Source organism: Cornus florida, unplaced genomic scaffold (genome assembly GCF_030987335.1).
Source record: "Cornus florida cultivar Cherokee Brave unplaced genomic scaffold, ASM3098733v1 CherokeeBrave_3.0.0_Hap2_Chr04, whole genome shotgun sequence".
NCBI lineage: Eukaryota > Viridiplantae > Streptophyta > Magnoliopsida > Cornales > Cornaceae > Cornus > Cornus florida.
In genome coordinates this window covers 67,441,857-67,502,811 of record NW_026775574.1, presented here as the reverse complement: position 1 = coordinate 67,502,811, position 60,955 = coordinate 67,441,857, and the positions used below count along the sequence as shown (strand labels likewise).

Below are 60,955 nucleotides of genomic sequence, written 5' to 3'. Positions count from 1 at the left end.
TTAATACTACAAGACAATCCCCGTGCACACCTCCTCCTCCCTACATAGATCCACACCATCAACACAAATCCGCCAATATGATTACCCCTCCTGTGAGCATTAGCCAACCTATGAAAGAATTTTGTATTGTGGTCACCCTCTTGGAGCCATAACACCCACAACTTCTGACGCCACGATATCTTGAAAGCACGATATTATTCAATATTCCAAAATTGAATATTTTGGTTACCTAAGAGCCTTTATATAGGCAAAATATAAGCAAAGTCTAAGAAACCCTGAAATAAGAATATCAAAACACGCTCGACTTTATTTACCCTTGCCCCTTCTCCTAAAGTTGGTACCGACCATATGTGGTTCAAGCTTACGTGACGTATCTTGATCTCCATCAATTTTTGCTAGTGGAGAAATCTCCATCATCTACATTGATAATTCTCGTATATTGAGCACATAAGGATGTTTTTGATCTATTTATGAGAAGAAGAAAAAAATGTTTTTGATCTTCATTGCACATGGCAGACCTTAGCCATCACTACAATGTATTCATTGGAAAGAAGCTAAACCCTAACCAATTGCTTTGCACAGATGATGAAAACTTGTGGAATGTGGTTCAGATAAATAAACGTTCTGATGGTATGGTTGAAGTTAAAACTCAACAGTTTAAGCCGATCTTTCATAAAATTCACTAATTAAGTTGCGCTATAATAACATGCTATCATGGTAAAATTCTATAGACAGATTCTCATTGACATCCCTAAGTAATAGGAACTAAAAAAATTTTGAGTTGAATTGTTTTCCATATTATTGTCTCGATTAGTGAAGTTATTTTCTTGTCAAATTGATCATTCGCATAACATTATGTGAATGTAGGCATTTAGTGAGCAATTCTTAACATAAACAAATGACAATAATATAAATTAGCAACGACAAAAATGATAGTCCTAGTTAAAATTTTGAAAGAAAAACATGTCGTTTTAGTTAGTCTAAGGTATGATTATAATTGATGAGAGAATCATTATAAAGATTTTAGAGAGAGAAAAGACTGATCAATTTAGGGTTTCACAGAGATTATAATAAATTAAAGTGACTAAGAAAATCAAAGCATACAGGCAATAGAAGAAGATCATCAAGTTTCAATCAATCAAGTATTCTAAAGATAAAGACGCATAAAAACAATAACAAACAAAGCCTTTTTCCAACTACTTGGAATTGACTACATGAATCATATTCTTCCATTCTGCTCTATCTAAAGTCATAACCTCAGCCAAACATGTTACCATGTCCTTCCTTATTAACTCTATCCATATTAACTTTGGTCTTTCCCTTCCCGTAGCATAACCCACAATGTGGACTATGTCATTATTTAGGAAAAAAAGACTATGTCATTATTCCCAACTACTTTAAAGGTAATATGCGCATAGCTCTAAACCATCTTAACTGATTTTCTCTCATTGAATGATTTTAAAGGGTAGAATCTGATACCTACTTAACTAGGACCGTGAACCTTTCTCAATCGTATATCGTTCATGCTTGGAATGAAGATCTTGCGATTTTTTCTAGAGTTTTCTACGTACAAATTGATCACTCTCTTATTTTTATTTATTCGTCTATATGTTTTTAAAGCATATAAGGTTGTGATTGAGAGATGTGGATTGATAAACATTAATCAAAGCACAATTGAAATGTGAAATTTGTTATTAGCAGTTGATATCTATAAGATCTAGGTTAAATTCATGAGTACTTTGACGCATTATAGCCTAGGGTGCCGTCAACTAAAACAACTGTTATTGTAGCTTTCCTTACCATCTCAACCCATGTTAATTCCAGTCTTCTCTTTTTCCTAGCATCACTCTCAAAATAGAACACATCACTCTTATTCTTGCAATTATTGATTTTCGCTAAAATAGCCAACCATCTTAATTGAACTTCTCATTTTTTTTCACTAACGAGTGCTTCTTGAACTGTTTCACCAATGTAATATTCAAAACTATATCCTTTCCTGTCTTTTCACACATCCCCATTATGATTGCACTCATTTTATGAATATATTATTCTTAGTTGTCTACAATTTTACTGTGTAAATTTTTTATTTATTGGTCTAATACCCTTTTATTCAACTTAGTTTTTAATTTAGAGGTCAGTTAATCAGCTTCAATAAACAGTCATTTGTATAAATCAATTTTGATAAACAGCCATTGAACAGCTATTCATATGCCAAGTAACATGATATGAAACTGAAGTTTCCACGCACAAATTTTCAATTAAAAAAGGTATGCTCCAGTCCCAAATCATTATTATTTTGAGAACTAACACGGCATATTCTCAGTCAGATAGTAAACTTCAGATTGGGGCTCATTCATTAGAGTGAAGTTCACTTTATCCATCCAAAATCAAGTCACATGGTGTCATACTTGTAGTTCTCTAGTATTCTCGCTAAAATTTCAATCGAAAAGTAGCAGCTAATAAAGCTTCCTCTGAACATAGGGAGTTAGAGCCCACGAGAAATAGTATTTATAAGGTTTGAACTTAACCCTAAAAGGATTTCAAACAACCCCAAACCTAAATTTCCAAGTTCAGACCAACTTAGATGTAATAGAATTCTAACGGGAAGAAAAAAATGGTTGCAAAGCATCTGTCTGACATGTAAAACCTGAAATTGAACATCATCCTATTTGAACAAAGTATAACCCAAAAAAAAAAAAAAAAAATAGTGACCAAAAAGAGTGGTATCAACCATTTTATGCCTTGATCCTACCCATTTGAACATCATCCCTTGCTTTTTATATGAAAGTTCATAATTTTTTTTTTAAAATAAAAATAATCAGTAGTTCCTGACTTCCTGCATAAATGAGTTTCTCTTCATGGATCATAGTTCGTAGCATGGGGAAAAAACTTGGTCTCAGTTTGGATGAATCTTCAACCATAACCTCATTTAGTGACAATTTTATGGTAGACGCATGTACATCTCATTACCAAAATTTTAACACCAAATTCTTTTGCATTTGGGAGCAAAAGCAACTAAAGTTTAATTCTGTTTTTTATTTTGGGTTGGCCACCCAAGCTTCTAATTGTACTAAGAATCACATATTGCGTGTGAATCAAAAATCATAGCATAAATGTGAACTCATAGCATAGCCTATGAGAACTAAAGATGCCATCAAATCGCTATACCCTTTCGTTTTCATATACCTAACTTTAAACTTCCTGGTTGTGTTGTCCAATTTGTGCTCTACCTTTAAACTTAATTTATTTGAGTATTTTCTGGGGATGTCTTCCTATACTGATAAATATCAAAAATTCATTAGTTTTGGATCTTATATATATTCAGCATCAGAACTCAAAAACTAAAGACAGAACCCAAGCCACTACATGCATATTCTAAGAAGTTTATACACAACAATAGATCATAAGAATGGTAAGAGGACTCCTTCAAATTCAATATCAATCAATTGTAAAAGGACCATACCTTACAAGATAAATTTTGTGAGGCCTTCACAGTTGTTACTCATGTGAATCTACTAATAGTCTAATATACATATTTATTAAATTTTCATTTTCCTTCGGTGTCAATCGTTGAATGGAATAAAATCAACTGAAATGGGAATCGTTCTATAAAAAATCAATTTTTTTTTTTTTAATTTAATCACAGCTCGTAAAAATATACCACAAGAATCCTTATTTCCATTATCACTCCTAATAGTTAATATTAGGATTGACTGAACAATATAAATAGAATATTCATTGAGGGGAGGTATAATATGAGTGATCCAAACACGAATTATATATATATATATATATATATTCTTTTAGATTTTAGATCTCTTTCCTTTTTTTTTACAATTCTCTAATGTCATAATCTTTTTAAGCATCGTTTGTATATTTATATTCCCCAAGTAGAAGGTACTTCATTTAACTAGTATGTTGAATTACTATAGGTAATCTAATAATTGGGTGCATGCTTATAAATGAGAAACACAATTAGACATATGTAGAGATATATAGCTAAAGGATATAGTAGCCTCTAAGCTGCAATTACTCTAAAAAAAAAATTTTTTTTTTTCTGAACAAAATAAACTAAGTTCATCTCATAAACAAATTAAAATTTCTAGTTTCACAAAAAGACAACCAAATAAGAGAACTTATACAATTGGGCTAGTTCTCAATCACTATAAGCAATAATTAAATTATAGAACAATTTCATTGTATACAAATTGATATATTAATTCATTCATGTCAGTACAACCTAATAATCTCCCACCCACTCTCTCTCTTAAGCTTTATGAACTTATATTACACAAATTAATACAAAAATAAACAAAATAGGGAGGTGTTGGATTGATAAAGATTTGAAGAAGTACTCTAAAGCACAAACCGGTTAGGAGGGGCGGTTGGTGGGAGGACGAACAGAGAGCTGAACCGGGATGGGCCGACCGGTTCCGGTTCCTCCACAGCTGCTACACGCCGTGCGACCCGACCCGGAGCAGCTCCGGCACCCAACATCGCCGTCCGACCAGCGAGAACAGAAGCAAGAGACCAGGCCTGTGCCGTTGCAACTCGGGCACCTGGGGAACTGACCCGGCCCGGCCATGGGCTTGTCCATCACCGATTTGACCAGCACCGCTCCGGCCAACACGCTCAGACCCGTCGCCAACTGAGTCAACACCACCGGACCCATTTCGATCTATAAGCTAAGAGGGTCTGGGAGAGTAGAAGAAGATGAGAAGAGAGAGAGAGAGAGAGAGAATTTTTTTTGTGGGTGGGTATGTTATTGTTGTTAATTTCGATTGATTTTTTTTTTGGTGGGTTTTTTATATTGAAGAAGGGAATGGAGTGGTTATGGGGTTGTACACGTTGAGGAGTGTTTTATTGGTGGTTTTGGGAGGTCGAAAGGTTTGGATTTTAATGGCGATTTTGCGTGTTTTTTATGACACAGAGTGTGTTTGTCTTTTGGTGGGAGGTGGCGTTGCTTGTTTATCTTCTCAATTGTATTTTGCTTCTACTCCTGGGTTTCTTACGATTTATTTTGAGTTTTTCTCGTGTGGTCTGGTTTCAATCTAGTTTTGTTTGCACAGAACTGATGATTGATCAACGGTTGAAAATGGAAGACGTGTGTTTGATTGGGTCATTAGGAATTGGGTCATTAGGAATTGGTGAGAGGTCATTAGGATCGGTTTAGCTTAATTTGGTTCTATAATGTTGGGCCATTACCAACAGCCTCCTATTAAATATCACGCTCCAATTTTGAGACATTAGGAGTTCGAGCCTTAACAGAGACTTGTGTATAAATATCAACTAAGAAGAAAATTTTAGACTATCTTTTTATATATATTTTTATATTTATTTATTAATCAAATCAAAATCAAAATCAAAATCACAAATTCACAATATAATATAAATATACTTATATATGATTGTTATTTAATTTATACTAAAGGTTCCATTAGTTCGTCTCCTTTAAATTGAAATTGAACTATTATCAATAATTTTAATTTTTATATTCAAAATCGAACGGAACTGAATTATATAATTTCATTTGGTCCAATTCGAATTCTTTCTAATGATTTTTTGTATACCGATTGCATAGACGGAATTTGGACAAGTTAACATTGATTCAATTCAAATTTAAGGTGGTTTTTTTTCACATTTTTAACAAGATTTTTTCCAATTTTAGTCAAATTTGATTTGAAATTATTTAACTAAATTTAATTAGGACTGAGTTGTACACACAAATTTCGTAGTCTGCAAATAAAGAACAAAATATGGAGCAAATAGAATTTATTAATTTATAAAAATTTGAGTACAATCCTCTGAGATATTTGAAAATATCTTCTGATTTGATCTCCTTTGTTGGTTGGATTCAAAAGCTTTTGGAGCTTGATCTTGAATTAGGTTGTTAACTATTTTCTTCAAGTATTTATAGTTGAAGAAGATCGCCGATGATTTCTGATCAAGGGCTGACGAAACTTGGTCTTGAACAGTGTTGTGTGGTGATTCGTCAGACTTGTTGAATCACGAAAAAAGAACGACATGATTTTGATATGCTTGTTATCCTTTGTTAAATTTGAAGAAGAACGACACGGTTTTGGATATGTTTATTATTTTTCGTCTTCAGAGGGGAGAGAATTTTGGTGAATTTGGTGAAGAACAGCACGACTTTGTATGTACTTTTTGCTTTTCGCCTTTAGAGAGAATTTATTAAATTTGATGAAGAACGGCATGACTTTGGATGTACTTGTTGTTGATCAACGTAAAATTTTGATAAAGAACGGCACGGTTTGATGTGCTTGTTGCTCTTCGCCTTCAGGTTTGGGTGTTGGACATGAATGTCAATAGAGTTTCTATATATCTCTCTGAATTTCTGAGTCTCTCAATTTCTGGATCCCCCTTTTCTCCTTCTTCCATGCCTATATTTATAGGTTTCTCGGATTAATAGGATGATGATACGTGTGACGACCCTGGTTTTTAGGCCAGCGTGTCCTGTGATGAACCGTAAGGATGATCCGATAACGGATCCGAATGCGGAAGCGAAAACAGAAAATAAGACTCTAAGAAGTCAAAGTGACCTTCCATGAGGTCGTGGAACTCAACAAGAACTGATGCGGAAGCAAAAGATCGAAAATATGACAAATAAGCCCCCAGGGGCAAAATAGTCATTTCTGAAAACTGTATATTTGGGTGCCATCGAGCACATCGCTGGAAGGACAACGAAAAACTAATCAAGACGGACTCAAGAATCGCATGATTCGGAGTCCGAACGAAGGAGAAACGGCATGACGAAGAAAAACAAGCACTTAAAGCAAAAAGGGTAAACTGGTAATTATTCAGGAAGAACCGGGTGCAACCGAGCACACTGTTGGAAAGACAGCGAAAAATTAGTCAAGTTAAAAAAAAAAAAATTCACTTGAATCGGAGTCCGAACGAAAGAGAAAAGCCCAAAAGAAGAATTGATGTCACGGCGGCCCGACGAGGGGCCATGACGCACACAGCACCCATGCGCGAGCCCACCGGCGTGCATGCCGGTGCCCAAAGACATGGCTGGTGGCAGCATTTGGCTGCTGCTACATTTTTTTTTATCTGTCCAGAACTGAGGCTTAAAACGAAGGTCAAGACAAGTTTTTCTGGAAAAACACGAAGAAGAAACCCCCCCTAAAATCGAGTTTTCTACCCAACCAAGTGAACGGAATCGAAAAAAACTCACTGTGAAATTCCCAAAATGCCCCTAGATCAGAACTGAACAAGAGGGTCATAAAGCTGCTAAATGAAAACTGGAAGCTGAAACTTCACGAGGGATTTCCGGTACCAAGACGACATTTTCTGAAAAAACACGAAAAAAAAACCCCCCCTAAAATCACGTTTTCTAAGCGACCATGTCGAAAGAAGAAAATAAAACTGAGGTCAAAGGTCCATAATGCCCCTAGATCAGAATATGCAAAAAAAATGCGAAATGAATTCACAAGAGGCTCAAAACACAAACGATGAGGTTTTGCCCGGAAACGACTATGCACGCAAACGTAACTTACCTATTTAGATGCGCTACAATGGTCCATGACTTAAAAATATAGCCGATGCAAAATCCGACCCCCCAACGGGCAAAAAGGCAAAAATGGACTTGGAATGGAAAACATGGAATCCAAAAATGCAAAACAGGATCAAATGACTGTTTGGCCCTTGGCCACACTTCATACAAGATTAATAAGACCCTATGAAAGAATGAAAATGGAATTCCTAAACCCGATGCAACCATGGTGAAGCAATGACTTGCGATTTTTCAAGGTTTTTATAATGTTTCATGAAGTTAAAAAGTTGTATAAAATACAATACACATGTCATTGGCCTCCGGCCTCATCTCTGATCGGTTGGTCAATCATACATCAACCTTCGCAATAGCATGAATCATTGTAAAATAGGGCTATTGGTCGGGTAAGTCGAACCACTGGGACTGCGCTAGTCTATGATAAGGGGTAATAAGGGTTTGTTTGATAGTCACTAAACTAGGAAATTAGGAGTGCATAAAACAATAAATTGCAAGGAAATTGAAGAAGTGAGATACAAGTAGAAAAGACTAGGGAGATGAATTCACTCCAACCCTATACACATGCTAGATTAAGATTAAATTGGGGAAAAACAACACAAATGATGGTTATGATACATGGCAACACTTGGTTGCTATAGTATTTTCAAGAAGTTCATTAAATCAACAACAAGAATAATCCATCAAAGGTTCACATACTCAAGCCACCTAAACTAGGGTGTAGCCTTCACATGCTCCCTAAGCCCAAGATTATCAAGTCCTTAATGGAATGATGAAAGCACGTAAAATTAGGAATTAAGCATAGACCATCAAAGGGGGATCCTAAACAATGGACTATCTAAGTTCTCCAACTTCATGTCAATGAAACCATTTCATGATCTAACTTCCATTGTCACTATGAAAGTGTAAGTATTATGATTAAAAGAAGCAATCATCTAAGACAAGAGGAATAACTCAAAATAATCATGTATAGATATTAAAGTTCATTACAACAAATATGATGCTCTAGATCATAAAATAACCAAAAACCATACGTTGTTCTCCCCAAAATAAAATCTACACTAGCACATGCTTACAAGGGAGGAGCTTCATCACCTCCCTAGATGGAGGTTTAGCTCTCCATTGATACAAAAAATGGAAGAAGAAGAAGAAGAAGGATCCATCTCCATTTTTGAGCTCCTACTGTAGCACTCAAGAACACCATCTTCCTTGCTCTCTTCTCTCTCCTCTAATCTTGTAAAAAAATAAAGCTTCCTCCGATGTGTGGCTCTCCCCTCTTTATCTAGATAAGAAATCCACCCAAAAAGCTCTTTCTCCTCCCCAAGAAACATCCCCAACCAACTCATAAAGGAAAGCTTCCAAAGTAGGTAAAATCTGAGCACAAGTGGGCTGAGTCGTGTAGAATTCTGCCCTAATTTCGAGTGCTCGAAATAGGGCCTCGAGCACTCGAAAATTGGGCAGAATGCCCTATGCTTGGTTTGCTCCGCCCGGACCTACTTTGGTAAAACGGCCATAACTTTATACTCCGAATGACAAATCGTTTGAAGATTTGGAAAGGTAATTCAGAGCTCTAAAAACTTCATGTTTTAGTGGAGATCCAATTCTCAAGGATGGTTGGTCGAAAATGAAGATCAAGGCAGAATTTCATTACTGCCAGGCAGTTCTGCGCACCTCTCGTAACAAGGCCATAACTTTCTGCTCCGAGCTCCGAATGACAAACCGTTTGAAGATTTAGAAAGCTAATTCAGAGCTCTAAATATGCCATTTTATAATGGAAGTCCAGATCTCGAGCTTTCTGGGTCAAAAGTGGCAAGCAAAGTCCAGGATCCACTGCTGCCAGAAATTCAGCCTTGTGCCTTTTGATGGTCTAAAATCCACAAAGTCTTATTTTTGCTCCTTTTTGGCAAAAGGACCTGAAAATATATACAAACACACAAATGGAGATAATCTACATAATATAAGCAAACAATGGACTTAAATAATGCAATTAAGGGCGCTTGAATATATAATATTCGGCGCTTATCAATCTCATACATATCAAATACATTGAAAGGAGTGTACTTAAGTACACATTACATACATGGAATCAAATATACATATTTTGACATATAAGTCTACAAAATGACATTCCATGCTAACATTTGCATGAAATGAAAACTTGAAAGCTACACGACATCCAAGGAATGCTAGGCTTCACGAACCAAGTCTTCGTACCTGAAATATGCCCCAGTATCGTAGGAGTGAGTAACATAAAGCTACTCGTAGGAGATTTGCATCCATCGACCTAGCATTTTATAAATTTATCACCTTAAGGTAAAACATATTAAAGGGGCTCATGCCACCTAACGTCTATGTCCAAGTGAGACTCGGGGAGCATCCTAAGCTACCTTAGAGTCTAAGCAACAAGAATCATGATATACATACGTGTATGAAACGAATTATGGTTGGGATAATCCAAAGAACACGACAAGAAGAATGCTTGAGCATAGATTAACATGAATTGCATTTTCAATATAATTGAACTAGGTCTAGAGTAATCCATATAACATGACAAAAGCATATTTGAATACAAGTTAACAAGAATCACATTATCCATGCAATTCAACAACAAAAGAGCATATTATACAATGCAACAAGGTTTAAGTTCTCAAAGCCATCAACTTAGAATCTAAAGCACAAAATAACAGTAGTGGTTCATGCCACCTAACGTCTATGTTATAAATGAATCAACAGAATCAATCCTAAGTTTTACTAGAACGTTAAAACACGATTTTCAATATCGATGCAATTTAACTAACATTGGAGCTTCCAATACAACGCATAAAGCATAATTTCGCAAAGTTAACATCCTGTAACTTAAAATGGAACGACAAATAAGAAACAACAAATTACAACATCATCTAGTTATCAACTTGAAAATGAAATGCGAAATCAAACAAAGTGGATACTCGGACGTCACGCCAGATCAGACCGACAACATAGTTACTTTAGGGTTACTAGCCTATGGGTAACCTCCCTATGTGTGCACTAGACTATATATAGAGGGACTATCCCCCGTACTAGAATCATGTCCTAGCCATAGTCAAACAACGACATCCCCAAGTTTCCAAAATCAACAAGTTGTGCAACAACGCATATATCAACAAGAATATGCAAGATAATCGACAATCTACTAAGCACAACCAAATTTGGAAACCTATACGACACATGCTCTAAATCCACAACTAATATGATATGATGAATGTCGAATCTTCAGTGTACGATTCGTTACACGCTATGCATGAAAGATGTTAAACACGAAGTGTGCAAATCATTACACAAGGCAACAATATATTCAATAAGGAAAACATATTCTCATGAATACAAACATAGCAACTATATTATCCAATGTTCAAAACGTAACCAAATGAATATACAACAAGTCCAAATCCATGATTTTGATATAGAAACGATTTTCAAACACAATTAAATCCATGGCTCAATTCGATAGAATTTAATTAAATAAAAATAATTAAATTCCCTAAATTTTAATTCAATTCCAAATAACCTCAAATTAATACATATTAAAGAATATGGCATGGTCATTACCTATATCCATTCTAAAACTCAATTAGGTTATTGGAACAACAAAGTAAAACTCTAATTAAATCATACTAATTTAATTACCAAGGTTCTAAAGCAACTTCAAATGGTCCACAATTAATATATACTAGTAAACAAGTCATGGCCAATACAAACATCAAGTTAAAACCTTAATTAAGCTAATGGGATCACAAAATAGATTTTAATTAATTCTTTTAATTAAAATTTCTAGATTTTCAAACTTAACCAAATGCTCTCAAATTAACCTGTGTTGGAAAGCATGCCAAGAACTAATGTAATATCACATTATAAGTTTATTTCATTCAATTTAAGACCATATGAATTAAACTTTCACTAAAGTTAAATATAAATTAAAAGTTGCAATTCTCATACAATTAATCCCAATTGAATATATGTGAACAACTATACCTAAGCTTAATTTTCTAGCATGCTACAATTCAATTCCAAGTTGTATATCACCATGAGGATTAAATCTTAAACAAGGAAATTAATTAAATGAAAGGTTTCAAAACCTCACCGAATATTCTAAATCAAATATATGTGAAGCTATATGGCATATAGATCAAGAATATCAAGTCGGAATTCAAATTGAGTGAATAGTGCACTCGGAGCAAATTAATTAATAATTACTAATTTTCAAAACACCTCCAATTACTTTCAAATTCAACTTTGTTGAAGAGCATGCTAAGGCCTAATATAATATGCTAACACATATTAATTTCAAACTAGTTAAGGTCATGTGAATTAATCTTTCACCTAAGATAAATATTAAATAAAATCTTTAATACTTATTCAAATGTTCAAAATTTTAATACACGACAATGAGCATATCAAGGGGCAATATAAAATCATGCTACATGTTTAAACCAAGTCATGAGCAACCGGGAAAATTAAATCCCGTACAAAAAAAATAAATAATAAAATCTCTAAATTTTATATTTAATCATGCAAACAAGTAGTATAAGTATCACAAGCATACTATATAACAAGAATTTAAACCTAAAACATCCCCTACCTCAATTTGAGATGAAAATCCCAAGGCCCACCAAAATAAAAGTGCTCCGAATACGACGATACCGAGAGGTTTTGTCGGGGACAACACCGTGAACAAGAATCCGCAAGAAGCCCCATGAAAATCATAACTTGACCTCGAAACCAAACTCAAGAAATGGTCAAAACTAAATTCTAATAAGGGGGATAGGTAGAGCACGGCGAGGGGAATAACAAACGTTAAAGCCGAAGACTTTTCATCAAGGAAAAGTAAACCAAAAGAGGAGAGAGAAGATGGCAACACCCCTTGGGCTGCCATGGGAGCTCCAGGTCGTGCATGAAGAGGGAAGAAGATGAAAAATGAAATATCTCACCCCCCTTTTATAGAAATCTCAAAAAGTGCCCCGAACGGGCCCCGCCGGGTCCGAAAAAGTAAAATTTGAGCAGACGCGCTCAAATGGAAAAACTTTGTGAATGAAAAAGATTCAAAATGATAAAATATGAATAATGGAAGAAACGACGTCAAAAACCGAGTCCCGAGCAGAAAGTCATGCCTAAAACAAGTTTAGCGAAAACTGGGGCCAGAAACCCTGAAACTGGAAAACATCGACCAGGAGGAAATTTCAAGAGTACACAACTTGACGAAATGTGAAAATGAATCCCGTACGAGGATCCAGGCTCAAAACAAGACATTTTGCAATAACTTTCATTAATTGCACAATGGCCCCTCCAAAAAGTGAAAACTGCACTTATGGCCTAGAATGAAAATATCTTCCAAAATATTTTCTTAAAAACCCCTGAAATAAAATATCTTCAAAAGATATTTATGAAAAACACCCCAAAAAAAGAAAATAATTTCAAAGAACTTTGCATCCATGCCCCTATGGATACCGGGAGCAACCAGAGTACTTTCTTGCAAAAGTAAAGATACGTATTTCGTGGAAACCACTCAAGATGAAGGCACGTGAAGTCAAAAACCAACTCTGAGCATGAGAAGTGAGGTTGTGCCAAAATCTGACAAACGGAAATAAGACAGAATAGGGAAAAGGACAAAATAGCGCATAGTGTCGAAAAACGAAAAATGTGAAAATGACTCGGTCCTCAAAAGAAGTTGTCAATTCACGGAAAACAGTCTTAGGAACCAATTCCGAGCACTCGAAATAACACTAAGCGACACGAAACAGAGCTCAGAAAAGAAAATTAAACGAAAAAAATTCATTCGTAAAATTTCAGAAAAAAAGGAAAGGAAGGCAAATGACCGGGTCGTTACATACGTGTCCTTTTCTGATAAGGACAAAATCATAATTGAGCCATTGTGATGATTATTTATAAAATAATTATTTCAAATATATTTTATTAGGAATATTTAATTAGACCAAGTTTGGACCATTTAAATAATTTTATTAAACATGAGACTCATATTTAACGAGTCAATTTGTCAAAAACAAAAATTCACAAAATTTTAGTGTCACGAGTCTTTTTGATTATTTGAACATCCCAACTCAAACCCAGCCACCTGATCCTAACCTTAAAATCAAAGAACTCATTTATTTATTTATTTATATGGAGTTATGACAAATAAAGCTAACTAAAAACAAAACCAACCTTAATTCTAATCCAATTTTTTAATGTGAATATAATTCAAATTTACAGATTTAAACACAATCTAAATCCAATATTTGAAATTTCTTGAATTAATCTTGAACAGAATTTCATGCACTGGATTGAACTTGAATTTTTAGTCCTAAAAAAAATTAAAAATAAAATTTTTAATGTTGTCTTTTGCATGTTGTCAATCTGGTCCATTTTGTACTCGTTTTTCAGTGCTCACAAATTTTTTTCTTTTGGGACGCAAAGATTAGCTCTGATACTATCAGGACAATTTTTTCATCAAGCTCCTCTTATTTTGATTAAGAATTGACTTTAACATCATCTATCGTTACTGTCTTGTGCCCCATAAATATTGTCGGTTTTATGACTCCCGTTTTAAGTGTGCCACCTCTCTAAAAAAAAAAAAAAAAAAATGTTCGCGGAAGACAAAAGAAGAGAGTGAAGTCGAAAGTTCCGTCCATGGAGTAGGGATTGGGATTTGTGTGGATGGCTTATGGCTATGTACGTTGGACCGTGTACCACCAAGTGTAAGGAATAAACAAGTGGTTGACTGCCCACACGCCATCGCACGCCATTCTCATGCCCAAACAAGTCGACCTAAGACTAGCCATATGTATGGACTGGGGTCCAACCATCACACTCTCGGTCAAACTTCTGGCACGGCACTTCCTATATTAGTTGACTATATTATACTTAATCCAATTATGGGTCTCTTAAAACATCTCAAAATTCACTACTACAACTCGTTTAATGTATCAAATAATTATCATAATTTACCGTAGCATCTTGGCTATTATTGTGAATCTTGACATGACAAACACCTGTTTCTCATTCTGTCTTGTTTCGTCTCGTGTGTCTAAATTAATTATGCAAGAACTCTAAATTAATAATGTAATAATTTTAAATCAATAACACAAAAACTACATAAAATTGTTTGAATTATATGTTTTTGTGTTGCAATAGCATGTAATATATTGAATGTGTGTCACGAATTTGGCGTAAATATGTTTTATGAGTGTTAATCTTTGTTGCATGAGGGTTGAATATGTGATGTACCATTTTGGCATTGCAATGTACAGATCTTGTGCACCCTTAATTTATGTGTGTTTTTTTTATAAAAAAATCATCATTGTATCAATCAAACAAAACCTAGAAAATTGAAATCAGTTTATTGCAGTTATAAACCACGATTCTCTTTTAATAATATTGTGGGAACAATCTATTTTACTTTTCGAAAAAGAAAAAGTGAAAACAAACACACTACCAATCACGTGAATACCAAAACAAATACAAATTTTATGTTAGGTTATATTATTATTTATTAATATTTTTATTTTTATTATTATTATTCTATATATATATATATATTATCGGTCCAATTCGATTTTAATCGAGGTTCTAAATTTTAGAACCGAAACCAAAACTAAAGCTTAAAAAACCCAAATTGAAATGACGATTATGTTTGGTTGATACCAATTTATCAGTTTCAACTATTTTTTGTTAGTGAGATGATTTGAGCAATATGTGAAGTTTATTAATAGTCAAATATGAGTTAAGGTGTTAAAGTTGTTACCAATTCAAGGTAATCTACAAAAACTTGGCTTGTCAACCCATGTAGTTGAGATGGCCGAGTTGGTCTAAGGCGCCAGATTAAGGTTCTGGTCCGAAAGGGCGTGGGTTCAAATCCCACTCTCAACAACCATTTTTCTTTTTGTCTTTGCTAGTTGTCCACAAGCTTTTTGTTAATGACCAATATATTTCTTTTTTGTTCTTTTGCTTCAAACATATATAGCCATTGTGAAAAGATTTTTCTTTGCTAGTTTTGTCATGGTTATTCTACTAACACACAAGCTTTTTGTTAATTGCAAACATTTCTTTTTCTTTTTCTCTCTTGTTTTTTTTTTTATTTTTATTTTTTGCTTCAACATGTAGCTAATCTGGAGAGATTTTTCTTTTGCTAGGTTGTCATGGTAATTCTATCAACACACAAGCTTTTTGTTAATGGCCAAGGATCCAAATTATATGTGACTAGGGATAAACAAAACTACTCAAAACCGTATAAAGCATAAGTAATGTGCCTACTCAAAACCGCAAGGATGGCCTAGTGGAAAAGGCTTGGGGCCTGGAGCCTCCTTCAGGGCTTGGGACCTGGAGCCTCCTTCACGTTGCTCTAATGCCATTGGTGCGGATGAGATCCTTATCTACTAGTTTAGTGACGAGATTGAACTTTGGGGCCAAGAGTATAGGATATTAAGCTTCAGGTCTCAAGTTTGATTCCCATTAGGTGCGAACAATTCCTTGAAACCACGACCGCGAACATAGTCTGAATTTTACCCAATTCGTGTGAGGGATCGCCTTACACAAGTCCCGTGGATGAGTCGGGGCAAAGCCCTGGACACCCCGGCTATCGCAAATAAAAAATGTGCTGCTCAAATGGAAACTCAAAATCAAGTTTTTAAATTGGCATTCCCTCTCTCCTTGGTATGGACTTCAATTGGCATGTTTTTACATTATATAGCAATTACAGCCGAGTGTTTGAGCTTTGAATTATGGACAATCCATGACTCATGTATCATCAACAATGAAGTCAGCTTCTCCCATACATGCCAATTCTTAATAATCATGTACTGAATTCGACGCTAATCATGGATTTTTACTTGCCCAGAGCAAAGTAATTACCTGTGTATGGACTTCCCCGAAACCCTTGCCACGCTTTTCCATTCCGGTCTTTCGCTGTTAAGAAGTGTCAGTTAACCAATCTGTAACATGCAGCCAATGTTCTCAGGCTAATGTGCTGCTCAGTTGTGAACAGTATTGCTGAAAATGGCATAGGTTTATCAAGAATATTTTATTTTAAAATTTTGGATTCATTGTAAGAACAAATTTTGAAACTGAATGTGAAAGAAAAAACTCAAAAAACTTGTCTGATATTGATGTTGATTCTAGAATTTCTAATGTATTCTAAAAAACAAAGATCATCTTCACATGAGAACTGCTGCTCGAGATGGATGATCTCAGCATTTTCTTCATCTGTGAAGATCCGGGGGACACCTGCAAAAATGAAGCAGAAAGTTGAGTTAGCTTCAGAAAGAAGAACTATTCAATTCAAAATGGGATGAATGATATAAATAACAAATACTGTACCAAGCACCAGCTTTGGGGAAAACAATGCTACACATATATGTCAAAACGAAGTAAAATAAAGAGAAAAATAATGTAACATCAAGCAAGATAATTCTGGTAAGGGAAGTTCATGCTGACCATATAAATGACAAAATCACATGATTTGGTCTGCACCTCGTCTGAGATTCAAGACCAATCAGGTGGCCATCCTCCTTGGTGCATAAACACGTTTTCCTCTTCCACTATTCCCAGTTTAAGTCAGTCCCCTTCAAAAGAGTCAAGCTTCCTGAGCTTATTCCCATCATACAAACAATACTTCAACTACTTGTTACATTTACGAGGGAAATCATGGCACAATCGTATCGACGAGGCATAATGACCGTGTTGTGGGAACTGGTAAACTACTCGCACACACTTTTTCCACCCCTCCCTGGAACTGGTAAACTACTCGCACACACTTTTTCCACCCCTCCCCCCACCACGGCTAGAAGCCCTTTGGCGCAATTTATTTCAGTTTTATAGTACAAACACTTGATTACCTAGGATTACTTCTACTACCTCAGCCACTAAGAAAAAAAGAAGAAGACAAATTTCAACGAGTTGAAAGCTCAGCTGCATTAGGAAAGACTTGCACAGTTTACATGGTACAAGCAAGTAGGAACCTAATACCATGAAAAAGTGACTAATATGACAACAATGCAAATCTACCTATCACAAATACTTCATGCCATCATGTACATATTTAGCTGAGTTCCAAGAACTGAAATTTCTTATGGCACTTAAATTAAGGGGTTGAGATCCTGATTGCATTCAAAAGACAACATTACTTTTTCCATTTCAAATTTTTACTATAGGCTAGCTTTGAACAGAGAGGTACAATAGGTTGTATATGAAGGTAATCTATACCGTTTGCATAGTAGGGATCATTATCGTAGCTCGTAGACTGGCCATGCCACATTATAATAGACATTTCACATTTTATTAGCAGCCAAAATCTTTAAGATCTAGATTTTCACTACATCATATGCACCAAATTTTCATTTTAAAATACACTGAACATAGAATAAAAAATAGTAAAAAAAATCTACTGACCATGAAAGCATTCCCTTGCTTCTCCAGCCATAAGGACAACATCACCACTTCGAAGGAAAATTGCAAATGGTGTATCCTGTCTGGACTTCCCTCCAAGAAGGAATATGGCTTTGCAGCCCAAACTGAGGGAAAGCAAAATTATCTTATCAGGCCCCAACATAAATGTTTTTGCCTTTCTAGATAATCAAGAAAGAACAGGAAATAGCACGATACCTCATGCTTACAATAGGTTTACTCCAATCTGCTTCCATGTCATCAAGGTGACCCCCAAGCGTATCACCTAGAAGAAAAGCATTGCTGTTTTAACCAATAAATAATCCCTTTAATCATCAAGGACAATTGGCTAAAAAAGGTTGTATAACTAATAATTGTACTTCTCAATGATATTACTTATCAACAAAGGTATATTTCAGAAATTATGAAGAAAAAAAACTCAAACCAATTTGTTTACAACATTAAAGGTTAATCAACGATTATGTCAGTATACCACTGTCTAAGGAGTACCTAGCCCGAAGTAATTCACTATTGCAGCTTCTGGCTGAAATTCTTCCCCCAATGGCATTGCAGGTGCTGCCATTTTTTTAGCCAGTTGACAAAGTCCATGAGGGATCTTGTTGTGTGGGAGGGAAACATCATAGTTTCGCTGCATGATCATGGAGAAAGTTGCATCAGAAAATATTATTCCGCTTATCTGAATAAAGTAGAAGGAAGTGCACATGACATATTACCAAGGTTAATCCAGCAAAAATTCCATGAAAAATAAATAAATAAATTAATTAAAAAAAAAAAGCACAACGATGAAGTATGCTCAAGATACAATTACAGTTGGTGTTCATAGTTTATTGGCCACGCTGCAAAAATGAGCTACTGGAAGTGCCAGGGATCACCTTATCACCATTCTATATCAATGGGTCTAAATAATTTCCAACACCGGATAGCAAATACATAGCAAAATGCATCATAGACACCACAAAAACCTTGGCTTGGGTAGTATGTCCTGCAACTCCCAAAAGGGAAGGTTGAGGTTCATGTCCCAGTGGAGGCATGTGTGTGTGAGAGAGAGTATTACCATGAGAGAGAGAGAGAGAGAGAGAGAGAGAGAAGGAGAGAATCACAAGCACTATTAAGGCACCATACAAACCAAGATGTAGATTTAACTTTTGACATTATTTGCACAAAGTGACTATTCTCAAACTTAGAACATATTCTCCCACTTCACGACGAGCTTTTACCGCTATACTAAGCCGTGGCCCCTTAATGTACAGAAAATATTCATATTGTTGTAAACTAGATGTTTGCAATAAAGCACATGAAGGAAAATCTTATTCAAGGATCAAATGATTAATGAAACAACTAATATGGAACACAAGTTACAGCATAGAATTAGTGTAAATATCTTATGGAAGTTCAACAAATCAACATGCATAAAAAAAATGGAAATCCACAGTGGTAAGCTAATAGCTTGAACAAGATTTTACCACTATACATCAATGGCTCCTTTGTAAATAGAAATTATTCATATTGTTTTAGAACAAGATTTTTGTAAGGCATATGAAGTTAAGTTTTTTCAAGGCTCAAATGGTCGATGAAACATGAGTCACAACATAAAATTAGTGTGAATATCTTATGGAAGTTCAACATACAACGAAAATATGTAAATCCCTAGCAATATGTCAAGTGTTCTCTCACTTGATTGCAGGGTTGAACCATTTCACTAAACAACAGCCCCTTCATAGATAGAACTTATGCACGCCGTATTAAGACAAGATTTTTGTGATATGGCATGTGACGTGAAGTTTTTATTCAATGTTCAGATGACTGATGAAACAACTTATATGGAACACACAAGTCACAAGACCCACACCATACAATTAGTAAGAATACATTGTAGAAGTTCAACATGAATAAGAAATATGTAAATCCATAGTGGTAATCTCATAGATTGAAACCATATGTTCACATTATTAAAACACATGGGAGGAAATAATTAAAATGAGTGAATGACCAGTACACTAGATGCTTGCTAAATCAATAATAAGTAATAACAATTGAACACACTCCATACTTCACATGATTTATAAATTTTGGGCAGATTTTGATCAAGAAAATCTCATAGAAGATCCCAAATATCTCGGATGCTTGCTATCTTGATTTAGTGTGAGATGTCAAGTCCATCTTTTATACTTGGTCAAAAATCGATACCAGGACATAATAAAAAAATATGGTAAAGGCAATTTTCTTTTCCCAGTAAGTATGGTAAAGGCAATATTAACCAACTTGAGATAAATCAATGGAAAACAACAAGAGTGAAATTAGCAATGACCTTAGACCACTCAAATTGTAGGCCAAGGGTACTCCACCTTAGCTTCCGCAGCAAAACAGTTGCCGATACTGATTTGCGTGTGTCTCCTCTTGACAACACATCAGATCCCTCGGAAAATTTCCATCTAGAGGCATTTACGTCTCCAGAAGGAAAATTAGAATTGCAATCCAAACCTGTGGACAAACTCTCCTCTTCAACAAAAACTTTTCTTTCTTTGGCTGCAATGAATAAGTCATGTATTGGCCCATAAATTGCATTGTGATTTGTTCTATTAGGAGGCTGCGGGAAGCTTGTTAAGCTCTCCTTTATCCATTGGCATTGTTCCTCAATACTTAACACCCCAGGGATGAAATAAAATCCTGCATTGGAACACATCTATACTCAAAATAGAATTTTGATAATTTGGGAAGCTAGTGACAAAAGGGATGAATATCCAACCAAAAAAAAAAAAAAATTTAAACCACTCCGCATAGAACTCAATCAAAATTTTGATTCTGAGGTATATAGTTTGACGCCAAATGATGATACTATAGCTTCAAGCAGTCATCAACTGTGTTACATGGACTCGGGTACGTGTGTCGGACACGGTTGTATATCCATGAGTCGGACGTGTCAAATCTCTAAACAGGACACACAGACACGGTTAAAAATTCATTTTATTAATTAGTTTATTTTATTTTATAGAGTAATGTTTTTATCTAATATAGTCATTTAACTCATTTTAAAGTAATAATATAATGTAATTGAATGATTGGCTATGCTTTTTAAGTACATGTCCAACCAAAAGTGTCGGACACATATCCCATACCCATGTCCGAGGGATATGTGTCCGACACGGGTACTTCACTACTTTTGAAGAATCCGTGTAACAGAGGTCATCAAACAGTGAAAACACCCTAGATATGTGTTCTAACACAATAAGAACTCAGCCAAGGACCAATTGAAAATCAAATAACAATCTTTATTACTCTAATGATCTAATCCCATTTTGTACCACAATAACAGAGACATCAAGGTGGTGCTGAAGTATTCATCAACTCTGTAACAGTTCCACTGAGCTGAACCAAATGCAGTTTAACAACCTTCATTACCAGGAAAAAATATATATATACCTTCAATACTCTAATCCCACTTTGTACTAAATTATTATTGAAATCAAGGTGTCGTTTAACTCTGTCACAGTTCCATTTAGCTTAACCAAATGCAGCAACTAACAATGTAAATATGTCATATATTATATAATATTGTAAGGTGGTGCTGAACTAATTGGGTTCATCTATTATGTCATAGAAATTCTATATATATATACACACACACACACACTAATTGGGTTCATCAATTATGTCATAGAAATTTATATATATATATAGAAGACATTAAATATCAAATGCAAAGCTTAAAATCACTAGACATGAGAATTTAACATACCAGGGCGGTTCTCCAAACAGAAAACAGGCTGATTAAAATCGCGTTGAAGCACAGAAATTCCAGGAGGAAGTTCATTGTTTCGATTAAAGGAATCTAGAACGGACTTGAAATCAATAACCTCCGATAAATCTACTGGTCTTGGTTGCTTTTTCCTGATTGTGAACAGCACATCAGAGACTTGTACTTATGGCGTTATATATATATATACACACGCATACATACACACATATGTGTGTGATTATGAATTGAGGAGAGCTGGAAATTGATAAATATATGATACCTTTTGGAAGATTTGGTGCTGTGATCGTAATACAGTCTGTATTTCTTCTCTGCTTTCCTGAAAGCGGTTCGCTCTGAATCATCGTCGTTGACACTGTCGGCTCCGTACATTTTCACTGCTTAGCTTTTTAGATCGAGATTGGAGGGACACAAAACGATGACCAAGCTAGGGTTTTGGTTAGGGATACGAAAAAAGTTCACTCAGGTTGGTTATTTTAGCAAAGCCTTTCCTTGGTTTCACTGCAAGAATCTGACTTTTCGTTTTTTTTCTTTTTCAAATCTGGTTCACAAATGTAATACAGTAAATAATTTTCTATTATCATAAAAAATAATTACTTTATTTCTATGATTTATGACTAATACAATAAGTTACGGACACAATGATACCTCAAATTTTTTTAAAATATAATACAAATACAGAATAATAATAATAATAATAAATACAATTTTTATATAAAGATATATATATATTTTATTTATTAATTTTCTATTGTATTATGAATCTAAATGCAATCATTAATATAATGTAAGAATTTGTTTCAAAATAGATAAAACAAGCATTCCTGATCATCACTTAAAAAATTTAAACATTTTTTTTTACCATTATATTCTATTATTATTGTTGGAAAAGTCAAATTTTAATGTTTAAACTTGTTAAAAATGTGTTATAGAGTATCCGAGAAGTATTAGATAAGTAGTTGAAATATCGGAGAAATATTGGATACATGTTAGAAACTAAAATATTCAATAATTCATCATTGAGTACATACAGCTCGTTCCACATGCTCGAGCCAAAATTAGTTCTATAATTTGTAATAAAAAGTTAAGAAGCACCACAACAAAATCTTTGACAATTCATTTATCTTGTCTACCACAATTGTTTTTAAGTTATTATTGATTTATTAAGAAAAATTTAAAAATAAAAAACTAAAACAATAAAGAGTTAAAGAAAATGCTCCTATGCACAAAAGCATACATGTACTTCAAACTCTTGAACAAAGTAGTTGCTTCCTATTCTGAGCTAATCTATTTAGGTGCCCCTCTTTTTTTGACTTTCTAATTTTATCTACAATCAATTCACTATTTAATTCTCATTTCTCAGCAGATTGAAGTGTTTGTTAAAGTAATGAAGATGCCATTTAAAATAGTAAGTGTCACTTACAATAGGATATATTTTTAAGTGATAGAGATTTCATTTATTTTAACACTTAAAAACTAAATAAATATCAAAACAATTATGAATTTATAAATATCACTTAAAATTCAATTCTTAAATTTGTACTAAACATTGACAGTTCATCTTGTAATGATGTGGCAATAATTAACTAAGTTGATACAAGACTTTTGAACATGTCAAAAAAAAAAAAAAAAAAAACAACAACAACAACAACATTAAATAAGAGGGGAAAAAAAAACTTATTCACTATTACTCTAGATAATCGATCGTCTTGTTTGGCCAACAGTAGGGGTGGGATTTGGATGTGCTTAACCCGAGTAACTTGATTCTCGCTCAAAATATTTACGGTAGTGGACAAGGTACTTGAGATCATGGGATCTGATTGGTTTAAACTTTAAAGTCTGAATTTATTTTGAACGGGATTTGGACAAATATTTTACTAACTCAAGGAATTCAAAGAAATTTGAAAAATCCGTGTGATATGGCACAGGGTAAGAAGCAATGAGTTTTTTCAAAACTTGGGTTGGCGAGGGCATGTGGTCTAATCCCTTGACTCGCCCAAATCCCACTCGCGGCCAAACACACCGCGGGAGGGGGGGGAGGGGTGTGTGTGTAGGGGTGACAATTCGTATTCGCGGGTCATAATCGTGTCGTGCCAACTTAAGAATATTATACTAAACAACTCAATCTAAGCACCACCCGTTTAATAATCGTGTCAGGAACTCTCAACACTAACTCGACCTGTTTATTAAACGGGTTACACAATGACCTATTTATATATATATATATATATATATATATATATATATATATATATATATAGATATATATAATTTAAATTATTAATAATACTCAATAAAATAATAAATACTAAAAAAAATATAAGTTTTAGTCAACCAAATTACTAAATAGTTTATAGTTTACAAAAGATTAAATTATAAGACACGAGTTTATATAATAATTTTAGAATTTAAACAAAAATTTATTTATGACATATATAATTAAACGAATATAAACTGGTTACACGGGTTGAATCTTGTGATGCCCCTCGGATCCGAGACACTGGTTGATCAAGTCCGACCCGATTCCGAGGGATATTAAATAATTAAAGTATTTTAAATCGAACACGGAATACAAAATTGATTTAAGAAATAAAAATTTAAAAGCTGAAAGGAACTAGAAATAAATATCTTCCAAATATAATTATAAAAATCCAAACTTCAAAACCTCTGTAAGTTTACAACTCGGGAATCCAACTAGTGGACCCCTAATAATCTCAACTGATAAAACTTTACAAAATAAAATCCAAAACTAAAACCAGAAAGAAAAATCATATCTAGTCGGAAGAGTGAGTGACTGTATCTGCATCACCATGATCAAACCCTAAGCCTGGTACTTACGAACACTTGAAAAATAAAGGTGGGTCAGGCCCACATGCAAGTTCCATCCTACTACAATCCGTACATAAACCCGATACGCAGATACATCCTAGATAGCTCGGCAATATCTACAATATAACATAGGATGCTCACTAGCCTATAACATAGCTCAGCCTGGGTAGAAGGTGACATATCAAACACGCTTTTCAGCGGTCAAGTACCTAGACCTACCAGGGAACATTAGCTATATCTAGCTACTCAATCTTTGCAATATACGCACCCTAACCGTGATTAGGAGCCTCAAGCTCGTATCACGGTACCATAAATATATATATAAATTCTTTCCTAATATAGAAAAATAAAACAAACATCCGTTATGTCGTTCAACTGTTTTAGTTGACAGGACATGCATCCATGTAGGATTAACTATTCTAGTTAATCCATTCCGTATGTATGAAAGGGGTAGGACTTAGCTTTTTGATCTAATCCATCCCTAATATGTCACCGTCCCATACCGGTACATATAATGCATATGATCCACACATGATGCACACTCAAAATGAACATCAAGTATATCCAGAACCAACATAATAGAAATCAGATATAGATAAACTCCTATCATGCATCCAGTATATGATTATATTCATAGAACCTCCTTTTAAATTGTTAAAATAAGAATAAACAATTTAAACCATCCATTTCCATGTAATTGACAGAACAGAAATTAAGACAGTTCAGCAATTATCCTTCATAACATAATATAATGAATATCAGAATTTTAAACTGCACATTATACTAGAATTTCCAAAACAACACATCCATACTAGTTCGTTTAAAATGTTAAAATGATGACTAGCATTTAAATCCTCCCATATCCTTTACGGCATGCAAATTTATAATTAAATCTCATGGCATCTATGTAATTCCCCATTATAATGTGTCGGATATAATGACACTCCAAAGTTTAAGTACATCATATGAAACTTCAAAAGTATTTTATACCAGTTTCACTTAATTTGCTAACACGAAACTAGCAACTAACCTTCCACTACTCCCGACAATATACAACTTATTAGATACGAGTACATGACGTCATAACCAACATTCCTGGAACTGAACTATGCTAAATATATCATTGATATAAATTCTAACAATAATTACAATGTCAGTCCAAATTAAGTTGTCAAAACAACTTAGCGAAACAAGCATTCCTCCTTCCTTGACAGTAGGCCTATTATAAGCTTATGTTTTATGACATGCATTTAGGTTTAGCACCTTAGCATAAACCAACTATTTGAAGGCTTTAACAAGTTAATTTTAATCATTTAAAACCCCCCATCACTTTCCAGTAATTACCTTTAAGCCCCTGAACTTTAGAAAAATTGTAGAAAACACCCGTAGGGGTTTTTTTCCCATGGGAGCCGAATCCCCTTTATTGGAGCATGAGAGCCGGCTCTCACCCCTGAGAGCCCATCTCTGCTTCATTGCTTCGTTTCTGCTTCGTCCGGTTGTCGTTTGCTCTACCGGCGAAGCCCAACGTCCTATTCCAAATCTTTTTAACATTCCTAAGGTTCTATTCAAGTTCCTAAAGTCCTAGAAACCCTACATATTCCAATATGAATTTATTAACAAAGCTTCAACCGAACCAATTTTCTTTTCCTTTGTTTATCTTCTTCGCTTCCGGCGAAGACCACTCCTCTGCTCCAAGTTTCCTTAAAGTTCTTAAGGTTCAATACAAGTCCCAACAATCATAGAAACTTCTCAAATTCTATTATAAACTTGATTAACAGAAGTTTAAATAAAAAACAACACAGTTTGAGAAAAACCCAATTTCAGTTATTTAAACGTAAAACAGGTTACAGTCTAATATAACATGCATCAACTATTAGTTTTAAAGGTTGAATTAATCCCTGGAGACTATATAGAATGCACAGAACATAAGTTTATAGGAAGAAGACAGAATGAAACTTGCCTTTGAGATTTTTGAATTAAAATCCCTACGCTGTCTTCCTAGATTTTCCGGCGATCCCGCACTGTTCTAACTTATTTGCTTCCTCCTTGGTTCCTCATACGAACAACACTCCTATCCTTCCTTGGTTCAACCCACAGTCCATGGCTGAAATCCTATCTGGTGGTTCTATCAGTTTCAAGCGCCCCACTGTTTTTCCCTCAAACACCCATTACATGTCTCTGTATCTCTCTATCTCACAATACGTGAAAAGAGTTTTGTTTTCCTAACCCTAACAGACATATAAGATTATATATATAGGCACTTACTAAGACCTAATTCCAATTCCTAGCTAACTATAAGTCGGCTTATTTATCTCTATAAAAGAAAACCCTAATCCTATATAATCATACAAAAAAATATATACCAAATAAGTCATATTAAAACATACGTCATTTAATCCTACTTTTAAGTAAAAAAAAAAAAAAACAATTAAATTAAAGCAAAATTAAATAGTTAAAGCAACACAGCCATAAAACAGATAAATAATTAATTTAACATTTATAAACAATTACAATACAATAATTAAATTAAATACACACAAATAATAATAAAATAACTAATTTAACCAAATAACAAATAAGTCCAATAATTTAAATAAAAATGAAAAACAAACCAAAATATTTTCATTTTATCCTTTTTAAAATTAGGGATATTATAAATCTCTCAACTTAAATACGACACGATTAACTAAACGGGTTAATCATATCGACTCGTTTATAATCCACACTCATTTAAAATTAATCTAAACTTATTTAACCCGTGTTGTATGGTTGGTTTTGGCCCTTTTGGGTGTTTGGGGGAGGGGGTTGTTCAAAGCCCTTTTGGTGGTGGCCGGATCTCATTTTCTCTTTCTTTATATTTATGATTTCACCTTTTAAGGTGATTTGTGACGACAAACAAATTAGGTGATATGGTACGAACTTATTATCTTTTCTATTTATCATCGATAGTTCGCACTTGGACAAGTCTCCTGGTTTTTCCAAATTAATATTTTTTTTTTCCACGTGAACTTATTTTAATAGGTTTTCAAATATTGGGCAAACTTTTTTCCTTTTTGGGTGTATTCTATATTTTTACTAAAATTACTATATTATTCATTTATTTTTTTTTTTTTTCCAAAGCTAAAAATCACACAAGTAGGACCCATCAATAAATGCGTTTCTAACGTTCTCAAATACTTAAATGGACCCCATCGATTCAGTCAATTTTAAATTTCATTCATGTTACATGTAGATTTTTTTATTATTATTATTTTTTGCTCATGTTACATGTAGATCACTCATGCATATTTGATTCAAATCTCTAACTGTAAAAAACATTTTCCTTGAAATAAGTCCTTTTTCTAACTTAATTTTCAGAAGAAATTTCTTTAAAAACTATCTCAAATTCTCAATTCAAAGGAATTCTTAAGATTAATTTTCTTTTCTTTTCTTTTTTCTTTTTCTTTAAAAAAAAAAAATTGATAATTATAACTATTCTTAGAAATTTGAACGGACTAATCTTATATGTCTTCGCATACCATGCACAGACAATGCTTGATATCGTGTGTGTGTGTGTTTTCTTTTAGCATTCATGGACAATAATGCTTAATGTGTGCATGTATGGTGTGTGTGTATAACACATAACAACCTTAAAAGCCAAAACTATGTAAGACAACAGCTAATTTTTCTTATTTATGTCGTCTAACGGATTAAATAATACTGTAATTCAATGTTACAAAGAGAAGACAATTAACTACTACAAAGTTTTTCTATTATTTTCTTGTCTTCTTGTTCGAATAATATCAAACTCACGTTGCTATGCTATGCTATGCTGCAAGTTTGGATGTTAATCCCCGTTAATTCATTTTAAGAAATCATAGAGTTGTTTGCATAGTCTCCTAATTACAGTACTACTACCTTAAAGTTATAAATTTTAACATTATAGCATGCGAGTGATTGTAAATATTCGGAATTTATATTATAATTCCAAATAACGTCTGGCTAGGCGAGAAAGTCTACTATCATGGTTATCAGTTGCGGTTTTAGTTACTGTATCGATCGTGGTATAATGGATTCGGACGAATATCAGTATAAACCGATCGAATCAGTCAATTCATGGAGGTGTGTAACGATATCGAATTCTTGAAAAATGATTACGGATAGGCCGATATGGTGAACCATGACGTACTCCGGAATCTCTCTGTCGTTGAATCATTCATCAGGTGAATCACACCACCACATTCAAGGGCCGATAATCTCGGGGTTAATATATCCACGCTATTGTAGACTTTCACCTAGTTAGTAGGATTCCTCATTACCAAAAAGTTTTCAAAATTTTTAAGTATAATTTTCAAAAATTATAACTTTTCATTAGATCAAGAAAATTTTGTTTATTTTAGAATTTTAGAGAGAAGAGAAAAGAAAAAGAAAAAAGAGGACTTACGTATAAGAGCACTAAGAGTGCGTTTGGATGGGATGATTTGGAGGGGTATGAAAAGAAAAAAAAAAGAAATGATAAGGCTTAAATGCGTTTGGGTGGTTTAAAGTAGAGAAAATAAAGGATAGGGAGAGATTCCTTATCCCTCCTTTTCTATCTCTCAAAAAATGAGAAGATAAGAAAAGAAATGAAAGTGTTTAAGTAATATTTCTATAATCCCGAAAGTACCATCAACAATTAAAAAAAGAAAATTAAATATTCTACTCATATCCCTTTTATTTAAATGGTGAATAGTAATTTAGTTGTTATCATTAGCATACTTTTCTTACCTCTATTGAATCCAAACAACAATACTATTATATCATTTCTCTTCTATCTATCCAAAAATAAATAAAAATTATTGTTATCTCTTCTTTTTATTTCTTTTCTCTCATGACTAATTTTACCATTTCATTTCATTTTTTTTCTTTTCTTTTTTCTTATTTTTATCCAAACAAACCCTATATAAAAAAAACACAATGGAGAAAGGTAGGATGATGATAGGGTCATCTTTGGAAATCATTATACGACCAATCTTTAATAACGAAGATTATGATTGCCAAGGAAATTCAGGACATAATAGATTCAAAAGTTACCCATAACCCCACAAATTTAATTTGTTGACCCCAAAGAAGAAAAAAATGTGTTTAAACCAATGCACACCTGGTGGGGACCACAGCCCCACAAATAACCAATGTATGTTATTGTCATTCACATGAAAAGGAGCATGGTTTTCAAATTTACAAAGACAATTAGAGAATGTTAATGATTCACAACTTAAAAATTATCCAGGAAAAAAAAAAAAAAAAACTTAAAAATTATCCGAAAATGATTTTTACATAGTGAATTATCTGACCTACTATTTTTAATTAATTTTTTATAAAATAAATAGTAGAATAAGCTTCCTTCACTTATTTGTATTTGACATAAATAATTAATAAAAAAACATTCAATTATACAATTCACAACTCTTAAACCTTACTCTGCGTCTAGTATTCTCGGTTTGTGCTTTTGTTTAAGCACTTTAAGCATGTTTGGTCTGTCACATGGAAATCAATTCTTAACAATTCAAAAAAGAAATTTTTTTTTTTAAAATTACAAAAACAATAGTAAAAATAATTATTTTTAATTGAATTTTTAGATACAATTCTTAGAAACTATTAGATTAATCAAACAGGGTTTTTCAACAGTTTTTTTACTTTCCAAAAAATAAAAAAACCTATAGTTGTTAGAAAACTAAGGTCCTGTTCGACAACTGCTTTTGATTCTTATTTTGTTTTGACATGAAACAAAAATAATATTTGTGTTATGGATTGTGTTCAATAGTAATAAGAAATGACAGTTATAGTTGGTTCATAAAATTCTGAATCAAAAATACAAAGACAAGTTTCCGTAAAAAAAAGTTACTAGTTTGAAAAATAAAATAACAAGATAACAAATGGTCATTTAAGATTTTCTATGCATCACTCTAGTGTTTTATTACACTGGGTAAGTAATCAAAAATACCAATTTAATGCTTATAATTTTTATTTACAGCAAATATTATTGAACATGTTTATGTGTTTATTAACCAAAGAAAAAAAATATTTTTGTATTTTACTTTACTACAGTAATGAAAATAAAATAAAAAAAAACAGCCACCGTGGATGGTTCGGGTAGGTTCACACATTGACTTGGCATAAGTAGACTCACCCTAACACGGTAGTCTCTTTCAAATGTTTGGTCGTTTTTATATTAAAATGTCAAACTTAAAATTGCTGGCACCAATTCTTTTTCCATTTTTTTTTTGAAAATAAAATCTATTTCTTATTAAATAATAATAATAAAAATGGTATCGGAATAGTTCTATTGATCCACTAACATTATTAGCCCAAATAAATACAACACAATGAATGAATGCTAACATTCAATTGAACTACAAACATGCTTTCAAATTCAAATATATCAATGCAAAATCTTGTGGGATCTAAATAATTAAAATTGAGAAATTCAGTCTATAGGTAACAAACACAACCATTTATATTCTAACTAGTAATATTTTTGAAAATACAACATGTATAAAAATTCCAAAAAAAAGAAAATATATTTTCCTTACCTAAAGATCTCTGACTCCAAAAGACACCCACCTTCCGTCACTAGAATAATTTCATGTAATAATAATATTAGTATTAATAATAATGTAGTAGTAATTAGTGCAACCACATTAAGCTTGGTGCACCACGGCTCATTCTAGCAAAACTCGGCGGCTCACGTTAGATACTAGTGAAATCTCGTAGTGGGGGACACTAGTCCACACTGAAAGTCTCTCGATCTGGATCTGGGTCAAGAAACCCTCCATCAGAAAAATCAAGAAAAGATTAAAAATAATATCCTCCACCCAAAGTGTAGCGCAGCCTACTACAACAATACACACCACGGCTCAATCTAGCAGAATCGGGACCCAGCACTCGCCCGGCTCACGTTAGCGGCGCAAGGCAGCTCGAAGTGCCACAGCCTCCCCACACCCTTCACCAAATTCTTCCTGCACAGGAACTCCTCCGCGAAGGCTTTCTCCACCCTCCGGTCAACGTCGTGCAGGAACACATGCGTCACACCCGATCGCTTCCTGTTCCTCGCCATCACCGCCGCCGAGTAGATCGCCGCCATCCTCCCCGGCGCCGCCGCGAAGTACCCTTTCGGCGCGTCGATCATGATCAAGTCCCACTCCTTGTCGTACACCTCGCTGGGAAGACCGGTCAGCGCCAACTTGCACCGGTCGTTCCCTTTTATGTACGATTTCGCCGGCGAGCACTCCGGCTCCGACCGGTATGATCGGAGCAGATTGTCGGCCTCGTCGAGCCTGGTCCTGTACTTGACGGCGTGGGCCTTCAGGTACGGGGCTTTTTGGGTCACCGTCTCGAACCATTTCGGGTCTTCTTCGAGGAAGAGAGTGGTCCCACCGGGGTTGAGTGAGGCCCACATGAGGGAGTCCAGGCCGAGACCGAAGACGAGGAAGTTGCAGGGAGAGAGAGATCGGAGGACGTCGTAGGTGACGGAGATCTCGCCGAGGGATTGCTGCGGTACGTCGTGGGAGGTGGCGTAGTGGAGGATGGCTTTGAGCTGGATCGGCGTCGCTGAGCCTTTGTCGGCGGTGGGTTTGGACAGGGAGCAGAGGATGGAGGTGTCGGCGGCGCGGAGGAAGCTGGAGATGAGCGTCACACCGCCGATAAGACCGACGAGTGCGATGCCGAGGAACAGCGGCTTCTCGGTTAAGAAACGGCAGCTCTTCATCATTTTCTTGGGAAAAAGTTGATTGGTTCTCGAGAAAAAAGGACGGAAAAAAATCTTTGAGAGAATATCTGGTGTCTCGTGTTTTATAATGAGAGTGTGTATAGACGACTCTGGAGAAGTGAGAGCTTGTGAGATAAAAAAAAAGGGCAAGGACTGGTGGTGGTGGGAGTTGTTTTTTTTATGACTAAAATGTCCTTAACGTGATAACATTTTTTATTTATTTAATCTGATATAGTGTTACGCAGGTCTTACTTTTTCAATGCAGTGTCTTCAAATTCTACTATTGCCGTCCGTTAAATATCGTAATTATCGGATGATTGGTACTTTGTGGGGTCAGATTTTGAAATTCTTGTCGTGGTCTATTTGATATATTTTTTGGCTGTGTTTTATTGAAGTGGACCAGACCGTACCATATCTGCAAGACTTCCACTCCTTGGGATGATGACTGCCACTTTTAAGGAAATATCTTGGGTAGGGTTTGTGGCATTAAGTTGTGGTAACAGATAAGGAAATGTTGATGAATAGTTTAAACTCAATTATTCAACAATTTAATTAATGTTAATAGATTAAAGTACTCTTTCAATTTACAAATAGATGTTAATTTTTTTTTAATTATATATACATATATATATATATAATATAGTTATTCCCTTTAAATTTACTTACAGAATATATATATATTTTTAAAAATTATATATTTTTATTTTTAAATATAGTTATTCCCTTTAAATTTACTTACAGAATATTTTTTCCCAACACCAAAATTTTAGAGATCCAATTTTAGAGTTTGTTTTTCTAAGCGGACATACATTCTGTTCATGTGCCCTTGACAGGTGGGAGATTATAAAAGGGTAAATAATATTCACCTCCCTTGAAGTTCGAATAAATGGTAAATGAGTAAATCATTTGACGTTTATTATTTTGACATTCTATTAGATTTGTTGCTTGTAAGCATTTTCTTTTCGGTAAACTTATTGATCAAATTTTATAAATAACAATCTTGTCATTCTCTTGTATGAAATAAGGGTTCACACTCATAGTCACCTCCCAACCATTTACAAATCAGTGTAAAGGAAGTCAAAATAATAAATATTAAATGATGTATATGTGTGTAATTTGTCCAAATCTTTATAAAAAGATGTCAGTGTTATTTACCTTTGATAAAAAAAACTCACGTCTAGGCTAAATGTATAATATAAATTTATTTATAATTAGATTGTGTTATTACGAGTGACGGTTGTATCTTTTCAAAAATTATATTTCACTATTAATAAAGTTAAATATTAGTCATGGGAATATATATTTTTAAAGATAATATGTTTTATGTGCTAATAAGATGAATTGAGCCGATTTTCAAAGCTCAATGTTAGAGGTGTCCTACATTTGATTTGGGATTCTCGATGAGAAATGAAATGTACAAATGGATTGTGTGTTAGTTACACTTAATAATTTAAACTTTTGAGTTGGACAACGAAACACTCAGCTTGTTACAGTTAATATGCATGATAACCAAATTCAGTCCTTGGCCAAGTGTTGCACCAAGTGTTTAGTTCGAAGGTGTTTGGATTTCCCACCCGGATAGGTAGGGTGGCTTGAGGAGGTTGCGAGTTCGAGTGGGGGGAATGTTAGAGGTATCCCATATCAGATTCGGATGAAAAGTAAAATTGGCATAAATAGGTTGGAGGGTAACTCTAGGGGTGTAACTTGGATTGGGCAACTCGAGCCTGTCTGATTTTTTGTGGGCTTGGATAATTATTTTTACAGATAGAGTTGGGTCTGGGTTAAAAAATCTCAACCCGAATTTAATTAGGGTTGGGATTAGGTTGAGGTACTAGCAATCCGAACTCGAATTCGATCTTATATTATTTTCATATATATTTTTAACTTTAAATACATTATATAGAATATTTAAGCTATGATTACCTTTTTTCTTTTCAACTTCATTTGTTAAATCTTAATTTATTATATGTTAACATTTAAAATCATTAATTTTCTAAGAATTTGTTTGTACTTTATCCAAATTTATTAAATGTCTTTAAATTTTTTAATTTTTTTTTATTTTTTGTTTAAGAATAATTTAATCTAAAACTAATTCAAGATCATATAAAATTTTTAGTGTACAAATGAGTAATTCCAAGTCACCATAATTTTTAGCATGGAATCTAAGTTGCGAGACCGAATTTAAAAGTAGAAGAATATGTTGAGTTTGTGTTGAGTAAATACTATTGAAGATAGAGTTGTGTTAAACTTGGGTTTAACATTTTATATGATAAGTTAAACTCAAATTATACCTCAAATCCGCTCAACTTACCCAAATTACAGCCCTATATAACTCACTTTAATAACTTAAACTTTTAATGTCAATCGCAAAATACCTGCACATTACATCAAGCTACACCAAATAGAGTTTAGTTTCGTATTTTATGAATGCAAACACTTTTTCAGAAAATTGAACTCGAGTGTAGAGGATTGGTGCGAAAAATTAACCTTCTGTTGACCATTTGCCGTTGACTCCTAGGACGCGTGTCTTTAAAACATATTGGAGACCAAATCCAATCGAGACACGCAGAGGTGTGGAGGGAAAACTCCCCCCACCAGTAAGAACGAGACATCTGTACAAAGAAACTACAAATAATCATTCGACACGTGGCACAATCCACATCAGCACAAAATGGTACACATTACAAGTCAAAAGTGAAACAGAATCGAACAATTAAGAAATGACCAAAAAAAAAAAAAAAAAAATTATAATATGGAAAAAAATACAGAATTGAGTAGACTTGCAAGGATAGTTGAATAAATTGAGGAGACTTGACTTGATTCGGTCGCAGGGGCCATTGAAGGAAGCAGCTTGGTAGGTGCAGGTCTTCGAACTCACTGATGTGGTGACTGGTCAGCTTTATATATAAACAATTTAGGAATTTTTATTTATTTATTAATAAAAGACGAAAATACCTTGTCATGTCATGGACCAAATTAAGAACTTGGTTCAAGAAATTACTTTAGATAATCAGAAATCAGAATAGCATGGTACAAATGAATTTTATTATTATTATTAATTCTAATGATATAAATGATGAGAAATTGTAATAAAGATGATGGAGGCAATTGTCCTGAGTGGGTGAGTTATTTTTGAAGCTCTACATTCTTGTCATACCAATAATAATAAAAATAATTGCACTTTTAGCTTTTTATCTGGTTTAGCAAGGGAGACAAAATAATAAAGGTAATGAATGTTAATGAAATTACAATTGTATCCTCATTGAAAAGATAAAAGATGGATTGTGTGAGTAATCGATTGGGATGGGTATGTAAGATTACACAATCAAATCTTTCGAAATCATTAATGTCAGGTTAAATGGTGATTAATCGGTAGGAATCAACGATTCTGAGATCATGTAATAATATATCCTTATCACGTGAAAGAAAAAGAAAGTTATTTGAAAGGTACAAGCATTTAAAAGTGAGTGATTTTGTCATTTACAACTCCTTTTCTATTTATTTTTAAAAATAAAAATTTTGGTGGTTCTCACGAGAAAAGGGACCTTCATCTCTTCCTTAATTTTCACTTCCTTTCTTTCATACCAAATTGAATTTGGATCCTCAACCACACACGGTTTTGTGTTGTACCACATTATTCATATATAATACACTTAAATAAAAAACAATAAAAAACGTAACACCATTAATAATCAACAATGCAACACTAATAAATTAAGACCGCAGGTCTGCAACACTATTAATTGAGGCTACAACACCTTCAATCGTAACATGTCAAGATTGTAACACCATTATTTAAAATATAACATAATTAAAAGTCATAACTCCGTTTGTTGTTTCGACGTAAATTATATATATTTTTGAAACGGAGCCTAATGATAGCTCCTCTATAATATTTGGCACGTGTGAGTTAGTTGCTTGGGATAACAAAAATTGTTTATATAATAGAAGTTATTTTTCTTTGTTATGTCATGCTTTGGTAGAAAATGAAATGATTAAATAAGGAACACACTTTCCTTCTTATTTTCTTTTACCAATCAAATAGATTATGAAAAAGAACAAATAAATAAACAAGAAGAATGCTATATGTTCAACAATTTCTTTTTGCATTGGAGTAGAAAAAGGCTCAAATGTTAGAGATTAATCTTGAAGGGTAAAATAGTCAGTTTGAAGGGGAAAAAGAAATTGCAGAATTTGGTAAAAAAATTGATCTGCAAAGCTGTTTGAATGAGCTGAAACCACTACATCACCTACATCAAATTTGGAAAATGGCCATTGGAGATCATTTTCATGGCCAGCTCTGTTCTTTTACTCTGTAGATGCATAATAACTAGTAGCTAGCTAGATAGGTGGGGACCAAGAAAAAAAATAAAAAAAGTATGGGAGGTGAAAATGATAGGTGGATGATATAAAGTCCATATTCACACTTCTTAATTCTACATACATACACACACATATTCTATTGGTGCATTTAGTTATAATATTTTGTTTCAGTAAAATGTATGCATACACTCTAAAATAGTTATTTAATTTTACATCAAATACTTTTATCCACACTGGGTTGTTTGGGTTAGTCCCACCTTGTACAATAATGATAATGATATCATGCTAATATTTTTAGTTTTAAATGACAAATTCTATAACTACTTTTTATATTTCTCTATTTTGTTCATAAAAATAATAATCGTATTTTACTAAAGCTTGTGAAATTTTATATATATATATATTTTTCTTAGTTGGTAACTTACACACATGTCTTCACTAAGACTCAAACCACTGACCTTTCTTTGAAAAGTAGGAGTCTGATATTCGTTAGGCTACTGACCTGTTGGTAAAATTTTATTTATTTAAAATAATGCAAATTATTTTTATTAATGTTTCATCAAGATAATAATGAAATATATTTCCCAAAGTGGAATAAAAGAACTCAATTTTTATTTTTTTGTTTCTTTCAAAAAAAGTTAAACAATTGTGCGAATTTTTTTTTTCTTGAAAATATATATATTTTTGTCACTTCTCATTTTACATGTAGCTTATTATCTCATTTTCTTATGTCTTATTCTTTGTCATATCCATTTTCCATCCATCTTTATGTAGGTTTCATTTTTCATATATATGTTTTAATTATATTTTCCTCAATATATATACTAACACTACAATTTTAAAAATTATATTTATACTACAATTTATTCCTAAAAATTGCATAATGGTATATTTTGACCCCCCTAACTCAAAAATCCTGGCCCCGCCCTCTATATACGTATATGTGTGTGTGTGTATAAATCATTCAAACCCTCATCAAAATGCGAAAAATAATCTAATACAGAGTCTTGTATTCTAAATAAATAATATTTCAAATCGATCCTTAAATCATCAATAACCATATTATGATGTTTCTCATGACTTTCTTCACAATAAATAAATAACAATAATGAAGAATATTTAGCTTCTCTCTTCTTTGGCATCTGTCAAAACTGTAATGTGCATAGATGATTTTTTTTTTTTGTTTTCTCGTCAAAAACCAGATCGATCAAGAACTTTGACTATCAGAAATTCTTGAAGGGTAAATTAGTCAGTTTGAACTGGAAAAGCAAGCAAATTTGGTCTACAAAGCTGTTTGAATAGCTAAAGCCAGAACTATCATGTATGGGCAAATTCGTAAAAAAGGTCATTGACCATCATTTTCATGGCCAGCTCTAACCCTTTATCTCTGTAAACGCATGGTAATAACAGTAGCTGCCTAGGTGCAGCACACTAAGATAGAGGTCAGAAATTAACATATCAAATATTTGATTACGTAACAACTTGTGATCCCAGTGTGATTGTTTCGGACCACGCCTAGGTGCAGTAGAATAAGACTGAGTTGAGAAATTATCATATCAAATATTTGATTGCGTGACAGCTTGTGATCGAAGTGTGACTGTCTCGAACCACGTGATTGGGGACCATCTAATAATTTCACAAAATTAAGGATGATAGAGATATAAATAGGTATAGGTGGTGAAATTGATCAGGTGCATGGGAGAATGTATATATATATATATATATATATATATATATATATATATATGCAAGGTAGAATGTATATATATATTGTTATTGTGTTATATAGATGTATGATTAATTTGGAATTCGTTGGAATAGGCGTTTTTTTTGCTAATTTTCATACAAGCTTTGATTCGTCCCAATATAGAGAGAACTTTTCTGAAGAAGCAACCAAGGTGGTCAATTTTTTTGATCATCAAGAAGTAAAAGTAGTTTTCTTCCTTACGTAAATATATCAATTAATACATATATATATATATATATAGAGAGAGAGAGAGAGAGAGAGAGTGATTTCCTTAAATTCCAAATAATTAAAGTGGTCTAAGAGTTGACAGCTAGCTTAAATTAATTTTTTTCCCAGTTAAAGAGCAAGAACTGGAATTTCTTTACTTGTATAAATATGGAACACTTTCCATTCCCATTTTAGTTTTTGCTTCTAGGTTCTAGCTCTTCCCTTGCTCAGGTCAGTGCTGATATATATCTAATATCTATATATATATGCATACATCTTCCAAGAACTCTTTTTGTATAGATATATGCGCGTGTGTCTATATATTGTCAATTTTATACATTTCAATGTTTCATCTATATGCTTTGCAGAAATTTTAAGTTGATTTTTTAATATTTCTGAAGTTTCTTCTTCTACATTTCCTTCTTCCCTTTTACCACAGAAAGTTTTCGATAAATTTTATTTTATTTTATTTTTTTATTAAAATTCAACTGAAGTGTATAATTAAAAACCTAGTTTTTGATCATCTTTCTCCGTATCTAAGAAACAGTGTTGTACAAAAATCTCCACCGATTTGTTAATTTTCCTTTTTTTTTTTTCCCAATAAATATTTAGAAATTGCTTTGGTTGAGTAGATCTGGTTTGTCATGGATCTTCGAAGGCCTTAAAATAAACTTTTGTGACTGAAAAAATGTTGAATAAGAGAGAGAGAATGGAAAATTCAGTACTCTTTGATCTAATTTAATTAATTGAAATAACAAGCATATTTTATTTTAATTTAATTATTTTCTTCTTGCTAGGATTGAAAAAAAAGATGGGTAGAGGAAAGATTGAGATAAAGAGGATTGAGAACAACACGAACCGGCAAGTCACCTTCTGCAAACGGAGGAATGGACTGATGAAGAAAGGTTATGAACTGTCAGTCCTCTGTGATGCTGAGGTTGCACTGGTTGTCTTCTCCAATAAAGGTCGCGTATACGAGTACGCTAGCAATGAGTAATTCTTCAACCCCCCTATATATATATATATATATATATATATATATATATATAAACCATGCATAAATTCTTGATATATATTTATATATACATATAGTTTTTTGTTTCCTTAATTTCATTGTGATTGATATTTATGATTATTAGAAATTTGGATGCAGAAAATTTAAGGTCAATTAAGTAAAGCACTAGTAATTTTATACTTGGAATACATGACTATTTAATCATCATCTGGTTTAATTTCTGAGCTGGAAATGAACACACACACACATATATAAGAGAGAGAAGTAGGCAGTACTACTGCTCAGAAGATACTACACTAATAGTATCACTTAATTGCAGGAGTTGTCTGTTGAATGGTCTTTGAGTTGAAAATCAACGTCCTATACTCTTCCACCTTAATTAGCTAATGATTATTTGCAGGGTCGATCAGACAATCAATGATTTTTACTTGCTCAACTAAAATTGAGAAGAAAAAAGTTGGGCCAAAGAATTAAAGTTTAACATATATGTCTTGGACCTTTTGCCAGTGAGAACGCTGAAACTTATGCGGAGACAATGGCATAGTACTATATATATATATATATATATATATATATATTTATTTATATAATTTTTTTTCTTAAAGATAGTAATTTTTTAATTTCTGCTACTAGTACATCATCATCATAGATGTTGTTATTATTATTGTTGTCGTTATGCATGCCTTTAATTCACTTTTGTTGTAATTATTTTCAAGTATTTTTCTACAAGAAAAGTTTGAAGTGTTTGATTTTATGTTTTTATCGAACAAATGCTTAGGATTACAAGGCTGTAAGTTCAAAAGAAGCTATATTATTGAAAAAAAATGATCAAAATGCATTTTAAAAAGGAAGGAGAATATGATATATATCAGAGGGATCTTATCCCCCAAGGCGCTCCCTATAGCTCAAATTGGATTTAATTACATTATGATGATATTCCATCCCATCGTCATCTTCCAATCACATAAAACAGTCAAATACATATGACTTTCGAACTACTTATTATTATTCTTTAAAATATAATCAGAGATGTAATTCTTTAAAGATCCCCATCTTTCTTTTTTTTTTTTTTTTTTTTTTCTTGATTTAATGTTTCTCTCTTAAGGTGATCTAACTTGTACCTAGGTTCTCAGTGATGCTTTAAGAACCTTGTCTCCATACCAATCTAAAGTTCCATTTTCCTGTCTAATAATGTTCTTGCCCCATTCCAAAAAAGATACTTTCTTTCATCTTCTTCGTTTCCAATTAGGCCAGTCAACGTCCTGTAAGATGTCTCGGTATCCTTTAGATCTCTTCAGAAGGTAACCTCCTCTGATAGAAGGTCTCTTGTTGATTAAAGTACCGGTACAGTTTTTAACTGTAGCAACGAAGTTTTGCCGTTTTCAGGAAGGTTTGAACTCATTAAAAGTATTCTTCAATTTTTCAGTCTTTTTAGTCCACTATATATATTCATTTTGCTACCTAAGGTTCTCCACCAGATGAAACGGCAACGTTTGGAGCTAAAGTTGCTTGGGAAGTTGTTTGAATATACATGGATGAAGGTGATACAAGATTGCTATATATCCTTGGACATATTTGCCATCTCTTTTCTGATTCTAACCAAAGTATAGGGGTAAAATGGTCAAGGGGTTACCTGATTATAGGCTCATCCTCTCCTAACCCCAGTGTTGAATATGTATTTGCTATATTGAAGCAGAATCCCATGATCACTTGTTCTTCTTCAACTATCCTCTCTCTTCTCATATTTTGGTCTTGCTTCCAATTTAAATTTCATCTTCATATATATCAATAATCCTTCTAGGGTTTTTTTGGGTATGATGTCGTGCCTTAATTTTTCCTACAGCACACTCGTAGCAGAATGTTGTGTAGATGATGTGAATGAAAATGTTGAAAAATGAGACTCTTTTACAGGACTAATGTACTAGAGCCTAAGAGATATGGAGTCGTCACGTAACATTGAGTCATTATGTGCCCCCATGTATTTATTATGCATGGTTGCTAAGATTTTATACGATCCTCGAAGCGCGCGTGTTAGTACAACTTTATAAGATTCTTTATCACTTAAGCCTTATTAGATATGAGATTAAACCTATTGTGATTGTCTTTTAGGCACAACACATAGGACTTGTTAGCCTACGAAATTTCAAAAGTTTCTAAACTAAAATTAGACAAACTTAATGTGTTTCGTTGATTGAATTTATATTCTTCTTTGTGAGGGTAAAGAATTAGGTCCATCGTAGTTTGAAGAAGGCATGTTTTGACCTAGGGTATCCTATTCTCTTTGAACATGCTGTAAAAAAAAAAAAAATTTTAAAATTATTTGAGAGAGTTTGTGAACCTTTGGAAAAATTTACAAAATTTCATAAGTTTAGAAAATGTTGCAATATGATGCATTGAAAGCTTTTGATGAAATTTCAACAAAGTATTAACCTAGGTTAGTGTCTTAGGAATGTAAGAATCATGTTTCTGTGGTGTAACCAAAACCTAAATGTGCTGAAATATTCTTAAGAATGTGTTCTATCCATATTTGAAAGACCTTTTTAGCTTAATTTTCTCAGTTTCCATGTTATTGTTTCACTAAATAAAGGTTTATTGTGTTGTAATAAACACACATTCATTTGTTATCTCAACCCTAGAAAACTTCACTAGCACACACTTACATATATGAGCTCATTTATATTACTATACTCAATGTGGGATTTTTGTACACCATATCTGTGTGTATTTATGTTTATTTATATATATGACCTCAATTATATTGCTATGCTCAATGTGGGATATTTTATTTTCTTGGCACAGCATGAAATCAACTATAGAGAGGTATATGAAGGCATCTGCAGATAACTCTAACTCTTACATTGTTCAAGAGACAAATGCTCAGGTAAGCATTTTTAATATATTCTTTTACCATTATTTATCATTTACAGTTTCCAGAAAATATATATTATTTCTTTGTATATTAGTAAAATTAAACCAACCACTAGTCTAATAATTAGTTAGGGACTATCTATTGTACCGGAAGTAAAAAAATTTTGGGAGGGCCGGATTTAATTTCTCTGCGCCAAATTAATTTTAATAACCAAAAATTCCTATCTCCCTCCCTCCGCCCCCATATGCAGCCTAATACGCATGCTTGTTACAAAGGGTATTTGTCTCATATCGAATTCGGATGGGGAGTGAAAGGGGTATAAACTCAACAATTTAAGTTTTTGAGTAAATGAACAAGCGCCCACCAGTTTCAGTTGGTATCAAAGCCAAACTCCTTGATCCGATGCCACGTCCGGGTGAACCACCCCGGGGCTTTGCAAGTTCGGGCGGGGAGTACGTTACAAGGGATATTTGTCCCATATCAGATCCGAATGAAAGTGAAAGGGGTATAAATGGGTGGGTGGGTATGCAGTATTATCCAACAACTTACACTTTTGCATATTTCACGAAAAGCATGTGAATAAGTTCTTAGTTTTGAGATACATTGTTCAATTTTTTTTTTTTGTTAATCTCTTTTGGCAGGAATGAGTTTAGTATTTTTTTTTAAAACTTTTTATTCATTTGATTCTTTTCTCTTTGGATTGCATGTATACAGTATTATCAGCAAGAATCGAAGAAGCTGCAACGACAAATAGACATGCTTCAGAGTACCAACAGGTTTTTTTTTATGCAATTTAAATAATACAAACTATATTACATGTATCATGGAAATTATATGCAGATATATATGCTAGCTAGTACTAAAGTTAAAAGGAAAGCCTTAATAAAATCTCGAATAACTAAAAATTTATGTTTTACCTAGTGTAATTACCTTAGAAACTCCCTAATACTCCACATTTATAGTGATTTTCTAATAGCATTACTCTTATATATATATATATATATGTGTATACATGTATGTATATATAAATAAAACTGTCTTCTTTACTTACAGGCATTTGATGGGTGAAGGCTTGGGCTCTTTAAATGTGAAGGAATTGAAGCAGATGGAAAACAGACTTGAACGAGGCATTGCAAGAATCAGGTCAAAAAAGGTAACCAACACACACACACACAAAACCAGAAAAAAGGCAAAAAAAACAGAAAGAAAGATAGTCAGTCTGAGTATTTTACTATTACATCATGAATTTTTTTGAAATGTTTTCCTTTTTCATAAATGTTGAAATTGTATCTTAGAAAACAGTTCAAAAAAATTCGTAATGCAATGGCTCATACCGTCAATAACGAGATGGAAAGTTCATGAAATAATTTGTTTTGAACAATACCTCTTTAATGGTGAGGAATAATTTTTTTTTCACACGATTGATGTGGTACAATTATAAAATGACAAGTGTTTATTTTAAATTTAAAATATGTAAAAGAAAAATTTTTAACTTTACTTTTTTTATATATTTAAAATTCAAAATGAATACGTGTTATTCTAACTGTTTATCTATTTTTTAGTATCATTTGACTTTATCACCACCTTTGACCAATTTTTAATTTCATTGCAGTCCTATTTTATTTTCTAAATTGAAATTCATTTATTATTTATTAATAATTAGTTAATTACTAATTGTCCCGTTGTCTTACGGGCATCTTTTGTGCTACTTTTCAATTTGCGCAGAACGAAATGATGCTCGCGGAAACTGAAAGTAGGCAGAAAAGGGTGATATTCTAAGCTTTTTATTGCAGATAAATTTTCTTTACATGTTCTGACACACTGTTTATTTGTTTGATATTACCGTAATGAATTTATCTACTGACACAATTAATTATTCTGATTATTTGTTTTCCATAGAATACTGAGCTGGAACATGAAAATGCGATCCTCCAAGCGAAGGTACTATTTAGCTAATAAAGAAAAATACATTGTTCGTTTAATTAAACACACACACACACACAAATTTGTTATTCTTATTATCAAGGGAATTAAGGACTTTTCATTGATGATACATAGAAGTTATTATCAATAAAATTAAGGACTTTTTATTGATGTGGTACTACATAGAAGATATCCGAGGAAGTGAAGAATTTTCCTCTCCAAAGATAATTTCTTTTTATTGATGGGGTACTTTTTATAATGTGGTTTGGCACAACTTGGTCTAGTCCCCTGATGAGAAGATGTTCAATATGATAATGTAGAGATATTATATGGTAGAAAATTTCTAATATTAGACCATAAACAAACACTCTTGCCCTAGAGTTCTTTGTTGTGTACTCTATGAGATTCCTTCTCACCATCGGAGTTAACTTCACTCAACCTGCCCGTAAACTACCTTAACCCATTAACTTCCTTGTGAAGCTGCCTATCACTAGAATTAGGGCTGCCACCTTCCACTATAGAATTTGGGCTACATCTATCGGGTATGTTTGGATCGAGAGATTTGAAGGGATAGTGAGAGAAAAGAAAAGAAAGGATAATATAAATTGTGTTTGGATAGGTTAAAAGAAGAGAAAAGAAAGGATAGAAAGGGATAGCTATCCCTCCCTATCTCTCCTTTTCTATCTCTCAAAAAATGAGAAGATAGGGAGAGAAATGATAGTGTTTAAGTAGTATTTTAATAATTCCGAAACTACCCTCAACAATTAAAAAGAAGAAATTATTATTCCACTCATATCCCACCTATTTTAAAGGATATGATAGTAATTTTGGTGTTTCTGCGCTTTAATCAACAACTCTGCCATGCTGGTGGGAGGTTCTTTGGATAAGGCGAACAAGAATCTGGAGGTTTGGAGTCCTCCTATGAAAGCGGTCAAAGCCACCTTGTTATCCACCTGTTCTGTCTGCAACATCTCTGTATTGAATCGGGTGATGTATTCCCTGATCGACTCGCCCTTCTGTTGCTTCACGGTAAGCAGGTAGGTGGCCGGCCTCCTATGCTTCTGACCTGCAATGAAGTGGCTCACAAATTGCTTACTCAGTTCTTCGAAGGTGTTGATGGATCCTGACTTCAGCTTGTTGAACCAAACTCTTGCCGATCCCTTAAGTGTAGTGGGAAAAGCTTAGCACATGATTGCATCTAGCACGACATGCAAATGCATAAGAGCTTGAAAGGTCTCCAGGTGATCGAGGGGATCTTTGGTCCCATCAAAGCTTTCGAACGAGGGCATTCGGAACTTGCTAGGCAGGGGGCATTTCATAATGGTGGGGCTGAATAGTAGGTTGGTCCTCTGCACCAGGTCATTTATGGCGACAGGACCTTTCTCTTTCATAGCCTGCATTACATCTTCCATTTTCGCCTTGAGATCCTCGATTTGTAGGTCGAAATAGGTAACTTTCTCTGTCTTTTCCTTTACACAAAAGGTTGTGCCTGTTTGAGACTGGGGATTCCGCGGAGGCGAGGAAGGAGGTTCTCTGTGTCGGTTTCTGACTTGGATTTGTTCTGTCTCGAACTTGTGAGAAAGATTGTTTTCTCGGTCCTCCTTGTGTTGTCCCCCATCATTCAGATTGGGAGGACATGGGTCGGACAATTCTTGTTGAGGTGGTGGTCCCGCTGGGATAAGATGTCACAGGATCTCTGCATTTTGTTGGATCAACTGGTCCATACTCTGATGCAGAGTTTGGACCTGTAGTTCTAACGTTGCAAGCTGTTCCTAGTCATTCGGGACGTTTGGGTGCTCACCCGACCCTTCTTTTTGACTGGATCCCTGCAACGATGTTTCTGTTCCAGTTACCATACCGGACTGCAAGTGCATATACCCAACCGAGTAATTGATTTAAAGGAATCGTCGTTCCCACAGACGGCGCCAACTATTGAGGGTGAAATCCACATGGTCCGATACAACACCGTTTTCCAACAAAGAAGAGAGTAAAAGATCGATAAATCTTGACGGCACCGGTGTGGTGCATACCAAGAGATCTCCAACGATCAAGTTAGTCACCGGAGTTCTAAAAGAAAGGCAGGGATTTATTAATAGTTTTCTCATCGTACCTTACTCCCGAGTCGTCTTCCTATTTATCGTCACTTCCCTTATTCTTGATAAGGGAATATCATAATTCTTATCCCATGGAACTTATCCCACGGAGCTTATCCAATGGAAATCGTTATCCTTGATAACGAAATAATATCTTTCGAAAGTAGAAGAGATCTGGTGGCTGGTCAACACTTCGTTGCCTCTATTGTTAGGTCAAGATAGGTTAGGTTTATTTTTCCCTACCACCAACAGTAGCCCATTTGCTCCATTTTTGTTAATGAATAGTAGTTACTAAGGTGGGTAAAAAATATTTATTTGTTTTATACACAATTTTCATATATATATATATATATATACATACACACACACACACACTGTTCACAAATACTATTTCTTCTTCCCTCTCTTATTTTCAGCAACATTTTAGCAACCCAAATCCCACTATTTTCTTCTCTCCCAAAATATTGATTTTGATTTTTTTCCAAAATCCTGCCATTTCTGCAACCTAGATTTTGATTTCTTTTCCAAAATATTATTTGTTGTATGTCTTTTGTTAATTTTCACAAAAAATATCAATAAACCCAAATCCTGCCAGTTGCTTAGATTTGCCCAAAGGTTTCAGAGAGAGAAAGTTAGAGAGTGAAAGAGATCATTTTTTACTTATTATCTTCTTCTTCTTTCAAATCTCGATTATTCTCTTTGATTTGTTTCCAAAACCAATTACAAACAAATCACACAACTATTTCTCAATTCCTTTGTTTCCATAAATTTCTCAGATCTATTTCTACATTCATTTGTTTCCATAAATTTTTACTTCCCTTTCTTCGTATATTAGGTCATTTTATTTCAAATTAATATAGCAATATTGGAACAGAGCAACATCTGGACTGTCATGGTTTTTTTGTTTAATTATTTGTGTACTGCATAACATCCTAAACATGTTGTAATTTAATTCAATCTAAGTTGTACGCGACATTCCAACATAATCCTAATAAATTATTTGCACATAACATCCCAACAGTTTGTAATTTAAGTCAGTATAACTTGTACGTAACATTCCAACATAATCCTACTTAACATCCCAAACAATACGTACATAACATCCCAACAGTTTGTAATTTAAGTCAGTATAAGTTATACTTTACATCCCAACATAATCCTACTTAACATCCCAAGCAATACATATTTTGTATCACAAACAGTACTAACTATATTTGTTGCTTATGTTATACATAAAATCCCAACAAAATTCTACTAAAGAGAGTGCGAACCAGTTATGTTTGTGCTCTTTAATCATATAAGAAAAAATATACCCAAAATTGAGATTTAGATGAACAAAGCTTAGATCTATGGATGATACTCTGGAGTTTCTGCATAATAGTCCAGTGAAATTACATGGGTTTTTAGAATGTGTTTGGGTTTTGAAGTGAAACTTTGAAGTTCAAAAGTTGCTGTGAGTCTTTAGAGAGTCCATTAATGAAAGCTGATGAAACTTTTAGAGAGAGAAAGGAAGAAGACGACGTATTTTGGAAGAAGACGACGTATAATTACATGGGATTTTAGAGTGTGTTTAGGTTTTGAAGTGAAGTTTTGAAGTTCAAAAGTTGTTGTGAGTCCTTGGAGAGTCCATTAATGAAAGCTGATGAAGCTTTTAGAGAGAGAAAGGAAGAAGACGGCGTATTTTAGAAGAAGAAGGCGTATTTTAGATATAATATTTAAATGCATTTATATATATGGAATACAATATTTAAAGGTTTTATATATGAAATACAAGGGTGGTGATAATTTAGTTACTCAATATTTTTAATTGATGTGGCCAATTTTCCTCCACTTATTCCAAAATGGAGCAAATGGGCTACTATTTCACTGGAGGTGATTTTCTACCATAGAATTAGGGCTGCCACCTACCACTATAGAATTGGGCTTCGTCTATCCTAATCTCATAAGCCTCAATCCATTTCCTTGATTACTATATATAAAGCCTCAATCCATTACCTTGATTACTATATATAAAGTCACAAAATCAATTCTTTGTTGGACAAGAATTATAATTCTTTGGAGTCTAAAACTTGCTTAACCTAATAGAATACAACTCTAAAATAAAACTTAACTAGACTAAAATTTGAGACACAATACATAGAAATCTTCACCTGACTCAAATTCCATCAAGTCAATCATTACTTCCTACAGTAATTGAATTGGACATGCGGCTTCGATCTATCTTGCACAACGCTGATTGTCCACAATGTATAATATATGTTGCTTGATCAGTCAAACCTCCAAGGCCCCACCTTGACTACTCAAGCTCCATGCTGTGTAACTTATCACAATTTTTTGACCATCGTAACCAAACAAGATGTTTGATATACTCAGCCTTGACTACTTAACCTCAATTCCTTGTATTTTTTGGGTCTCCTCCAAATAAAGACTAAACTTCTAAACATGAACCTTTAACTCTGATACCACTTGTTGGGGGCCATAAAAGCGTAAAGATATGGAGATCCAATGAAAGATGAATAAAGCAATCACATAATAAAGACAAGTTATAACATGGTTTGGCACAACCCGGCCTATGTTTACAGATAAAAAGAGATTCACTATGATTATGTAAAAATATTACAACAGTGAAAAATTCTCAACACCAGACCATAACACACACTCTTGCCCCATTATTTTTCTCCATGTACTCCACAAGCCCCCTCTAGCCATTGGTGTTAATTAACTCCACTCTACCAACTCATAAACTTTCTCTAGTCTCTAGCAATCAACTCTCTCATGAAGCCGCCTTCCATTATAAAATTAGGCCTATATTTCTATCAATTTCATTCCCTAAATTCTCAAATCCAATTCTTTGTTGGACAAGGATTATGATAAGAATCTAAAACTTGTCTAACAATAAATTACCTAATAAAATAAAACTCTAAAATAGAAACTTAATTAAACTTTGCAACACAATACATAACACCCTCTCTTCAATTGATTTCTTCACTTAAATTGCACATCATTACTCATTTATTATTTGCCTTTTTGCAAAAAAAATTATTATGTACTACCCAATTCCTAAAACCTACCATAGGTTTTTGAATTAATAGATCGTAATGATCTATTAATTGCACGAATTATATTAAAAGTAGTAATCTATATAATTGAAGATAACCCTAGAATTGAGGAGCTTATGGCATATAGAAAAAATTGCCATATATATATCAAAACAAGAATTTAGTGTGCCACAGAGGAAGGTAGATATCATCCCATGCACAAGGGATAAAATCAATTCTGCCACACCACGTGAGGTGATTTCTACCCTTTACTTGTGTTTTGGACCGTCCAATGTACAAAAAAGAATCCAAATTCATTAAAACGATGGTTGTCAGTTATTTCTAGCCTAACGGACAACCCAAACAAAACAATCTTCTATATATTGCTCTCTTAGAATTGTATGACAAGGCTTAATTTTGATATTGTTACTATTTGTTGAGTAATCAATATGTATTGCTACAAGTGACTTGACTTCAAATTATGTTTACTTCAAATTATGTTTACGCATATATGTTTATGTTTATGTATGTATGTTCAATGCTTTGAAATTGATTAAAATTATCAGATAGTAGAAAATGAGAGACTTCAGCAGTTAACCATGATGCCTGGGCAAGAGTACAATGCAATCCATGCATTCTTATCACGCAATTTGCTCTCACTTGATATGATGGACACAGAACCAGTTGTTTATCGCCCACTTCCTGAGAAGAAGGCTCTTTATCTCGGGTAATTGTTCATCACCTTTAATCTATCCGTTGTGTTATTAGGTCCTTTAAACGTGAGATTTGGTATTATTTGCATACTAGTCTTAAATTATAACTTGTCATCTCATTATTTAATATTATTATTATTTTTACCATGACAAAAAAACTCATTCACTCACTCACATCCCTACATTACAAAATTATTAATTTAGCATTACTTGCATACATAAGATCAAAATTTAAGCAAACACGCTTTAAGAAAATAGATTTTACTAAGTCGATATATATATATATGTGTGTGTGTGTGTGTACGTGCACAGTTGATCCATTTTGATGTCACAAATGTGTGTGGCATTTTTTTTTTTTTTCCTAGTTATGTGTATGACATCTTTTGTTATACAAAAAATGATAACTGAGATGTCAAATAATTAATATTGATTGAAACATTATAAGAAGAGAGAGAGAGAGAGAGAGAGTCAGTTCTTTTGCTAATTGTGTAAAAGTCTTTTTTGAACACTGTTTTATTGAAAATCCCAAAAAAAAAAAAAAAAAAAAAAAAATTGGCATCATTGCATTACTCTTGTTATACGCAGTATAGTCCACCATTGAATATAATAATTATTTATATTTCTTGACATTGATCTATTCATGATGTATATGCAGGTGATTTGGTGTCCGCAGTGCTTTGGAGACAGAGGGTCATCTTGTTTATATATTTATATATAAAATAAAAGTGTCTTGTTTTAATTATCTACTACAGTACTACTCTATTGACATATTTTAATTATGGTGTGTGGTTATATATACATATGTTACCTATATGTATCTCTACTGACTTAATTACCATGGTGAATTAATAATTATAATATTGAGCAATTTGTTTAAATGATATCTCTTTTTGTTTATTCAAATAGAAAGTCAAGGGATCAAGTCCTCTTAATATGTAAGTAATTTTGGGTATACAAACACACACACACACACTAAGGGATCAATATATACCAAGTATACTATATTACATGGCAATTCATGCAATATGAACATGAAATTTGTTCTCCTCATGCAAAATGAATGCGATTGAATATGTTGATCAACTATTTCAATCTTTTTTGGTTAAGAACATCACATTCGTAGATAATGTATCAAAAGACTAAAAAACACCATGAGACCCTTTGCTCAAAACCCAAGCCCCAACCACCTTAAGCCACCATTCCGGCCACCAGCAAAACCACCATTATCTTCTCCTTTTCCTTCTATTCCTCCCCACGCTGACAAGAACCAACTAGTTCCACAACAGTTCTCTTCGCGTAAGCCACCAGTGCATCCTAATAGGAGTCTTGCCTTAGGACTGATCAAGAGCGATGATGTTTAGCCGGTGCAAACCCGGAAATCTCTCCCGGTTGATGGCCAGCCACAAGCAGCAAAAAACTCGTTACAGTTGTCCAAATCACCATCTAACCTCAAACCAAGGCCTCTATCCGTCACAGGTTTTACCAAGGCGAAGGTTATGAACGCTTTACAGTAGATTTAAGGTGCTTAACCCCTTAAGCAAGGTCATCAATTATATTGTGTATCTTCCGGAGGGTATTGATGCATCCATGATGGACTCCTCAAAGTTTGAGCTCATTGAAGAAGTGGACAGGCTTCGGAAAGCGATTAAATGCTTGGAGGAGGAGCTTCTGTCAGCTAAATCCAGGTTTTAAGAATTTATTATCATCTGATCTTTCTTCACTTAGGGACATTATTGCTAGATTGGAAAGGGTCTCTAGTACCCCATGTCCAGGTGTTTCCAACTCTGTCATTCCTGTTGCACCACCATCTCTAACCACCATGATTGGTGGCTCTTTTACGGTGGCCCACGCGCCGCTGGCCCAAGTTGATAGGCGTGTGGGTAATGATTTTCCCCCCATAATTTCAAACCACTGCAAGATTGCGAGATCCCTGGTTTTAGGGGATCCTCACATCATATCAATTGCTTCAACATCTCATTTTGTGGGACACCCTATCCTAGGCAACCAGATAATAGACCACAATAAGAGCCAACTAATTCCATTATATTCTAACCAAACATGTCTTAACCAGTTATGTCCTAATCCTCAGTTACTTCAACAAGAGGGTCCCTCACATGATGATGACCATGCATATGAGCCCACTTTTTGCACCAAACCACTTGAAGGGGGCCATTTACGAAGGGAAATATGATGGAAGGTGACTCTAAAAGCTGGTCTTTCGTGGCACAAGCCCTTAATGACATGTAGAGCTTTCAGTTCTTCGAGCCTGGTGAAAGAGATGGTCTGCTTATTGTGGAATCACCAGATGAGGTGTGTGAGAAAGGAACTACTTACTGGAGGAAATGTCTTGTGGGGAGAGGAAGATGCCATTTAAGCATGTTTCAGCAATGGCACACAAGTTGTGGGGCAACAGGGGTCTGCAAAAGGTTGTGGTTAATAAGGAGGGTACCTTCTTCTTCATATTCGACATTGAGGATAGTTGTTTAAGTATTTTGGCTGGGAGATAATGGTTTCTTGGTGGTAAACCTATCTCACTGAGGGTTTGGCAATCAGACCCACCATCTCATACATAAACTAATCAAGAGGAGCAATCTAAGACTGTTTCAATATGGATCAAGCAATGGAATGTACCTTTTAAGTTCTGGTATCCAAAAGGGCTTAGCTATATGGCTAGTGCCGTTGGTAAACCCCTTTATGATGATGCGCACTAACACAAAGAACATAAGCAGACTCGATTATGTAAGGGTGTGTGTAAAAATTTACCCCTCTTCTTCCTTTCCATGTAGCTTCCATGTCAGGAAAAGATGTGGGGAATTGGTTCTTGTCAAAGTGCAGTACACTTGGTTCCCATTGGTATGCTCTCTGTGTTCTTCCTTTGGTCACATTGATAACAATTATGGTTGTAAAGGTTCAAACCTTGAGAAAGATATGCAGGTCCCTGTTGACACTTCTTCCCAACCTTGGCAGCTGGTTAAAAGGAAGAAAATTTGTTCTGACACTGCGGTTTGTCTTTTAATTCTAAACCCTTTTACAGTAAGTGCTGCAAATGATACACAAGCTCTTGCATCTACATCAAAAAAGATTATTTGATATAAGGACCCGGGAGTTGGACTTCAAGGAGTGGTGCATAACCCCCCTTCCTTTTCAACCACTTGCCATAAAGTGGGAAATCATGTGATTACCCAAATAGATAAAAGGAAGGCTATCTCCCTTGTGGTAGACCTTTTCCCATACAAAAAGATTTCAAAATCTCTAATCTTAACACAGGTTGAGCCCATTCCTAGGCCTAGTAAGGCTTCTTTTTCCGAATACATTAGTGTTCCCCATTCCATTTCAACCTCCAACAACTTTGGTACTCTGGAGTGTATGGCTCTCTTGATGAAGGAAAGTATTCCAGAAGGATTACAGGAGGATGTACCAGCAGCTTTGGTTAATATTGAGGATGAGAAGGATGTTTCGATATCTAACTCAAGCTCCCATGATCCTATCTACTCTCCAATTATGAAAAAAACATCTAAGCCTAGGAAACCAATGCATACCAAGCATTCCAAAACTGAGAAGAAGAACAGGATTGGAATTCACAAAGTTTGCACAACAACTAATGTTGTTACCCTTAAGGGGTTTATGGGGTTGAGGGGTCTCATATCATCATCCTCTCAATGATTTGGGTAGCATGGAATATAAGAGGGTTGAACTCTCCCCTCAAACAAGTAGTGGTTAGAAAGCTTATCAGAGATTCTGAGTTGTGTCTAGTTTTTCTTTTTGAAACTAAAGTTAACTTTTGTAATGTTTATGGCATCTATAAAGTTATTGCACTTTCATGGATGATAAGATGTAATTACTCATCATCTATTATGGGTAGAGTGTGGATACTTTGGAACCCTGCAATGCTGTCCTTATTGTCCTCATATGAAACTAGTCAAGCCATTCACTGCTCATTCTTTCTGAAGGAGCCTAAGGTCAAATGTTTGACATCATTCATCTATGCTTTCAACACTGCAATGGAAAGAAGGCCTCTTTGGAGGAGTATTGGTCAGCAGAGTGACTCGAGTATGCCTTGGATCCTTATGGGAGATTTCAATGTGTCACTATATGTCAATGAATCCTTTGGGAATGCTCTGAGATGGATAGATGGTATGCATGAGTTTAGGCAGTTTCTGCATAGGAATGAATTAGAGGACATAAAATACAATGGGATCTACATCAGTTGGAAAAATAATAGTCTTGGGTGTGCCAATATTTCTAGGAAGCTTGATAGAGTTTTGATCAACCATGCATGGATGAATTTGTTTCCACAAGCTGAATGCAATTTTCTATCGCATGGAATTTCGGATCATTCACCTATGGTGGTTAAGCTGGGAATTATATCTCCTAGAAGGAATATTTTATTTAGATTTTTCAACTTTTGGACACTTAACCCTAAATTTCTTAAAATTGTGGCTCAAGTTTGGCAGTTGGAAGTGACTGGTACAAGGATGCATTGTGTGGTTAAGAAGCTTAGGGCTTTTAAGCAACCACTTAGACTCCTGAACAAGAATGAATTTGAAGCTATTTCAGAGAGGGTGGAAGCCTGTAGGAGTGAGTTGTACCAGTGTCAACAAAGTTTGGACCTTAATCTTGCAAATAATCAGTTAAGGAGTGTTGAGAGAGAACTTGCTGCCAAGTTCTTTTCTCTATGTCTTGCTGAGGAAATTTTTTACAAACAAAAGGCACAAATACATTGGTTGAAGGAAGGTGACTAGAACACATCATATTTCATGAAGAGTTTCTCATCCAAAGCCAATAGAAGGAAAATGTTGTCTTTTGAGGACCCTAGTAGTGATGTGCTACAAGGTCAGGAGTCGCAAAATGCTTTGCTTATCCACTTCCAGAATCTCTTAGGCCAGATCTCATCTGCCTATCCAGGTATATCTTACTTCTCTGAACTGATCACTAAGGCTGTCCCAAGTCACCTGTTATCATCTCTAAGTGCCATTCCCTTAGATATTGAAATTCAGAAGTGTATTATTTCATTTCACCCATTCAAGAGCCTAGGCCCTAATGGTTTCAATGCATGTTTTTTCAAGCATGCTTGGAGCATTATTGGGCATGATATTATTGCTGCAGTTAAAGAATTTTTCACTTCTGGTAGGATGCTCTCAGAGGTAAATTGTTCTTATATAGCCTTAGTTCTTAAAACAGCCAACCCAACCTCTGTTAATGACTTCAGACCTATATTATGTTGTAACCTCTTTTGTAAGTCTATATCCAAGCTATTAGCCACAAAACTCAGCCTTGTTCTTCCTTCAATCATAAGTACTAATCAGAATGCATTTGTTAAGGGAAGAAACATCATTGAAAACATTATTATGGCACATGAACTTCTTAATAGGTACCATAGAGCCTCACATATCCCCAATTGTACAATCAAGGTGGACCTTAAGAAATATTTTGATTCAGTTCATTGGCAGTTTATTTTAGATGCCCTCTCACTATTTGGTTTTCCAAATATTTTTGTCCATTGGATTTCACAATGCATCACCACCCCATCCTATTCCTTATCTTTGAATGGGGAGATGTTTGGTTTCTTTAAAGGGAAGAGAGGCCTGAGGCAGGGGGACCCCATTTCCCCTATGTTGTTTGTTATTGCAATAGTGGTCCTTTCATTATCGATCCATTAATAATGCTATTATTCAGAACCCCACCTTCAAGTTCCATTGGAGATATAGCAAATTGTCCCTAACTCACCTAGTTTTTGCTGATGGTGTACTATTATTCTCACATGGGAATCTTGCCTTAGTTCAAATTTTAACTTTAGCTATGGAGAGGTTCTTCAATTGCTTAGGACTTTCAATTAATTGCAGTAAGAGTCTTGTTTTCTTTACAGGAGTGGATTAATCTACTAGGGCTGCCATTCTTTCTTTGTTACAGTGTAATGTTGGCTCCCTCCCAGTGTGATATTTTTTATTTTTGCCATTTTCTAATTTTTTAGAATTTTCTGTTTTTGCAAGGGCATTTTCGTCTTTTTCTCGTTTTACGTGCCGAACACCGTAGGATGTGCCGGGTGTGTCCGAGAGTTGATTGAGACATTTCTTTGAGTTCAGGACTCCTAGAAATGCAATGGTTGTCATTTTTTCATTTTTCCGTTTTCAGGACCAGACAGTCTCGGGTGGGACCCGTTACTAGAGTTGTTGTGTACGGGAGTTGTGTCTTGGGTCATTTGCATACCATACATTATTATTTTGTGCCTAAGTAAATTGTTTAAGTGTTAAATTGTGTGGCCATGATATAATTGGGATATATATATATATATATAATTGTATGGTGGCAAAATAATTAAAAAGAAAAAGAAAATGTGGGATTTTAATTTTTGTGGTGGGACTCACTTCCCACTAATTTTTTTGTGGTCTAGAGACCACATTTTGGGCCTCTCTCTTCCTCATTTTCCTTTCATTTTTCTTTTCTTTTTCATTTTAAGCTTCAATTCTTGATTAATCTCTCATTTCTTGGAGTTTTTGGGAGCTGTTTGTGGCAAAACGGAGAGTATGGCGAGATCTACGTGTGAGTACATGCAATTTTAGTCTTGGCCTTCCCTAGGATTTTGAGTTTTGAGACCCATTTTGAGGATTTTTTTACAATTTGAGGTAGGGGTGTTCTAATACATAAATTCTTGTGCTTTTGTGAGTTTTCTTGTTTAATTTGATGTTAAGCATGCTTAATTTGTATAATCTCTTGCAAAACTAGTTTAAATGTTGGTTATGGAACACATGACTATTTGTTACTTGTTGTGTATTGATTATATATACCTATGTGAAGTTAAATTCATGTTTTTAAATGCTTACCATGTTAAATTGATGTTGATTGAAAGCACGAGTTATGTGTTTTAGAAAATTATATTGGATAGTATGTGTGAAAATTTTATTGTTAAATTGATGATTTGAAACATAGGGCATTCTTGCATCCATTGGGAAGGGAAATGGGAAAAGTGTTTTCAAAATAAAGGAAATTAAATTTTAGAAAAATGTTTTCTAAAAGCGTTTGCGAAAACCTGGACTCCTAGGAGGCGCTTAGTGGTCTATGGTGTTAGTGTGATCTAGAGGGGGTTAGAGAGAGGCTCTAGTGTGGTTGAGCTACCCAGACGACACCATGGAGGTGCCATGTGGTCGGGGAAAAACTAGCCAACCCCTCACTCGTGATGCCTTGGAGGTGCCTTGGGTTGGATTACACTAACAGTTCAGGTGTTGAAACGGAAATGTTTCGGAAATAGGGAGTGACATGAGCATGGCATTGCACTTCATTGGCATACATGGCGTGTTTTTGAGTTGGATGGCATATGTGTTTATATTGGATATTGTGGTTATGGTATACATTCCCAGTATAGTATGATCCCGTTCCCTTATTTTCTATTCTATACGTGGATTCACGGGGTCATAAGAAGTGTGTTTTAGATACTTTCTACTGAGCTTATGGTCACCCCTTTATTATTAACATTTTTCAGGATACAGAAACGAGGTGGCGGATGACAATCCACCACAAGTTTAGACGTGATTAGAGATCTATTTTATTTTGCTAATTTTTGTATTAGAACTTTAATATTTTGTAAATGTAATCTTAACTCTTTTGTGAAACTTTAGTTTAATTGGTATAGTGTTATAAGCTGTGGACTTTTAAATTTTAGCTACATTTATGGACTATAGCTTGATGTAACGATGTGTGTTCCTTGTTTGGATGAGATGGAGGAACGAGACTAATTATATGAATGTAATCATTTTGGGAATATGATATAATAATTTTATTATGCGTTAGGACATGAGAGATTAGTTTTAAGGCCTAGTGAGGCCATTGCATTTTTATATATTTCAACAGGTTGTATAGGGACTTTTTCTGCGGAGGTCATGCCGAAATTTTATATATTTTAATATTATTATTTTGGTATCTTTTTGGGTCGTGACAAAATTTGGTATTAGAGTAATGGTTCGAATACCATTAAGACGACGGGTAGAGGCCTACTTGGGATTGCATAGGGAAGTTGAATTGCATGATTATGTGCTACGTGTTAAAGTGTTTAAATGTTTGAGAAACATGCTTACTTTTTTACTTGCTTACCTGTTTATTTGCTTATGTGATCACATGCTTACGTGTTTATAATTTTGAAAGCATGCCTATTTGTTAATTGCTTACGTGATTAAATGCAAAAATATGTGTTACATGGCCATGCATGTAAAGTAGTTATATAATCCAACTATGTAAATGAAATGTGAATATTTTTGAAAGCATGTTATACTTGATAAGATGGCAAGTTGTGAGTACGGATTGTACAAATGTATATTATACAAAATGATGATAAGGATGGAAGGGATGTTTAATTTCACATAATAATCTAATGGACTTATTGTTTAAAATTTATGTGATAGGACACGGTCATGTCAAGGGTTATGCTTCGGTTATTGTGTATATAAATATGTGAGTATGTCTTGTGTATATACCTGTATTCTTATGTGTATATGTGATCGAGCATGTGATGGTTGTGTGAGTTTTGACCTGAGTAGACGAGGAGCTCGGTTGCTCTAGAATTGTTGGGTGCCAGTTCTTATCGAACGAATTGCTTGGTCTTTTAGCTCGTGGATTGAGCTATCCAGAGTGGGGTCCTCCTGATTTTCTTATTGCGTTTATGCGGTGCTTAGAGCACGACTTTAGAACGGGTTCATATTTCATGGCATGATGTCTTTGTTGTGTGAGAGTTTCATGCATCGGTGGATGGGTTCCTGTGACCGTGGAAGTCAAGTGTACGAGTGAGGGTTTCGAGGGAGAAAGGTATGACCTTAGGAGGTTAGGGTTTGTGACTTAGGTCATGATTTAGTATTGAGGTTCTTTTCGAGCCGGTTGTGGTAAGTGTGACAGAAATTGTTTGAGTCACGAATGTAGTCTATGGGTTGTTGATGTGTATCGCGTGTTCTGGTATTGTCTAAGGGAGTGTGTTGGTTACAGTTGGTTGAGAGGTGATTTCTATTTCGGGAAACTACAGGAGTGTGTCGTAGGTAATCGACTCTTGGTGAGTCGATTGCATGGCTCGTTCGATGAGTGGGGTTCTGGGTTAGCACGGCTGTCTAGAGAGTCTCAAGGTGAGGTATAGTGGTTAGTTTTAGCTGTATAGTGCAAGGTTGCACGGTAAGGCTAGTAGTATGGGGTCATTAAAGTGTTGGTTGTTTAAGGATCCGAAGAGGTAGACTGATGATTAGAATAATTGAGATGAGGGTGATCTCGTAGGTCTAGTTGGAAGCCCCATTCAACTTTTGTTGGGGTCAAAGGTGTTATGAGGAATGGTGAAGAGGGGAGATAGTGATGTTGAAACTAAGGTATAAAGTTTTCTTGTTTAGATGCGTTCATTGCTTAGAAAGAGTGGTTTGAGTAGCCGGTTAAGCATTAATGATGGATTGCATCGTTGATGGTTTTGAAATGACAATTGAGTGTTGAGCATTTTAGCTTTTATGTTCATTTTTGTTTTGAGGATTTGTCGACATGACATTACCGTATGGATGTTCTTTTCTAGTGGTAAATAGTGGTTGTTGTGGGGAGTATTGAGAGTGGTGTTTATTCTATTATTATGATGGTGTTATCTTAAAGATGTTAGAAAAAGAATTGCTCGATAGTGGCTTGATGGTCTGGTGGAATAATAAGTTTGAATTGTTAATTTGGATGAGTGACAGTGAATGTGTTATGGTGTGATGATTAGTGATGATAAATAGAACGGTTTAAGGTATGATCCGAATGTGGTTCGAGGATTATGAGTTGTTTGTTGTATGTTGTCAGGTAAGTGATGGGATTGTGTGCCAATTGAGGCAATTGTGGTCAGCTAAGTCTTTAGAACTAGAGAGAGTGGTGTTGCCATGTGGGCATCTTTTTCTTTTGAAAAGTCAATGGGTTGTTGTGACTGAGGTTACGAGTCTTATGTGCACGGTGATTGAGGCAGTGTTGCCTGGGTAGGTAGATATGAAGTGGATGGTAAAGTGTCATTTTATGGCGTAGATGTTGTTGGTTGGGAGTGACTGATTCTAGGTAGAACAGGACGTGGTGTCCGAAGGGTTATGATTGTTTTTAGTGTTAATGTGCCATGATTGTCGGAGCTCTTATCTGATTGGTTTTAGTTAGCAAAGGTATCGTGGTGAATCGTATGCAAGGTTTCTGTGTTGATAGAGTGTGATGGTCCGTTAGTGGCGAGGTCGCTTAGAATTACGTTCGTAGTCCCGTATGTGTTTCGAATTGGTTTTTCTTGATCGGTTGATCAACTAAACATCAACCTTCGCAATAGCACGAATCATTGTAAAATAGGGCTATTGGTCGGGTAAGTCGAATCACTGGGACTGCGCTAGTCTATGGCAACCTAAGTGTCTAGAATTGTTCTTAGAATGATAAGGGGTTTATAAAGGGTTTTGGTTGTTTGTCACTTAAACTTAGAACTTAGAATGCATAAAATAGTAATGTGCTAGGAAGTAAAGAGATATAATACAAGTAGAGAAGCCTAAGGAAATGAATCCGCTCCATCCCTAAACACATGCTAGATTAGAGCTAAATTGGGGAAACAACATAAATATGTGACCATGGAATGCTACAACCAAAATTGCTACATTCCTTCAAGAAATTCATGAAATCAATGGCAAGTATAACCTATCAAAGATGCACATGTTTGAACTACCTAAACTAGTGTGTAGCCTTGGACATGCTTACTAAGTTAGAGATTATCAAGCCTTTAATCACATGATAGGAGCACATGAAGTCA

At 34.4% G+C, this 60,955-nt stretch overlaps 4 protein-coding genes and 1 non-coding gene across 6 annotated transcripts; 2 read left to right on the top strand and 3 right to left on the bottom strand.

Annotated features, from left to right (window-relative positions):
- Positions 1-4,150: 4,150 nt before the first annotated feature.
- On the bottom strand, positions 4,151-4,974 carry LOC132303431 (uncharacterized). The gene has a single exon (XM_059800682.1). It carries the CDS (start codon positions 4,670-4,672, stop codon positions 4,373-4,375), a length of 300 nt encoding a protein of 99 aa, XP_059656665.1. The 5' UTR covers positions 4,673-4,974; the 3' UTR covers positions 4,151-4,372.
- A 10,375-nt stretch (positions 4,975-15,349) lies between these two features.
- TRNAL-AAG (transfer RNA leucine (anticodon AAG)) lies at positions 15,350-15,430 on the top strand. Its single transcript has one exon. It is a non-coding gene; the product is annotated as a tRNA-Leu (tRNA).
- A 59-nt stretch (positions 15,431-15,489) lies between these two features.
- Positions 15,490-22,218, bottom strand: LOC132303430 (alpha-ketoglutarate-dependent dioxygenase alkB). 2 transcript variants are annotated; one of them, XR_009481215.1, is made up of 8 exons: positions 21,979-22,218; positions 21,699-21,850; positions 20,271-20,629; positions 18,452-18,590; positions 18,161-18,227; positions 17,948-18,069; positions 16,994-17,121; positions 16,657-16,783 (listed from the first exon to the last, which is right to left on the bottom strand). XR_009481215.1 is itself a non-coding variant. In XM_059800681.1 (7 exons), the coding sequence occupies exons 1-7, from the start codon at positions 22,086-22,088 to the stop codon at positions 16,644-16,646; spliced, it is 1,089 nt and encodes a 362-aa protein (XP_059656664.1). In that variant the 5' UTR covers positions 22,089-22,218; the 3' UTR covers positions 15,490-16,643. The 2 variants fall into 2 exon arrangements, 1 of the variants encoding a protein (XP_059656664.1); XM_059800681.1 differs by lacking the exon at positions 16,994-17,121 and having other exon boundaries at positions 15,490-16,783.
- Positions 22,219-30,998: 8,780 nt separating this feature from the next.
- LOC132303428 (arabinogalactan O-methyltransferase 1-like) lies at positions 30,999-32,409 on the bottom strand. Its single transcript, XM_059800679.1, has one exon. It carries the CDS (start codon positions 32,272-32,274, stop codon positions 31,426-31,428), a length of 849 nt encoding a protein of 282 aa, XP_059656662.1. The 5' UTR covers positions 32,275-32,409; the 3' UTR covers positions 30,999-31,425.
- Positions 32,410-39,349: 6,940 nt separating this feature from the next.
- On the top strand, positions 39,350-50,217 carry LOC132303429 (agamous-like MADS-box protein AGL11). Its single transcript, XM_059800680.1, has 7 exons — positions 39,350-39,541; positions 42,363-42,444; positions 43,147-43,208; positions 43,486-43,585; positions 44,158-44,199; positions 44,332-44,373; positions 50,053-50,217. The coding sequence occupies exons 1-7, from the start codon at positions 39,360-39,362 to the stop codon at positions 50,215-50,217; spliced, it is 675 nt and encodes a 224-aa protein (XP_059656663.1). The 5' UTR covers positions 39,350-39,359.
- Positions 50,218-60,955: the final 10,738 nt, after the last annotated feature.

Bases quoted from the DNA above. Each gene is read 5' to 3' on its own strand.
- LOC132303428 (XM_059800679.1), bottom strand. From the start codon at position 32,274: ATGATGAAGAGCTGCCGTTTCTTAACCGAGAAGCCGCTGTTCCTCGGC.
- LOC132303431 (XM_059800682.1), bottom strand. From the start codon at position 4,672: ATGGGTCCGGTGGTGTTGACTCAGTTGGCGACGGGTCTGAGCGTGTTG.
- LOC132303430 (XM_059800681.1), bottom strand. From the start codon at position 22,088: ATGTACGGAGCCGACAGTGTCAACGACGATGATTCAGAGCGAACCGCT. The intron at 20,630-21,698 runs GTATGTTAAATT...GTTCCAATGCAG, and splicing joins CTGTTTGGAGAACCGCCCTG to GATTTTATTTCATCCCTGGG. The intron at 18,228-18,451 runs GTACTCCTTAGA...CTTTTCTTCTAG, and splicing joins AGTGAATTACTTCGGGCTAG to GTGATACGCTTGGGGGTCAC.
- LOC132303429 (XM_059800680.1), top strand. From the start codon at position 39,360: ATGGGTAGAGGAAAGATTGAGATAAAGAGGATTGAGAACAACACGAAC. The intron at 39,542-42,362 runs GTAATTCTTCAA...TTCTTGGCACAG, and splicing joins TACGAGTACGCTAGCAATGA to CATGAAATCAACTATAGAGA. The intron at 44,374-50,052 runs GTACTATTTAGC...TAAAATTATCAG, and splicing joins ATGCGATCCTCCAAGCGAAG to ATAGTAGAAAATGAGAGACT.